Source organism: Ambystoma mexicanum, chromosome 11 (genome assembly GCF_040938575.1).
Source record: "Ambystoma mexicanum isolate Mex_15411 chromosome 11, UKY_AmexF1_1, whole genome shotgun sequence".
NCBI classification, from domain to species: Eukaryota; Metazoa; Chordata; class Amphibia; order Caudata; family Ambystomatidae; genus Ambystoma; species Ambystoma mexicanum.
The window spans coordinates 672,838,734-672,910,822 of record NC_090934.1 but is presented as its reverse complement, the minus strand read 5'-3'; positions in this window follow the sequence as shown (position 1 = coordinate 672,910,822).

Below are 72,089 nucleotides of genomic sequence, written 5' to 3'. Positions count from 1 at the left end.
TATGTTCTCGGTTCGCTGCTGCCAGCAGGATTCCAGTTGTCCTTCTCGCACAGTCTGAATTTGCCTTCTCCCGGCTGGGATGCTCTTCTCTTTGGGTTTTGGCATCTGGGTGTCCCCACCCGCCACCTGTATTCTGCTTTTTCGTGTCAGGGAACCGTCTCTAGCCCATATTCCTTATGTGTATTTAGCCTATGCTGTAGGCTCAGCAATGCTCCGTGTTCTCCGTGCCCCAATGCCACTTCTCCTCTGCACCACTTTCAGCAATTTTATTCCTGCCAGATGGTATCATAGAGGGGTGCCCCAATTCACATATCATGAGGATCCACCTATTTAGCACCTTCTCATACTATCTCTGGGGCCCACACCATCCTGCCACCCTCACACGCCTGGAAAGGTGTATTTTTCACAGTGCAAAGCACTCAGTGCCTTCTGTCCTTGACCCTCCTTATGCTTACACCGGAAGTGCCATCTAGGCTACAGCACACCTCCTCCTCCTCCAGTTATGTTTAAAATAGCAGGACTGGGAGTTGAGGGGGAGCCATAGTCAATTTCCAACTTGGGGGCAATTATATTATTCCTCACTGAGACGATTATCTTACCGGGAGCGTCATTTATTGCTGTCAGCGGTGAGCCCTAGATCATATTCCGCACTCCAGCTCCGCTATCGCACATCGAGGCCACCTCCTTATGCTAGGCAAAACCCCCCGAGGGCCTCGCCGCACTTGCAAGCTGCCTCTCTTTGTTGGCTCCATGTCCTGCAGACTTGCGGTCCTGACAACCTTGCAGTTCCTTCCTCATGCACAACGAGGTGAGGGGGGAGCGCACGTCAGCCTCAGTGGAAAAGCCACCACAGCATCAGGGACTAAGGGTTCTTCAGACGCCCAGTCTGCCCCTGGGATCAGAAGGGCACGGCTTGTTCATGCGGCTTGGAATGGAGCAGAAAACTGCACGTTCTTACTCACTGGCAGCCATCTTGGAATCAGGCTATGAGAAACCTTTCTTGATTATCTGATATATTTATGTATGCATGCCCTGTGTTAACGTAATTAAGCATGAACTTACGCAAGTACATTGAGGTGAGCTTTGATGTTTTTGATTGGACGATGCAGAATGATTTGTTCAGCATGTCAATGAGTTTGAGGCATGGATTACTACTAATCAATGATTATGTAAAGAGACAATTCTATTTTCAGAACTGCCATCTGAGGACAGTGTGGACTGATTGTGTTGGGATGTGATGTCCCTCACATGTATGTTAGGAGGCAAAATGAAGATGTGAAAATAATTCAGTGTCCGAGAATATATTAAAAATGAGAAACACATTATTAAGACCAAACCGCCACACAAATATTAAGAGCAAAATACTGAAAATGGAACCCAGCCTCACTTGCATCCCATGATAAGATCGGGCCTCGGCGAAGCCCAGGCGAAGTCGGGCCAAGTCAGCCCCTACTGTCTGCAGCTGTCCACGGCGGTTAGCACCTCCACCTCCATGTGAAATCTTTCTCCAGACCAGGATATTATGCAATCGAAGTCATCACAAGTACTATCTAACTTACCTGACTTCATTTTACCGGTACGTCCTCTTCAGCCATCTAGGGACCAAATTGGTGTTCCATCCGTGTCCGTTGTTGTATATCCCATCACAGTAATATTATTGGGTGCCTAATTTCTTGTGCTTCTCATGACACCTTTTAGCGCAGATGTTAGACACCCTCCTAACACACGTAACCTTGTTAAATCTGACTTACCCTCTTTGTGTCCCTAAATCTACGTCTCTTCATCTTGGACTATGGAAGCTAGGTCAATATGCAACAAATCATCAACAGTACTTGATATGATTTTACGTTTGAATTTACAATTTCTCTATATTACTCAAACCTAGAATTCGCCCACTAATACTACCATACCTGCATCATTATTTACCTCTGCTACATCTTTCTTCCATATCCCCCTGTATTTCTTCTCAGGTGGGGCGGAGGAGGTGCACTGGTATTTTATATCATTCATCTTTTTCCTTTATTCCTCATAATTTGACTCTTCCTAATTTTTCCTAATTTTAATTCTCATATTCCATTTTTTCTGCTGTTTCCTCTATATTCTCAATTTCATTCCTATTCATTAATAGTCCAACCGGTCCGGTATCCATCGATACATTGCTGTCTTTTTTTGCTTCCTTTTACTACCCGACTTCTAGTTCTTGGTGATTTTAATCTTAATCTCTCAACTACTCATTCTGCTCTCCCATTCCTTTCTATTCTTGATTCTCACTATCTTGCTCCTCTATCTACTCTCCCTTCTCATATGTCTGGATCTTGTTTGGATCTTATATTTACCTCTTCCATGTCTGTATCTCCTGTGTCTTCTCTTCTGTTCTATCTATCAGACCATCACCTTCTTCTGCACTCGGTGTGTCCTACTCTTCCCTCTTGTACTTTGCCTCCTGTAACTTCTCCTTCTTATTTACATTGTGATTTACGTAAATTTAACACCACACTTTTTTCTCCGCTCGCACCTCTAAACTGGTGTCTCAAGCATCATTCTCACTCTGACAGCAGATGAAGCTGCTACTGCCCTTCCCTCCTCATTTTCAACATCTCTCGATTCACTTTATCCTTCTACTTTGTTTCACCCTTCACGTAAACCCCCTCAACCTTGGCTTTCTCCCCATCTTCGTGCAATGCGACACTTTCTTCGGTGCTTAGAAAGGTGCTGGTTAAAACTGAAGACAGCAGGGAACTACAGTTCATATGCGTCTTGCCATGCCCTTTATGATAATTGTCTTCACTCTGCTAAAAAATTTTACTTTTCCAATCTACTCCATTCATAATCTTCTCATCCTAAACGGCTTTTCCAAATTCTGTCCCGTCTGCTCTCTTCTCCTATCCTGAATCATTCAACTAACTCTACTCTTACTGCTACAGTTCTTGCACTCTACTTCCAAAGTCTCTTTCTTTCGATCAGTTATCAAATCTTCTCGCACTCAGTTCAGTTCTTTGACCTCTACTCCTCTGGTATCTCCTAAATAAATCTTTATGGGACTTGTTCCCATTACTAATGAAGACGCTTTATGTCTCCTTGCCTGTGCTCATCCTACCTCCTCCCCACTCAATCCTACACCATCTGCACTCATACCTAAAATCTATCCTTTACTTGTTGCTTATCTTGCAATCTTTTTTAATTTGTGTTTATCTTCTTCTGTTTTTCCTTCTTAATTTAAGCATGCTACTATCATCCCGATCTAGAAAAAGCCTTCGGCTGATGTATCCTCTGCCTCCAATTTCCGTCCTATTTCACTCTTATCTTATCTTTCTAAAATTCTCAAATGCATAGTTTACACTAAAATGTCCACCTTTATCTCCCGTAATCTTATTCCTCCTTGTTTTCAATCTGGGTTTCTCCCGGGGTACTCTACTAAGACTTCTCTTCTTTCTGTCTTGGACTCTCTTTGTTCTGTACATCGTACTAAATAGTATTTTCTTCTTATACTTTTGGATTGTTCTGCTGCGTTCGACACTGTTGCTTGCTGTCTGCTCTTTCCTCTTTTGGCTTTTCTGGTCCTACCCTAGCTTGGTTTGAATGATATCTGTCCGAGAGAATTTTTTCGGTTTCCTGAGCAATGGTTACTTTTCTCATGGTGTCCCTCAAGGTTCAGTTCTTGGTCCTTTTATTTTTTCACTTTACACTTCCTCGTTAGCTGGGGTCATTTCTTCTTTTGGATTCTCGCATCATTCCTACATTGATGACACACAGCTCTTTCTTTCATTTCCACACTTTAGTGATGACATTCACCTTAAACTTAGTGCCTGTCTCCTAGCCATCCAATCCTGGATGTCAGATAATTAATTGTTTAGTACTTAATGCTGCAAAAACTAAGTTTATCTTTTTTTTCCTTCTTCTGCTATTTCTTTTTCTCCATCACCTCCCTTTATACTATTTCCTCTGTCTCAGTTAGCTATTTCTTCTGTGGTCCATAACCTGAGTCTCTATTTTGATTCTGATCTTTCTTTTGGTCTTCATATTTCTTTATCTGCTTGTTTCTGACGATTTCATTTGTATAATATTCGAAACGCCCGTCCTTTTACGACTTTAAAAGACACGCAGCTATTGGTGTCTGCATTAATTTTTTCATGGCTCTTCTATTGTTTTTCTGCTCTCTTTGGGCTTCCTTTATCTCGTTTGGCTCCTTTAAAATCTGTTTTTAATGCTTCTATTCATGTCCTCTGTCTGCTTGCTCCTCGTGATTCCATTTCTTCTTCACTGACTAATCTTGGATGCTTTCCTTCCATCACTTTAAAATTTAACCTTTTATGTTTAGTTTTCAAAGCTCTTCATGGTCTTGCTCCCCCATATCTTTCCTCTCTCGTCCCATTCTATCTTCCCTCTCGCCCATTTTGTTATGCTTCTCAGTATCTCCATATAGATCCTCATCCCCCTTGTGCTTAATCTCGTTTTCTATCTTTCTCTCTCTTAGCACCTTTAAACTGGAACACACTACCACTTTCTCTTCACTCTTTTACTGTCTATTCACTCTTTCGGGTCTCTCTAAGATCCTACTTACTTACGTCTGGTCAATAAATGTTACTGCAATCGCAGAGATATTCTGTGATTTTAAATATTGATTCCTTATTTGTACTGAAGTATATAAAATCAAATAAAATACAACCTTTATTTCAAGGGCTTGTTCCTAAGTTTATATTTACAGTTAGAGATGGTTTAATGGCATGCAAATCCACATTCTGCTGTAAAAAGAAAAGTTCTTATATTCTCTATTTTTAAAGTGCATATGGCTGGCGAAACCTGTCTTTTACACTCCATAAAACATGCCATTAAAACACAGTCAATATGTATTGCCTATATCAAATCTTAAAATAAAAATACAACATACAAAACATTGAAATTACACAGATTCAATAATTGCAAACCGCAATCTCCGATGCATCCTATCAAGCTTTCGTGTTTAATCTCAGTTATACAGGGAACTTGTACAGTCTTTTCTTTGCCTCAATCCATACATGGTTTGCCGCAGCAGTAATGACCAAATATTCTGCGCAGAATATAGTTGCCCTAAACTGGTCAGAGACGTATCTGGCAAATTTACTGTAACCTTTTGCATACTCCTTTTCAAGAGTCCAACGATGTTCTCTCCAGGCTCCCATATATTCAAATACTGGTAAGATGCTCATGCGGAGCTATGTATTAAAACGTATTAAAGCGAGACTATGGAGTTTCGTTAAATAACTACGGGGATTTTCCGTAAACAGGCCGCGGTGTGTATAAAGCATATACCGTCTCATAATACCTGACCTCGATATGTACTGAGCACGGTCCCATACAATCGACTTCACTTTTAAACTTTTGGGGAACATCACAGGTTCAAGCTCTTCGGGGTAGCGCAGAATTATTTCTTCTAAGTGGACCATAACTGTACACAGCAGCTCCTTGTAACTTATGCTACTAGATCTTAATCTTGCATGCTCTGTTGTTAAGCACAGAAGAGATCTTTTTGCGTCACACATGTTATTGTTTTTTTTGCCAGAATTTACATTTCCCCATTTTCCACAAAGACATTAAGGACTGTAGCACAAGTTCCAGTCTCATTACTTCAACTGGGACTGCTCCCGGGTTTCCCAATAAAGAGCTCAGTATTTTGGCTTCTAATTTATGGAGCCAATTGACCGCTTTCTCAGGAAGGGCTTCCAACGCATACATTATTGCTGGAATGATAGAGACCTTGTATGCTGTAAACTACGTCTTGATAGAATGTCCCCCACTCCTATCTATAACACTCTTGGTTGCCAGCCATTTCTGCTATGATTTGGGGTGTGGGGGAGGGGCTCAGTGCAATATGCAAAGCTACTTGTTGCCTGTACAGGCAGGCCTAAATATTTATACCTTTGACCTGGTCCAGATGTAAGCCACCCATGACCCAGGAATAAGAAGTACTGCAAAAGCCCTCTTTCCTATTATTCAAGTTATTGTGAGATAATTTCGCCTGGCGTATAAATGCAAGGATTCTAAAGAATGCTGGAGACCCACTGCCATCCGATCAAGCATGACCGTATCGTCTGCGTAAGAATGCCAAAGGGTGCTCACCTCTCCAACTTTCGGCAGAAAAAGTTATGAGCACCCCTTAATGCTTGATCTAACTCAGCAACATAAAGATTAAACAAGAGGAGGGCAAGAACACAGCCTTGTTTAAGGCCCCTGTTGTGAGGCAAGCTCCTCGACATGCACCCCTCCTGTGACAACGTCACCCTGACTGAAGTGTTGCTGTACAGTGCCTTAATATAGAATAATAAAAAGAGGTCAATGCCCCGTGCCACCAATTTTTGCCAGAGTTTAACTCACCCTACACTATCAAAGGCTGTGCGGTAATCTATGTAACATTGGAATAAACAGGTCTCAGGTTTTTGGTATGTGTCTGAAATTAGAGTTTGGAGAACCCAAATGGAGTGCGTTGTACCACCACCCTTTCTGAACCCTGCATGTTGGGGGTATTAACAAGTTATTTGCGGCAGACCACTTTGTTAACATTTCCAATACTATGCTCGCAAATATTTTTGCACTGGTGTCGAGCATTGCCAGTACTCTGTAATTCTTAGGTTCAAGCAGCGAGCCCCCTTTATGTCCTAGGATTAGAATAGACTCACTCCATGTGTGGGGTAATTATGCCCCCTCTATGTGGTGCAGAAACAGCTCACGTAACTGAGCCATCCACAACTCCGGGGCTTTCTTAATAGTCGGATTTGAGAGGCCATCCGGGCCTGGAGGACTTTGCAATTATAATGAGCTTTTCAACCTCTACTTCCTCAAAGTAATTCAAAACAGGGTTCTCTCCACACTGAGGTATAACCTTCTCTACTAATGGCACTCTTTGATCTCTATACATCCCGTCTATGTTGTACTACATACCTTCTCAGATATACCACGAGGTTCAGTTGCAGTATCTCCTGACCTATATATTCTGAGCAGATGCCAACATTTTTGTGTATCACTAGTTCTTATCAATACCTGTATACACTTCCACTTTGAAGTTTCTGCTTGGAATTTGTGATCATTAGGCCAATTCTTGTAATGGGTGCAGAGACTTTTTCTCCCTTTCCAGTATATGCCCTCCCCTCCTAATCCTACGTATCCGCGCCTGTAATTCCTGTTTCCTCTTGGCAATTTCAAAATCAAAAGGGGACTCCTGCTTACCTAATGATTTATGGGAGACCAAATGTCTACACTGTTCATGCCAATACGTGTGTATCATATCTTTTCCAGTTCCAGTTGCAACACATTAAAATGTCCATGGGAGTTATACCCCTGTTGGCAATGAATAATTAAGACTGTTTATATTTGCTGTTGACCATATTATTCTGTTACCTGTAAGGTTTACCATGACATTTGCACAAGTCTCGTCCCTCTTTCTATTAGACTTTAACGTGCCCTTCTTGGTGAACATTGCGTGGTCACTCTGCAGCGTAGGCTGAATCTCTAGTTCATGAAAGAATTAATTATTAAGAGGATTAACAAAAATAAAATCCATGCAGCTTTTATAACGGACATTGCTCCATGTCAGATACGGACTCAGAGCTTAAGACCTTAGGGGGTAAACACTGAATTCAACCATTACGTCCAGCTATACGTCTCTTCTGTTTTGGGATTTCAAAGGCACAGTTTCGTGGACCTCATTACAAGTTTGCTGGTCCGGAAATAGTGGTGCCGTTCACACCGTACCAACCCCCTTTTCCGGGACCGGCACACTACAAGTCGTGATGCCACAAACATCGTCACCGCAAGTGAAACCCACGGTGCTACCATAGCTGGCAGCATTGTGACCGCAAAGAGCTGCTGGACACGTAGGCCGTGCCTGAAACACCGGCACGGCGGTAGCATGGGCACATTCCATGTTCTGACTTCACAGAAACACCGCCATAAAAATGACGGTGGCACCATGATGACTGTGCCAGAAACACTGCCATTGCGGACCAGGTGTTAAACATTGTCAGGTGTGCAGCAACAGGCCACAGGTAGACAAAATCAGCCCAGCTGCACACCATGAGCACTGTGAATGTACAACCACTCCCACAACCCTTCCAAGACAACCATGCTGGCAGCTGCAGTAGAAAATGTGGAGTTGGAGGCCCTGCATGCAGGGATAGAACCATGCACAAAAACAGTGGCCAGCAGGTACCACCCTGCAGGCAGTCACAAATACCCTGCTTAAGGGCATGTGGAACCTCACCCAGACACACATCCACACCCTTTCCCGGCTGGACAGGGAGACCATTAACTCCATAGTCAACCTGATTTACAACAACATTGTCAACCTCATTAACATCCAGACTGCCATTCCCCTTCCTCAAGGTAGTGTTGGTGCTGCATTTCCTGGCTCCCAGGACCTACCAACACACTGTGGGTGAGCTGCACGGGTTATCCCAACCCTGTTTTTTCCAAGGTTCTATTTCAGGTCCTGGATGCACTCCTATGGCACGTGCCAGACACATTGCCCTACCCAGAACACTTGCCCAGGTGAATGCCATCAAAGTTGCATTCCATGCCCTGGCAGGCATGCCCAGTGTGATTGGTGCATTGGACTGCATGCATGTGGAGCAGGTGGCCAGACATGCCATTGAGGCAGTCTACAGGAACAGGAAACTGAATCACAACCTCAATGTGCAGATGGTGTGTGATGCACACCACCTCATCACCCACTGCAGCGCAACATTTCGGGGGTCAACACACGACTTCATGGTGCTGAGGAACTTCACGCTGCCAGGGTACATGGCACATCACAGAGGAGAGCAGACCTGGCTGTTGGGTGAGTTGATTCACCATTGCATGTGAACTGTGGAATGGGGGAGGGGGGTTAATACACTGTCACCAGTGCATGTGCATAATGCAATGTCATACATGCAAATTGCATGCGTGAGTGAAAGGGCATGACTTGCATGTGGTACATGGGCAGACGTAGCACACCCCATCACAAATAGCGCACAGCTGCACAGACACATCAAATGCACTACAGGTACCAGAATGCATCTCACCAATGCCACTTAGCCCTGCAATAACACACTGAACACAACCCCTACCGCCTGCATCAAAGCCAAGTCAGGCCAATGCAACCCACCTCCCCACCAGCAGTGTACCCCAGTAGCCAGTACAACTGCCAGTCAGAAGTGCACATACTCATATGGATGTGACATGAATGCAAACAAATATGAATTAATGGGTGAAATGACCATTGTATGAAATGCAAATGGTACCAAAATTGGCACATGCAATGGGCAAAGTGGAAGATGGCGTAGGCATAGGGGTAATGGCCAAGGTGGGTGTGAATAGGCCATTAAAAAGTGCTTGCAAACAACTCACCCACCTTGCCTAGCAACCAAGGCTATTGTTGCTTGCCATTAAGTTACCTGCCATCTCCTTCACAATTAAACCAAATCCAAGAATGCTCCTTTACTGCATATACATCCACATAAATCAGTTTCACTGGACCTCATTATGAGTGTGGCGGTCCGGAAACAAGGAATGAGGCCCAAATGTGAAACTCTCTGTAGGAATCAGAAACTGCAATTCCCATTGAAAATGCACCAGATACTAGGGTCATCCGTGCCATTAGCTAGGTCTTGTGCTAATCCCATGTGATACAGACTTTGCTAACATGACACTGCCATTACAATGAATTTTCCCCCATCCTGTCCCTTCCATGCAGGTGATGCTGGCTACCCCTTGATTCCATAGCTGTTGACCCCAATCAGGCAACCACAGGACCAGCATGAGCAAAACTACAACCTTGCTCACATCAGGACACGGTGCACAATAGAACATACATTTGGATTGTTGAAGACAAGGTTCTGCTGCCTCAGCAGATCGTGGGGTGCACTCATGTACAGCCCCGTGAAGTTGGGCAAGATAGTCCTGGGCTATGCCAAGTTGCAGAACATGTGCATCAGGCGCAACATACCACTTCCCCAGACATGGACATGCACCTGCCAGAGGTGGAGGATGAGAGTGACAGTGAGGATGAACTGCCATTGCCACATCGCCGGGATGCAATGGATGGGCGCGATGCATGCTATGCACTAATCAACCACTACTTCTGAGCACATCACACACAGCCTAGGCCATCGACCACCACAATCTGCACTGTACACAAAATCAATCTCACTCTCACACTAAAACTGAATGGCCAGTCATGGTGTAATGAAAATAATGAAATGCAATAACAGTTGGACCAACACCCCCCTCCCCAACTATCCCTCCCCGCTCCCCCTCCCCAACTATCCCTCCCCACTCCTCAACTTGTGTCACGCTGCCCATCAAGTCTCAGCCCAAGACACATCCATTGCACATGTTGGTTCTTGGCCTGTTTAGGGGCCCGCTTGCCACCTGGCCTGCCACTGTGTTGTGTGGCTGACACGCACATCGACCTCCACCTTGGGCTGCCATGGATGGAACTGGCAGGTTTGGAGCTTGTGGATGCCATGTGTGTTAGGTCACTGGCCCATCTATCCACGGCCGCATGAAGGACATAATGCTGTTGCCCCTCACAGACCCTCCTGGCCATCAGTACAATGACGGATGTAGCATGTCCAAGGGCACGTGAATTGTGACTCCCAGTGGCCTGCACACTTGTCCTCATCATCTGGGCCTCGGTGCATAAGAGGCCTGCTCCCCACGCATCAGGCTGCCTCTTCAAGGTGCTGCTGCACCAGGGAATTTAAGGCATCCTGCCGTTCCTCCATGTGGTGCAGATGGCTGTCCATGTCCCTGACACTGGGAAAGGCCCACCATTGTGGGGTGGTGAGGTTCATCAGGCTAAAATCAGGCCGCTCATAGCTGCTGCGGTTGGTGGTGTCCACCGTGGTATCTCAAGCATTGTCGGCAGACTCCTATGCACTGGATTCATGTCCATGTGCATGTGGCTGCTGTGGTGGGGGTAGTGTTCTTCCTCCTGCTGCTTGCCTTGCAGGCAATTGCGGCACTGCAGGTGGTGCAGCCTGGATGCTTGGGGCAGCAGTAGTTACCACTGCAGGTGGTGCAGCCTGGATGCATGGGGCAGCGGTAGTTACCACTGCAGATGGTGCTGCCTGGGTTAGAGGGAGGCAGTTGTGTCAGTGGTCGCTGCAGTGTCCTGAGTGGTGGTGGTCCATGCAGTATGGTGCTGTAGTCGTCTGGTGTCCCTTGTGGTGACTGGTTGGCCTCCATCACCGTCAGATGATGTGCCTGGGGGTGGTAGAAAGGCATGATATTACGGAACAGTGTGGATTCACAATGCACTGATACATGCACTATGTTGGTTGTGGGCATGCTGTGGTGGGGACATGGCTTGGTGTCCTGGCACTAGCTGGTATGTTGGTAGGGTGGCTGTCGGACTGTGTGATGTTGGAGTGGGGAGGGCGGTGGTTTGGATGTGGCAAGGCTGGGTTTGATAGCTGATCGAGTTGCATGTCCAGTATGTGCATTTGGGGTCTTTAGTAGGCCTGGCAGGGACATAGTGGACACATGTCATTGCCATTGCATGGGAGGGTGGTCATTTGTGGAGCTGAGGGTCTGCATTGTCAAGTTCTTGTGGCAGTGGCAGCACGGCAGGCACACATGCAATACACAGTTACAGGGTGATGTGTACCTGTGTGGGGATGGAAGCTTGTACACTTGGCAGTACAGGGTGCCTTTGCAGTGTTCAACATGCATTTCTGGCATGGGTCATTGTTAGGGGGTCAATCTGTATGACTGTGTTAGGCATAATTATATGCAGTACCCTTTGTGAACACCACACACAATTACGACTACAAGTGACAGTACACATTCACCTTTGGTACAAGCCTGTACTACACAGTAAAGTGGTTGCGATAGCTGAGCAGCCAGACTTATCTCAAGGGGAAAGTGAGCAGTATCAATAGTTACACAAAGGACAGCAATTACTATGATTCAAACAAACACTGACTCAAGGTTTCTGAGTAAAAGAATATACATTTATTTACACATCAGTTATTAAACATTTCACTATTTTCAAGCAGTTGAAAAATCATGTTTCTAATACACTACACCACACCCAACAGATTCTGGACAAGTTAGGCTCAAAATGAAGTGTGAGCAAAATGGCACTCCAGAAATAAAAAGGGGGGGAAAGACAAAGTTAGACAGAAGTTGAGCAGCACCAACAAGTAAGTAAGCAGGGCAATCTAGAGAAAGGAAATACAGTGAGGAAATCAAATCAAGAGGCCAGGGCCAAAGTCGATGGACCAAAGTCTTTCCAGAGGATCACACAGTTCAGGGTAGTTCGCGGTTAAGTCTTTGCCAAGAGTTCAGAACGAAGTTGGTTGGACGAAAAGTTACTTTAAAGAATAGAGAAGGACAAGCCCTTGGATTGACGAAAGATTTCACACACTTTCACTGCGGCGTACGAAACGAACAACTGGGTTAGCACGGTACATTTAGAGCAGAAGAATGCTGTAGCTGAGGCAGATGCTCCTGGCAGGTCCTGCAGGCTCACAGTTCCTGAACCGACTGTTGGTCTGACAAGAAGGAGGAAGACTGGAGGGTCCTGCACTGCCCAGGGAAGAAACCAGGAGCGGAGCAAAGCGACAAATAAAAGGTGCGCTCCATAAAATGCAAGCAGGGTCCGTTCCTCCTGGCTATCCGGTTCACTGTAGCTCTGTACAGCAAATTCGACCAGAGGGAGGCCTGGCTCGCAGTTTGGCGAACTGGTTGTTCCCACCAGCTCACAGGGAGAAGATTCCTTGCAGATCTTCTCTTCTGTCGTCGAAGTTTGGAGATTCGGACCTGCAGCAGGGCTTCAACGGGAGGTTCAGTCGTGGTGGAGGTCCTCTTCTGTTAGCTTCTCTTCGGTTCTCTCATTCCAATGGCGACTCTGCCTTTCCAGCCCCAGAGACCTGCTTTTTATGCAGTTTTCCCCCATTTACACAGCCTGACTGTCAATCACACAGCAGGGGGGCTGTCCCGCCGGGACAGTCACCACAGCCAATCATATCAGAGAGCGACATGGGTCTCCAAGGAGACCCTGTGCAGGGAGTCCTAAACCCCTCCCTCACATCCTGTCCCCCGCAGACATTCAGGTGCCTAAAGAGGGCTTCTGTGCAGAAGCCCGCAAAAGGACGGTGAACAAAGGAACCAAACCTGGTTTGGCACGCAGAGTGAAACACGAGAAAGACCTTTACCAAAAGAAATGGCAAATGAACCCAGCCGGAAGCATATAAAAACGTATATGGTAGAGCGGTTTAAGTTCGAGGCTACCTAGATAGCCTAAAACAATACCAAGGCTATATAAAATAACTGCAGTAGGAAAAATAGGGTAGTTACCACTGCCACCAGCCAAATCTTAATGAAAAGGGAACAAAACAATGTTACATGAGAAACAGACAAAAAGGGATAAGTATTAACCCTTTTCAGAACTCTATGTAAGATAGTTTGTACTGGGTCTGTGAGTTTAAAAAGACTAATAAAGTCAATGGCAACTTTACATGTTTCTGGGAGACAGTAGTCAGTCCCAGAAAATGGAGTCGTAGTTGGGAAGTTTGAAAAAGACAACCCTGTGTCACTGCACTGAAGGTGCTGTGTGACACACAGTAAAAAGATGATGCCTATGGAGTAGGTGAGGCTCCACAGGCTATGAACACAAACATGTTAACACACACAGCAAAACACATGTAAGAGTGGGAAAAAAAGGCTCACACTCTTACCAGGTGGAAAAAATAAATCCTATAAATCCATTAGCCATACTGGAGAATTCTCCCTAACAGACTGCAACCTGGGTGTTGGTTCATTTGGGGGCTAAGCGGGTGCCTCCGGGGTGCTTTCTTAGGGATGTGAACAGTGCAATTCCCATTTCTGTCATGTGTTGATGCAGTGGCGGGAGCAGGGTGGCCAGGGCTGATGTTTATTACATTGGGGTTATGTGTACTCACCGGCCTCTTCGGGTGTCTTGGCTCCGGCCTCCGCAACGCCCACCCCTTCAATCGACTCCATGTGCAGCACACTGCTGCACTTCTCCTCCCTGGGCATTAGACGTATTGGCGAGACAGGACCACCACCAGTGCTCATGCTCTGTCTCTGGTGTGCTGAGAAGAGGTTCTGGACCCTCAGGCGGAGGTCGTCCCAGTGCTTGTGGCAATCTCGGACCATGAGTGGTGTTGTCCCCACTGCCAACACCTTCTGTGTCACTTCCTCCCATATGGACTTTTTGCGCAGCTGGGTTTGGTGGCGCTGGTCAGTTGAGAACAACTCCCTGCATGCAGGGCAATGGTGTCCCCAAACATGTGCAGCTCTGCCTCCGAGAAGTGTGGCCTGCACTGCCGGTTCTCATGGATGCAAGATGTCATGGTCTTTGGAGTGCTTTTTGGATCAGGAAGGGTGAATGTCACCTGGGAGTTGCAGATTGCAATGGCTTGTGTTTTTATAATGGCCGCCGGCCTGTTTCCTGTTCCGGCGATCACTTTGTTTTCAGTCACAGTATTTGTGGCATTGCTGTTTCCAGTGCCGCTGGGACTGGCATAGTGATGCTGGATCTGGAGGCACCGGCACCAAGGGCAATGGTGCTGGGAGTTTTGGACACTTTACACAGTGTTTGCGTGATGCCGGTGCCACTGTTTCCCTCATGCCAGAATGCGCACGCCTGACAACCCGTAATGTTCTGTTGTTTCCGGAAAGCACGAATGCCAGAAATGGTGGGACTGGCATCACGGAAACTACAGATTCTTACTGCCAAATTTGTAATGAGGCCCGTTGTCTTTCTGCTGACTTTACAGGCAACCAGGTCCACGAACAGTCAGCATTGAAGTCACCAGTTATAATTATACTCCTCCAGGAGACTGTATTACCCATGAACTCAAAGTTTCCAAAATGACCTTCAGTAACTCTTCTGTGTGTCCTGGGGGGACATATAGCGTAGCAACAAGTGTGTGGACACCCTCCTCTGGAAAATGTTAAAGTTTGCACTTAAGAAATTCAAATGCGGCCTATCCCCATTATAGGGGCTTAAACAGAGAACTAATTTTGTCCCAATGCAGATGACAACCTTTAGGCGTTCCCTCAGAGGTGGTGCGGCCAATGAAAACACCAGACTGAAGCCATCTAGGTCAATCAGCGATGTAAACCATGTCTCTTTGAAAAAGAATACATTTGCTTTCTGTATCGCAAGGCTACCCTCTTCGTTTTGCAGAAAGGATTGATGGCCCTGAGAGTTCCATGATAGGACCGTAAAGATCAGCGCTGTGCTAGTAGTCTCAGATCAGAGCTGAGTCTCCATCGGTACCCAATTACCTATCATCTTCATTGCTTGCTGACCCATAAAAGAAGGTGGTGGGTTCCACCAAAGCTGCCCCCCTCTATTGGGCATGACGTATTCCAGCAGCTCTCATCTCCCTTCCTTTCTGTTTGTAGGCATCAGAGGTACGACCGTGTGTACGTGTGTCTGGAAAGAAAATACCTCAAAACCCAGATTGTTCAGGGTCTTGGAGCAAAGACGTATTCGTTCAGCCACCACTGTGGACACAAAATACACCAGCGCCCAGTTGGTTGCACTATAATAAGTAGGCAGCTCCAGGAAATCAATGTCGTTTGAGATCAAAATCTTCAGTTCTGGAATTTGGTGGAATATTTCGGTCTCGTACGATTTAGAAAGGCACTTGTTTCCAGAGGCTGGGAATCAACATTTTTTAAATATCTGGTGCCAGCAAAGCTAGTATAGTCGGAGAGAGACAGTGGCTTGCTTAACATCTTAGGTTGCAGAACTGCTGCTGGTGCCAACCAAGAGGCCAGCGTTGGATCCTCGTCCGCCTTCCGTGGCTCCAGGTTGTTTCGTACATGAGATGGAGACTGACCAGGTCTACCAATGTTAACATCATTGCTTTGTGATGACACAAACTGTTTGCCACAGATGATGCCATCTCTGCTGCCTCTCATCTCGTTAGTCACTGGGGCTGGTGTGGCTTCCTGAGCTGCCTTGTTCACTTCCCCCTTCTCCCAATTAGATTTGGGGTTGAGCAGCCATTTATCCAGTGCACCTGAGAGGCCTCTGATATCCGGAGGTGGAGCCCCCACCTCCTTATACACTACTTTCACCGGCCTTTCCCCATCGCCGCCTTGATTCTCTGTCTGTTGTTTCTCCTCCTTCCTCTTACCATTTAAGTTTTCTTTTTGCAGAGGCTCTGTAACGGCCGTCTTCTTTCCTTTAATCCGCTTTCTCTTTTTTGCTAAAGCTTTGACATTTTTGATTTGGGTCTGGCTAGGAGATGGAAAGGCAATAACCCCTGTAAAAGCACTGGTGGGGGAATGATCAAATCTCCCCTCTTGTTTGCGTGCTCATAACCCACTGTGGGCGGGACTGGATTTCCATGTCACTTTCATCGGAACTGTCTGAGAACAAATTCTCATCACTTATGCCAGATTCAGGCTTTTCAGCAGGTTGACAGTTTGACAGTTGCTGTTCTTAAGTATTATGTCAACAACCGTGCAAGTATTGTTTTCAGGTTTACTTGTTCCTGCACGAAGGTCAAACATAGACCAAAGACTGCGTCCATAGTGACCGCAAGTGAATTCAATGTAGGGTTAAATGTCAGCTCATCATACGTTGAATAAAGGGAAGCTGAGGACAGACACATAGTATGAGAGTTCCTCTTGAACCCTCTGTGACACCAGATGTTAGCCCTGTCAAATCAGGTGAAGCTGAGAGGTTAGTACAAGGAATGTGCTCGTCATTCATTATTGTTGGGTCCTTATTCCGGGCGGTTGCATTGGGTCTAGTTGCAGGTTCATTACTAAGTTCAAAAATTAATGGTTGTTATTGAAACCCTCTCTGGGATCGTTTCGAAGCTTACTGTAAAAGCCTCCGGCAATGTGATAACTTCCTCTGCTGATAGTTTTGCAGGGGCAGCAGAGGCATAATAACCCGTGATCTTAGGCATTTTGTAAGACGATTATGACAGGATTTCAAAAATTCAGTAGGCTCATCCACCCTAGCCAACTGACTTGCTGCCCGCCTGATGTTGGTTTTCAGCGCTGGGCGGTCTCCTGTGCATTTTGCCCTTTAATGTCCGTGCCACAGGGTCTGGGCCACAATGTCTACATGAATGTCTACTGATTGTACATGAACCAGGTAACATACTTTACCCTGTCAGTCCCGCACTTAACACAGGGCTCAATCACCGTGGATTGTTATAGCACAGGAAGCCAACCACACCATCAAGCGCAGTCTCAGTTCTCCCAACGCTGAACACCAAACACACCGGCACTCCGTACGCTCCGTGGTTTTTAGAGTAGACAAGCGTTCCGCCTCCCAATGCAGTTGCCAGGGAGGAAAGACTCCGAAAATTGCATTGACTGCCAGACACCAAACACTCTGGCACTCCCCAAACCACGTAGATCCACATAGATTTCCAAACCATTTCATCTGTATATTTATTGGTTTATATATTATGTTTTCCAGTTTTAACTTGGACTGGAAGAGGGGTAGTATGTTTCACAGTGATTGGGTAAAGTATTATTCAAATGGCTTGAATTATTCTCTAGTAAAAATTCAAATGAATACCTTAGCCCCTGAAATTAAAAACATGGCCTCTGACCTGGGATGTAACTCTGCCTAAAAAACGTGACGGCTTCCCTGAAGTTATACAATGTCAGGGTATACGGTAGTCGCCTGTCTGTTTCCAGTTCCTTCCCACTCTCCCACTCCCTTTCTTATCTATGTTTTAGCTCTTGTACTATCCGAAATGTCGTCAGGCCGAGTAAGATAGTTAATTTCACATCCTTACTGTTCATGGCCTGTAAGAATGCCATTGTGTTTTCACTTGTTCCCTCCATTGCCTTGAAGCGCTTTGAAACACATTGTGTATAGGCGCTATATAAATAAACTATATCATATCACTCCTCTCACCAACTCTCAATCTTTTCTCCCCTGTATATCTCTGTATATATATTATATTACTGTAGTAAATAGTTGATATGAATCATTTATATTAGCTGGCATTATCCCTATTTGATGTACTAAAAGTCTGCCTTGCTAAACTATTGCCATCGTCACTGTTCATCCCATTTAACAATCAAAGCAGTCATTTATGGGATTGCACCATTTGTTTTAGATGCTCCGTAAATGTTTCTTGTAAAATCACTCTTTCCACCTATTTAATAAACAGAAAAATATACATACATTTATCATACTAGTCCAAGCAGAGTTTCCTAGAAGTAAGTGGACTGTAGAACAATGTTTTTGCCTCTGCTTGAACATTAGATATCAGGCCTCATTACGACCCAGGCGGTAAGGGGTTTACAGCAGCGTAAACAGCGCCGACCCTTACCGCCTGAGTACGAGGTCCCTTAGCGCAATGGCGGATTTTACACCTGCTTTTAGCAGGTGTTAAAATCCATGGCGCTAAGGGACCATGGAGTTAATTACGCCACCGTAATTTACGGTGGCGTAATTAACGCCTTCCCCACTCCCATTATGCCCTATGGGGCAAAAATGGGAATGGGGAAGGGTAAATGGGGATTGGGGACTTACCGCCCCGCCAAGGTCGGAATGGGGCGGTAAGTCCGCCAACCACCATGGCGTAAACGTAGTTTACGCCATGGTGGTAAAGTCACGGCCCAGGCGGTAACTTACCGCCTGGGTCGTAATGAGGCCCATCGTCTTTTAGCTAGCGAATGTCTGTATTTGTTTGTCAACTTGAGATCTGCGTTCAACTAGGCTACTATAAATCAACATTGGGGCCCCTTTTGCTTCATGTTGTGAATCTATGTCTATGGATCTATGTCTATTTAGTGTAATCGAGTTCTTACATGACATAAATGTCTCCGGAGTACAGCTTCCCTATCACACAAGCTTACTGGACCATTTCTGGTGACAAAAGTAGTTTTGCACCAACTTTAACCTCTTTATGAATTAATGTGTAATATCCTATACATTTGCAATAAGCAAGTATGCTGTTACAGCCAATGGTTCATCTTGTAGTACAATGTGCATTGGTCCACTGTGCTTGTATAGATTGCAAAAACGGAGATTGACTTTAAAAAAACCCCTGATTGTTAAGGTTGACTAAGCTTTACCTACTGCATTTTCAATTATGTTAACACTCTCCTTTTTAAAATTATATTGTCTAAGGAGCTGAACGCCTTTATTTTGGAATTTCATAATGTGTTTTTAAATTATTTACTTTATTCATTTTATTGGTAAATGTTATGCTTTGTACTGTTTTACGTTTTTTATGTGAAATAAACTAAAACATTGAATAGGACATGTCATTCTGGTCCATCAATTTTAGGTGCTCATGCATCAGAATTTTGTGCAATTGGACATGTTTCTACAGGCCAATATTCACCGTTATATCAATGTAAGAAGATATACTTAATAGACTTATCCATACTAGGTGCCAGGGCCCTCACTCTCCGCTTCCAGAACTTTCCCAGTCCTAATTATTACCACACATTTTAGACATTTTTATTATGGGGTGATTGTCTTTCACTTCACAATGATGCAAAGGCAGTATTAAAAAATGCAGTGAATTTGCATTTTCGGATTCTGTGAAAATACAAGGGCTTGGATCCATGCCACCCTGCACAGTGTTGTACATGGACATGGGGCATTGCCAAGCATTCACCGAGACCCTGATGCATATGCAGCGCTGTAGTTGCAATAATTACTGTAAGTACTCTAATTTCTTAAATATCAGAATGTTGCGGTTCCCAAGACCTGCTTTTGCTGCTGGAGCAACAAAATAAGAAATTGGGGAATCGATCACAGGTCCAGGGTTGCCATAAAAATTCAAACCACCAACCAAATGGCTTTAATGTTCCTTAAATTGGAAAACATTGTTATAAATCAATATCCAAAAGATACCCTTTCATGTGTTCTGTTAAATATGTGTTAATGCTATATCACCACAATGGATGCACCAACCTCTCAAACGATAGTTTATTAGGATAAATCCATATCAATTTCACCAAGCGCATGTTTTTGGGACATTGTCTCCCCTTCATCAGGTGCTCTAAAGGAAGAAAATACTAGAGACAATTCAATACCTACCATACTGAGTCATGATATATCAAGGGATGATACTCAAAACCCCCCGCATCCTCTTTACCACGTGAGTTAAGTCATATCTCATAATTAAAATGAACGACAGACTTTCAAAACACGATTGTTCCTGAAGTAATGCACATTAAAGAAAATCCATGAACTATGTTACCCTTCATATGAAACAATCATAATGGATCTCTTCATTCATCACCTCTAGTGAGGATAAAGAAATATCCAGTACGTTTCCCTGCTTTGCCTTTGCATCACACATTCCCTGCCCCTGCAGATGCTTGGGAATATCTTCCAACAACCAAAAATCTTAACTGGGCCACAGAATGTCTCATCAAACTAACTACCATTCAACTGTGTATACCATATCAACTGCATTTCAACATATATATCAAAGAACATTGATAAAGTTTGAACATTCTCTCAAATTTGTAACCTCTCCTACCAAAGGAAGAGACATTGGGCCTCATTACAGGTCGGGCGGTCCGGAATTAACAGTGGCGGTAAACCCGTTGCCACTGTTAATTCCGGACCGCCCGATCCCGAATCATGCAGGCGGGAGGTGATCTTCCCGCCAGGTCTGACCTGGCGGGTTTAACACCGCTCGCCTGCAGGCGGACGTGGAAACACCAGCACCATCACAAGATGGTGCCGGTGTTTCCACTTCCCCATTCCCATTGAGTCCTATGGGACTCAATGGGAATGGAGACTTACCGAATTCCGCCTCCGGAATTCCCGGGACACCAGGGTCGTAATGCCCTGGTAATTCCGGGAGTCACGGAGGCGGAATGGTAATACGAGTCCGGTGGTAACCAGGCGGTTTTACCGCCTCGGTTACCGCCGGACTCTTAATGAGGCCCATTGTTAAACCTTATATCACATTATAGCAATAATCACCCATTGGTTGCTTCAGCAGCGGGTAGCGTCCAGGGAACCCTTAACACCTGGCTACACTGTTGTTACCTTAGCCAGTGAAGCCACCCAGTGGCTAGAAACACCCCAAGGTAAACCTGTGTGGTGCAAATTAGAGAAACAAAAAACTTGCCCATGGACAGCACACAGTTCATAGAGAGAGGAGGAAATGAGTGGCTGCAATGAAAATCAACGATGAGGCCTCACTTAGAGCTCTTCTTCCATTTTCCTGGCTGATGAGGGAAGCAGCGGTACCAGCGGCGAGAGTGATAAGAGCCACAGAAAGGTAAGGAGGCATGGGGCCGGGGGATTGGGTATCGCATTAGGTGGCTGTGGACATATGGGGACAGGTTGTGGGGTGTGAAGGGAGAGTACAGTTGCTGGTGTGCAAAAAGGCAGGCTATAGCTCACTGAAGGGGGGTATGCGTCCAGTCCTCGGCTTGCTCCAAACCCAAGCTTGATTTGTGAGATTCAGCATGGTTTTGGAGCAACCTAATTGGTTGCTGCTTCCTCCCAGAGTACGATTAAATAAAGAGCATGACAAACATGGAAAAAACCTATGTTAACAGTACTCAGGCACACTCTTTATCAATAACTTCAGCAATATCAGCTTATTCCAGTAACTCCCAAGTTTTCGGGCAATGATAATCAAATAGAGAAAAATCCCTTATGCACTGAATTAATTCTCTATCATCGCAATTATTGTCAAAAAACAAAAAGGGTGCCTGGTAAAGCCTTGATCGCCCACACTGAACCATCTACTATCCCACAAAAATGATCAAGGCCTAAGACCAGGCCATGCCAACTGCTCAACCGCATTTTTCCAAAAAATATATTATATTTTACTGTATCAAATGTTAAAAGCACAAGGAATAAGTTTCTATTTTAAACACTCAATGTGATTTCATTTACAACATCCCAGACACCAGATGCGTAGTCAGACATAAAAGAAATAACAAATAAACTGGTACGTAGTGACACTAACTCTTATAACACCTGACACTAATATGAAAAATAAATTCACAATATCACACTACAGTATGAAAGAATCTAAGGACAAAGGTAAAACAAACAAAATGTATCCAAATATGAACAATGGTATGACATACATTCAACATATACAAATAGACACCCCTCTCAGCTCAGGAGCATTTGATACAGTAAAATAAAATATATTTTTTTGAAAAATGTGGCTGAGCAGTTGGCATGGCCTGGTCTGTTGGACATTTAGGCCTTAATCATGTTTGAGGGATACCCAATTAGTGTGCAATATTTCTTGCTAACAGATAAACCGTTCCCACTCATTGGATTATCAATTAAAATCGCTTTATATTGGCCATTTAGCCATTAAAGTATAAAAATACATACATACAACAATATCAACATTCCAAATCAATAAAAACATGAATACAACTCCATGAGTTATAGGTTTTCAGACACTATATACAGCTAAAACAATGGGAACCAATTTCAAAGTATTATTCACAGACTGAATGCAACTGCAAATCAGCAGATATAATATTTTATCCATACACCTTAAGAATAATGTCATTACCCTTAAAAATGCCTGTGGATAAATGCAAATTCAGTGAGAGAAAAACGTTGCAAATTTGATCAATACACAAACATTAAAATCATAAAAAACAGCTTGATCTTAATTACAAACATGCTAAGATATTTTCCATCCCGTTTAATTTTTTTTACTTTCAAGCAGTCATAGGTATATACCCTCTATATTAATTTAAAACTGGCAAGCACAAGGCATCCATTAAACAGAGTTAATGGATAACACAAATGTCCTTCTAGCGAGAGCTTCTGTCTGCGAGAATGAAAAGTGTGAGGAGCTTCTGATATATTATTTGTGTCTTCATCGTTGTTTGAACCAATATGATGGCTGCTCGTGTCCTCCATCTCTGTGGGTTCAGTGGAGGCAATATGTATTATTGCACAGATGCTCTGCCCATAGTAAGTATAGCAAAGTAGGTCTGCATTGTACAAAGTGTCTATCTTCCAGAACTGGGGCCAACGTTCTTAGACTAATATCTTTAAAAGCTGGACAGAAAAGCACAAAGTGCAGCGTATCCTCCTTGGTCTCACAACCAAAAGGACACCATTTACCTTCCTTGCCCCCTGACCACCGAGACAGCGTAAATCCTGTAGGAAGGCAATTCAATCGAGCTCGGGTCAAGAGATTTCTTTCTGCTGGATTATTTGCCCACAATAAATAGTTTAGGATGGCATCAGTTGAAATAATAGCCACATTTATATGCATGCTCTTCTGTATTTCCATAGATTCTCTGCAAGCTCTGTAGATGAGTAACAGCTGATGCTTAAACTTTGTAGCAACAGCTGTAGTGATAAGCGTATGTTTAGTCAAGTGATGTTCAGCATTCAGTTTTGCCAATGACTTCCATACATGAGACAACCAAGGCACTGCCCGCGCTTCCCCTTTGGCCAAAAAATGCTTAATTAGTGGATGTGTTATCCCGGCCTTAGGGTTGGCCCATAATCTCAGTCAATGCAGGACTGGTTCCAGCACCATTTCGTCCCCCATAAACAACAAATCTAGCTCAGTGTGGACACCATATTAAGGGACTGATTGTGGAAGGCCGAGAATACATTTTAGGAAGATATTCCCTGTACCTTGCGTGTTCTGTACATCACCACAGCCCCATACCATGGCTCCTTATTGCTTTTACGTTTCTGGTTTAAAGTGTCTTTAGTAAATCGGTGGCTTTGTGCTAGAAATTAACATAAATCTTCTTACCCCCCAAAACTCTGCACTCATGGCATTATTACACCATTTGTTAACATTGGTGCCATTTTAGTGCTCTTCCTAGAGAGATCACACGCCATAATGGCCGACTTGGCGGCATTGACTTTCAGATTTAGTGATGTCATAAAATCTGTATATACCGTGAGAAGGTCCTGCAAGGCCCATGGCATACGAGCAATCAGGACCATGTCATTGGCATATGCCAAGACCGGATATAAATTCCTGTTCATTCTTGGCACATCAGAGCTAGCCCGCATCAGTAATCTCTTAGCCCATTAATATACAAAGAGAACAAAACGGGGGCCATTCCACATCCTTGGAGTACTCCTGTGTTAGCATGAAAATAAGTAGTACAATGACTAAAAGATCTGCTTCTCATCAAGCCTGGGTATTTTTTATGCAGGGTGATCAATAGATCTGTTATCCCCACCGGGCAACCATGGGACCCAAGCACAGCCCACAACTTTTCCTTGTTAACCTTACCTAAGGCTATGCTCAGGTCCATAAAAGCAAAATATATTGGTTCATGCTTTAAGTAAAGTGAGTTAGCCAATATCAAAAAGTGATTTAAAATGTGTTCACTTGTACCCAGGCTGGGGCGAAAGCCCAACTGTATATCCAAAAGAGTGTTGCTAGTATCAATCCATAGTTCTATTTTACCCAGCAACACTTTTCCAAATATTTTAAACAGAGAATCAAGGAGAGGGATTGGTCCGTATGAGGCCGGAGTGTCTCTTGGGCCCTTCTTGTAAATAGGATGGGTAATCACTTTTCCCCAAGATGCTGGCAATTGCACGTTCATAAAACAAACTGCCAATATTGGTGCCCAAAGATCTACATTTTCTCTAATAAATCAGCTGGAAAGCCGTCTTGACCTGGGGAGTGGCCACATTTCTGATGAATAATTACATTACTCTTCCTCTGTAAGTTGGACTATTTCAACAATCACCCACGCTTCAAAAAGGACACGATTTTCAACACCCATTTCCACCTCAGGAGGATTAGAAAGAATAGCAAAATTCGTGGCCCAATTTGCATCTGCAACATTAGTTTGTAGACCATGGCCCAATCCTTTGTGTTTAGGACCCAAAGAAACTAGGTCCCTGAACTTCTTAGTTTCATTGGTCTTCGCAGCCACCATCAAATAATCCCATGCTGCCCTGTCTAAATCTCTCACGCTTGGCTGCTAGCTGCTTGTAGTTAACTCTAGCTGACCTCATGATATTTATGCTTATATCTTTCCTTTTTAACAAAGCAAACAAAGCTTGTTTTGCCTCCTTACAATCTTTATGAACCAGCAAAACTATTTTTTAGGGACAATTTCGGTGACCTCCTTCTGACATTCTGCAGTCAACTTCCTAAACAAAAAAATCAAAATCATCTAGGATGTTGATATCTTGATGGGGTTGAACCAATACCTCTATCATATCAGTAAGTATCGGTAAGACATTATTATAGATCTTCTGCAGCAACGTATCTTTATTTTCTGGTTGCCACCATATCGTATGTTTAGTACCTTCCAACACATTGGAGACAAGATGCAGAATGGCCCTGTTCTCTTCCATGTTGGTATTCACAAGCACCAATACTAAAGGGTGTGATGATCTCCTAACACATTCTCTAGAATATAAAAATCCTTAATCCTATTCCAAAAATGGATTAGGAAGCAACAGTAATCAATTGCGGTACATCACTGGGAGCCTCTAAAATTCGATTTTCCCGGTCTGCTGCCCTTGGTACAGCCATTAGTTGATCCTGAACCCTGTTGATGCAACCAAGATGTTAACATAACATCATCCCCACTCATTGTAGGGTCCATCGGCTTTGGTTCGGTAACTCTCAGCAGCATATCCTCTGTATTATCCAATAGGTCAGGTGGCGAACGCTTCTGTATTTTACATTAAAAACCCCACCAAGAGCACCATATGTGATCTCTGATCAAGGTCACAAAGATTGTCATCAAAAAGTTGCTTCAATTGTGCCAAACACTTCTCCTTATTGGATTTATGTGGACTATTGTAAAAGTTCCCCAAAATAATGTTCATGTTAGCATGTAAAATGACCTTTCACACTTGCAAACAACAGATTAGGACATCTAATTAAATACAATGACAGTCATACAGTGACATGGCAAACACTGCCATCCCCTGTATCTTCTTTTTTGCTAGAATCTGGAATGATTGGAGACCATCTATGAACAGATTGTCCTGAGTCCAGTTCTCCTGGAAAAAAAGAAAATTCAAATGTCTGCATTAGATCTTTCAAATGTGGACCTGTCCCCTGCAATGTTCCAGGAGACTAGTGAAACATTATCATTATTCAGGCCATTAACTGCAAGAGTAACAACTTGCTCCGGAGAGGGAATGCAACCGATCAAATAATGAGTGTCTTACGTACAAGGGAACCATTGCACTAACCCACGCTATTATCATGCTTCCTTCAAAGCTCATGCTCCCCTAGAGCTGCTTCAAAGGTGGAGTCTGTGTCACAAATGCATAAACCTTCTCTCGTGCCTGTTTAGAGACTCGATAATCCTCAGTAGTGACCTGCCTGAGCCTCTGCTCCAGTTCCTGTCTTGTCAGGTCAATAATGGGGTGATTGGGATCAACAGTTATTACCTTTCACTCACTCGACCCAGCGTTACTTGTAACTACCTCAGGCTCATCTAAAATGCCACCATCAGCGTGCCAGCAATATCAGGAGTCATGCAGATGAAATATATTTGCCTTAATATCCTCAAACACCTCAATCCCCTTCATTGCTATGGCATCTCGACAGTTTAATTGCATAAGCGGAAGTTTTAATTAACAAAGCAAAAACAGACGTTGAGCCCCTAACAGAACATGCAATCTGATAGGATGCAAATTTTAGGAAACAATTTGAACGAAATGTCATTCACACTGTGGGCCTCCAAAAAAGCTTTTGCCAAAGCTCTTTTGTAGGCATTTTTATTGCTGTGTGTTAGGCCCTTAAAACAGCATATTAAGTTCATGTCTGTGAACTGACCATGGGGTCTTCTTTGGACACCCCCTTCTCTACTCCACAAATGTTGGCTTGCCTGTATGCAGCAGGGTTTTGAGTAACAGTCCATCCTTGAACCAAACGTCCTTCCTTACTTCCAGACGCTCTTTGATATTCGGATACCCTGTTATTATCCCCATCTGGTTTTATTGTTTGCATTGAGATACAACTTCGATCTGTTACAGTTTTCTGGCCTGGGAGTGTACCTTCCCTGACACAGCACTCCACTTGGCCTGCTTCTGCCTCCACCATTAATGTGGCCACTGATTGAGTTTTGTGTGACAGGCATGGTATCAAGAGAGACACAGTCCCAAAGGTGACAGTTTCAAAAACCTTTATTTAATAAAGTTTTGGGGTTGGTGTAATATATAACTGGCCCTAATTCTAAAGGGATGATTCCTTCAACTGGTGTTTCTAAGGGCTGTTGATGCCTGAAAGTCCAAAACCAAAATTTGTCTCTGTTTAAACATATGCTGGCCCTCCCCCTTTGACAAAATGTGGTAGGAAGTCTTCTTAAAGAAAGATAGTGGCTCAAGGAAAATAAAATGGAAACCACAGCTGGTTTCAGGTAGTCTTACCAATAGATGTAGTTCTGCCAGTGCAAGATAGTTCAATTCAAAAGGGGAGCCATTGGAACTTTCCACGCAGGGCTCTTGCAGCAAATCAACAACGCTCACAATATCTCTTGGTCTCTTGGGGTTCCCTTTCCCAAGCTCGGACTCCTCTGGCTCAAACAAAAATACACAGTTCTTGTCAGGCCTCTCAGGGTTCCCTTCCCCAAGACTAGCCCTCTCTTTAAAAAGTTCAACAATGCCTCTTGCACAATTCTTGTTAGGCCTCTCAGGGTATCCTTCCCTAAGCATATGACCCTTTAGTCTTCAAACAAAGTTCTCCTGGTCAGGATGTACCTCTCACTGTACAGTTCTTACATGGGGTAGTATCAGAGACCTTTGAAAATGCTGGGCTCTTTGCTCCACCCAAATGCGACCACTCTGAACTCTAACTCCTTTCCTAATTTTATATACCTTTGTTCTGGCACCCTTTTCTTCTGTGTCTCTTTCACTCTGTTCTTTTCCACTCTGCCGTGCTTCGTACACACCTTCTTTTCTATTGTGCACACTTGCACCCTCTTTTCATCTTGCCATGTCTCTTGCATACTTCTATTGTCTTTATCGTGTCCCTGGCGATCTCAATTTTTTTGGTTGTGCATCCATGCACCTTCTTTTCGCTTTTTTGTGCCGCTTGCACTTTCCTTTTTCAACCTTCAGGTCGCTGGTACCCTCTTTTTGCTTTCTCTCGCTTTAACTTTCACTTATTCAGTCTGTCGGGTTGCACGCACCCTGTTTCCTGTTTCGGGTCACTCACACCATCTCTTTTCTCTTACATTCCTTAAGGTTCACTTTCCTCTTATCTCTCTTTACTTTAGCGCCTCTAGCACATCTTTCTTCAATCTTTCTTTCTTGCTTTCCGCTCTCTTTACTTTCTGTCTTGCTTTCAGCTTTCTTTATCTTTGTGCCGCTTGTAAATCTCTTCTGTCTTCTGTGAGGAACTCATGGTGGCAACAAGTAAGACAGACACAAGTGATCACAGTTCAAGGGTGTTTATTAAAATGTATGCAGGTTGGAAAAAAGCCTAATCTAAACCTAAATTTAATATGGGTGCAAGTGTCGACCATCAAATGAAAATAAGGCAGTCCTAATGGCGTTGTGTCAACTAGCATTTACACAGCCGTACAGACATGGATGGCAGCACATGGCCTGTGTCTCAATGGAGATAAAACAGAGATCCTCCTGGTAGGCACCAAAAAGACACTCAAGAAATTCGACCCCAAATACATGACATTCAATATTAACAACACCCCTATCACTGTTTCACTGGCAGTTAAAACCCGAGGGGTATTCCTTGACTCCTCACTATCCATGACACGACAAGTCAGTGCCATTGCCTCCTTGGCAGCACTCACCACTAAAATAATAAACAAGGTCAACCCCTATCTATCTACCAAACACTGCATCGCAATAGCCAGGGCTACAGTCAGCGCTAAACTAGACTACTGTAATGCACTTCTCTTGGGAACCTCCACAAAAAACCTTCATAGATTACAAGTCAGGCAAAACAACGCCCTTAGAGCAGCGGTGAATATCCCTAAAAGGGAACACATCTCTCAAGCGAGGAGAGGTGTGCACTGGCTACCAATGAAAGAGCGTATACTATTAAAAACCATGGCTATCACACATACATGCCTCTCATGCACGGCCCCCTCTTATCTAACAGAAAAGATTACCCCTATCACATCATCCAGACCCATTAGGACACACCACTCCAACTAGATCCATGTCCCCTCCTTCAAAAGAACTGAAGCAGGAGGCTCCAGCTTCCAACATCTTGCACCAAAAAATTGGAATGATCTGCCCACAGCACTCAGAAATGAAACATCATATACAGCTTTCCGCAAGGCACTGAAAACCACACTCTTCAACTGACTATGCAACGTGAAGTTAATAATTTAGTTATAAAACGTTCCTGTATTGTATTAGTGTTGTTGGATCCAGAGTAACTCTGGACCCATCATGATATAGTATTATAGTGTTCCACTATAACCAAGGAACCTTATTTCTGTTTTGTTACTGTCTGTGTAAACTTTACCTTTCATGCAACTAAGTAATCCTGCTGTAACAGCGCCACGATGCCCAAGGGCCGCAGTGAGCTTTATAAATTTAAATAAATAAAACATAAAATAGAAAGTGTGTATACTAAGAAACCTGATGCCAAACCTTGCAACTAATAAAAGAAAGGGTGCAAGATGGTTTTCTAGAAAAGAAAGCAGTGTTCTCAAATAATATGTCAGGATGCAGTAGCTTGGTTCTCCCTTCTCCAAGTTTTGAGTACGGGACAAGGTGGAATCTTGGAGCACAGCACAGTCTCGAGCTTCCCCAGCATGAGATGACAGTTTTGTTCCAGTTGTCATGGCCGTTGTTGGCCAAGTCTTGTTTCACTTGAAAGTCTCTTGCCTTTGAGGGGCTGATGTATTCAAACAACAAAACAAAGTTCCTTTAACCAAATTAATGTTCCTTAGGGTGATAATGGTTCAGCCCTGGATCCTCCTCTTCTTGGCTGTGACCCTTCTTATTACATCAACTCAAAGTTCTGTTCACACAGTATTGGGGCAGTAATGATTCGCCCCTGGGTCTCCCTCTTCTGGGCGTAGACCCCTAAGCAGTCATTATCGATATCAAGGCCTTCAGTGGTTGAATCTGCTGTTTCAGAGGGCCTGATAGGTTCACAAAATAACTAACAAACAAAAAGTTCTGTTCCATATGTCTCTCTGTCATGGTTTCACCCCTGGGTGAAGCCCTCTTCTGGGCGCAGACCCCTTTTTGCTTTCAGCCTTCCTCCATCGGGTTCACTCTGGCTGTTCTCAGTGATGGATTCACTCGTGGATCTCCCTCGTTCGGGCTCAGATACCTCTCGACTGTTCCCTTTGCTTTCAGTTTCCCTCCCAAGGGGTTCACTCTGACTTTTCTCAGGTGTCGGATTCACCCCTGTATCTCCCTCATTCGGGCTTGGATCCCTCTGGGCTGTTGTTTTTTTACCATGCACTTTGGGTGATAGCTTCACCTCTGGATCTTCCTCGGTCATGCTCAGACCCTTCTAAAATGTCAATGTCTTTTTGAACAGTTCATTGTGGACATCCCTCGGTCTGTCTCAGGTTTGTCAACACACTGTTTCTTGGGACTTTAGACTTGCCCCTTTCTCGTCAGCATCCCTCGGCCGGGTGCACTCTTGCCACCTTCACATTCACAAAGGTTTGCAGGATTCCCTTCCCTTGCTCTCTCATAGTTCTTAGGTCAAAGGCTTTCTACTGTACAGGGATTTTGCTTGACCTCATGTATGACCACTTTGACCTAACTTTGGCGCTCTGCTACGGCCTTCTGGTTTCTGTAGTTTGACTCAGACGGGGATCGACTAGAGTCTTTAGAGTCATTACCCATGTGGTGCCGGTTCCCTCTGCAGCTGGTCTCCCCTTAACACTTTTAAAGTCCTTTGAACTTAGTTCATCTTGTCATTCTGCGTCTTTCATTCACCACAGCCCGGTTCTTATGGGCTCTCCCCTCGACTCACCGGCTGTGATGAACCACTTGGCTTTCCTCGTAACTGGAGTCAAGGCTGGTACCGCGATAGCAGGAGTTTCCCTTGTTCCCGCTTATCAGCGTCGACACGCTCTGTGTACCACTGACATCTGTTGTAGCACACTTGGGCTATTGTCCTCGGTCTACCGATTTCCTCTGCGAAGGTTTTGCGGGTCTGCGTCGGAAAGGGAAAGGTTGTGTCTCTCCTTGTCAGCCTTTCGATATTCGCACCTTTCTCCTCCTCTTGAACTGCTGCACATGGATAGCTGTCTCTTTGTGGGGTCTGTCCTGTCTGTACTGTGCTCCCTTGCTCCACCTTTAAACCCTGTGGGGAAAAGGAAGGGCCATCAGGTGTGTGTGATTTAAGTCAAGATAGACTTGCCTGACTTTGCCTGACCCTTGTGTTGGGACATGTCAGGTAAACAGTTTTATTACAAGTCCATTGTTAGTTGTGTTGGGAGAAAGTGTTCATGTGGAAAAAGGGGAAATGTAAGTATTATGTGTGACAGGTTCGGGAAGAGGTGTTATAGGGATTATATTTTTTGGTCCTATTTGACTGAGAATTCGGAAAGTGACTTTCAGTGGAACAGGATTGGTAGGGTTTATGTGACCAACGGGAATAGCTAGGATCGTGGAATAAACAAGGGGGTTTATGGGTCCGGTAGTTTTTTATCTGGGCAGATTGGGAGTTCAGAAAATAACAATTATAGGGATGGGTAGAAGAATGGTTGGGAGTATTCAGATAGAAAGCAGGAAAGCAGGGCTTCTCAGAGATGTGGTTTTACATGGCACTGGGGTTTGGGTTCTTAAAGGGTTTACCATATGTGGATGGTTTGTTGGTTTTGTCTTTGGGTAAGGGAGATTCAATGGGTGGAAGGGATGATGAGTGGCAATAGCTTATAAAACCTTCAGGGACTTCGTTCCCCTCATCATCCTCATTGTGATGGTACCGCGTCTCACCTGGGGTATTCCCCTGCGCATAACCCCTGGTTCCCCAAGCCAGGTGATTCCCCCTCCCACTGGTCCACCCCCAGGAACTGGATCCAACAGCGATGGCCGTGTCCTGGCCACATGAATAAGGGATTTCTGGGCTCTACCTGGGGAAGTACCCTTAGGTTTCTTGCACTTGACTCCCCGCGCCAGCCACCCGCACGCTCCCGAGTTTCTCTCTTCACTTTCATGAAATTCACTGGGTAGCGCAGCGCTGGCAAGCGGTCTCCTCAGGATACACTGGGTCGAGGTCAGGGTCTCACCATCTGCCCCTCAGACACTCTTGGGACTGGCACACGCCCCCAGGGAACTGGACTCTTGGGAGACACGCCTCCTCAGCCATGCTGCAACCCCTCAAACACACGGGCCAGCGCCTCGGCACGCTGCTTCCCTCTGAACTGTCCAGACTTCTCTTGCTGCCTCTTCCCACACCGTGGCTCCTCTGGTACAGTTGGCATCCCCAGCTCGCTCATTGCTTATGGCAAAACCACACCTTTTATACTGGTATAAAGAGTCTATTGAAGTCAATTGGAGTCAGGTGTGTATAGTTGGATTAGAGTGCCTGACCTTGCCTGACTCTATTATTAGGACAACCTAGTGGTAGGTTGTAGTAGACCCTGTCCTGCTTCCCAATGCTTTTCCTATGGGCAATCCTCATTGTTCTTAGTTGTATCTTCCTCTTCTCAGTGTTTGTTAGAAATGGGGAGTAGGAGATTAAAGGTGACCAGATTAGATTTATTTAGGCAAACATTAGTAGGTGACTAACAGGGGATAAGGAATATCATCTAGCCTTGGTATTATTTTATTTAAAGGGATAGCTTTCCCTCTCGGTAGATCGCTCTGTACCCCTGACCTACTGAAATATGAGCGTGGGCCTTGATAGAATTCCCTGTGGTCTAGAGTAGTGGAAGGTATGGATACTTCCCTTAAGACCACGTCTTTGTTTTATTAGATCTTTTTCTCACCTGGTTTCCTATAATAAAATCCTTTCTTGTCCTCTCTTGTATCGGGGTTTCTGAGGCCTGGATCAGGGAAGATGGCACCAACATATCGCATAAAATCTTCCGGGACTTATTCTTCCCCACTTATCATACAGTTGGGATACTGTGTCTCACCTTCAGACGCTCTCCCTGCAGTACCCAAGGACCACCCTGATCAGGTAATCCTCCCTCGCTTGTCTGCAGCCAGGGTTGTGATTCAAGAGCAATGGCCATCCCCTGGCCACCTGAACAGCAGATCCCCCTGGACTACTTGTGAGAAAGCCTTCAGGTTTCTCACAGTCTCTAGGTTGTCATCAGCAACTTTGGGCACATGTTTACCAACATGATCAAACCTTGCACTGACCCCCTTACTCCTGCTTACATGTTTGTCATAAATGTTGCCAATGTGCTAATAACTCCCACAAAAATATCTATTTTTCTAGTATTTCCCTCACACCTATCCAGTGACTGCCTGTAGGAAACGGTCAACTCTAAATAGATGGCAGAAAGCATATTTAAGTGTTTGGTAAAATATAAAATGTTGTCTATATTTTCACTCTCACTAGGCCCCTCAACTGTCCATGAGGGTCCCACAGTGTGGAATTCTAAGAGCCAAAGTGACAGGTCAGATGAGGCGATCTAAGTGGGCATTATAACTCAACCTCTGCCGGACCATCTGAGCAACCAGCTGTGTGGTCATCAGGCTCAAAATCCAACCGAATACCCTGTGGTGTCCCCAATGTTTTCCGTCTCACTCTATCCTCTCTATGCACATGTACAGGCTGATTACAAGTAAACATCCTTGATTATTGTTGCGATAGCCGGGAGCTCTTTAAATTGTCTTATCTGCTACATTCCTGGCCACCACCCCCATCGCATATCAAACCACCCAGGGAATTGGTCAGTTTCTGCTCCAGTGTGGGGCTAACATTCAGATCACCCATGTCAATATGAATCTCAATGGCATCTGTACCTACTAACGAGGGTCTCCCCACCTTTTTTTGCTGCAAGCAGTTCTCAGCATAGTCGGTCAATTGAGTGCTCTACTGCTTCTAACATATATCTATCTGAGTGACCAAAAACAGCTGCAGATTCTTGTTCCACATTAGGCAGTCTGTTGTTGAGCTCAAGCGGTGACACAAGAATGCCCTCAGAGCCAAAACTACTATCACGCCCTGGGTTAGGCATCAGGTTGGATATCAGGTAGAGTGGCAAATCGGTAGTTAAATATACACATGATGGAAGCCCTGTGGTGTGTTATTCCCTTCCTTGGGGAGATTTCTACACCCTGCCCATCTTTTCCACCTCTTCTCTGGCAACGCTAAACTGTAACCTTCAACAGTCAGTGCTCGACGGCTAGGTCTAACCACAACAGCATCCACCACATCAACCACTTCATTCGCCATAGCTACGGTGACCAGGCCCAGGGCCTTCTGGCTTCGCCCACCCAATTAATGGTAGTCAGATAGATTAGCTATGGAAGCCCCCTTTTTTAAATAATTGAACAGTTTCACCACCATGGCAACAGACCTCCACCAGACACAACTGTAGCACTTCTTATCTGCAGACCTTTAACCTTCACCATCCCGGCTCAGTACCGTTATCAGTCATCAGTCGTCAGGCATGGACAGCTTCACAATCTGCCTCACTTGCCACTCTCCCAGTTGCAAAATAAAAGAGGAGAGGACCGCTATGCATCAACATCAGGCATGAAGCCACACCTCCCTCATTGTCAACAGAGGCTGCTTCTGACAAACCACACTGTTGTCTTTCAGTTAGCAGTTCCTTTCAGTTAGTAGTCCACAGGTAGAAGCGCCATACCACCAACCAGCACGTAACTTCAGACCTCCCACTGACTCAATGTAGTTTAAGCAAGGTTCGAGCAAGAGATAAAATACCTCACACTCGCCACCTCCAGCGCATTACAGATTAGCCACCACCAAGATTTCCACATTTCCACGCTGTCCAGCACCACCTGCACCTAGCTGGCTTCAAGGGGACCCTCTGCCTTATGCAGCAGAGTTCAGCTAAGTACTGCACACGGTGCCTTTAAACACATGCAGCTGCAGAATGCACAAAGCGCGGAACGCACCAAGCAGCAAAGCAGTCAAGTTACTGGCCACTTCCAAAGGGACAAGAGAAAAAAACAGTGCCAAACTGCACAATGCAGAGTGCACTTACCGCAGGCACTTAGGCACATTTCAGGGACTTACAGGGGCTTCACGAGCTTGTTTTGCACATCAAATTCAAAGCTGCAGACCACCGGGTCAGGTGTACTCTCTCCGTCTCTCTGTGATCCGTCCTATATGAGAAAAGAACCTTACACCGTCATCACACTGATAAATTAGTCGTCAAGCCACGCTTCTTCATGCAGCTGCTTCCGACAACTTGGCTGCTCATCGGATTACATGCATGTGTAACTAAGATATCAGATACTGCCTTCAAAGATACATTTTCAGCAGGTTGTACAACCCTCTGCTTCATTATAACAATACTTGAGGGGTGTCTTCGTTCCTGAAAATTATTTTGCAAAACTTTAGTGCTGTGTACAAATGCCCTAACTTTAAAAGTAAATATTTTGTCACTTAAGGGAGTGCTGCCTTTTTTTCCAACCTTTATAGGCATGTGGATGATAAGAACCAAACATTAGAAGACAATTGCAATCAGTTGGTTTAGTTTAAACTGAAACATCAAACTGACAGGATTTCCAGTTAGTGGTACTTGGCTCACCTGTTTTTTCTTTGAAGTTTTCTTCTTGACAGTCGGTTTCTCTTTTCTTTTGGAAGTCCTTGTTTCGCGCAGAAAAGGACACGTTTCCCCTGACGCCACCGTGCTGGATCGGAAGATCAGTCAGGCTAGCATGGGGGAAACCATCCAAAACAAGGAAAAAGCCTTTGTTATTTCTTTGATGCAACAAAATCCAGGATGGAGAATTATTACTTTGTGCTGAAGAAAGTCCAGGAAGTGAATGCGTCCGAAGGCGGACCAGGAGGGAGCAGAACAGAGATACGCGATCAGAAGGCAGCTCGAGATGAACAGGAGATAAGGTGAGTAAGTGGCAACGCGATAAGGAGAGTGGCGAAGCCAAGGAAGAACAAGGAGGTAACGCGGGCAAGGAGACAGTGCAACCTAGAGCTGGACAGGGGTAAGGAGCGGAGAAAACCAGGAAGCGCTGAGCACGGCTGAAAGGCTAGCAACCAAGCATTGAGATGTGGTGACAGATGGGTGAATAGTCGTTAAGTGATGATGCTGTGAAAATATCAAAGAAACCTAGACCTCTGATTCCATAGTCCGTAGCAGCGGCGGCCATGTTAGGTGTAAAAATGGACGCCGCAAGGTGATGCTGGGATTTCCAAGCAGTCCAAAAGGACGAAAGGTATGAGACATGACACAAACGTGCCTTTCTAACACTGTACCATGAGATTCAGATATTGTATTCCATGCCCTCTCTCCACAATGTGGACAGTACATCTAGGGCCTGATTCATAGAACGTTTTCCTATGGGATTGCGCCATTATACAACACTTCCATGAATCAGGCCATTAATAGTGTGATGCACTGCAGTCAACTATTTTGTAAACAGCTCCAGGTGTAATGTAATGATGCCAAAGTGAGCCTCCCTTCAGGCAATGTTCACTCTGTAAAATGTATTAAATTTCTAATATTTGCATGAACAAATTGGCAAAGCCTGGAACGAGTTTATGGTTGTGCCACTTCTTTGGTTACAGAATTGAGGTTCGAAACATAAATAATAAGTTAATACTATCGCGAATAAAAGAATTCTGAACTCCACTATATTACTCAAATAAAAAAATGCTGACATTTCCTTCCCTTGTTGAATGCTAGTGTACAAACTGCAAACATTCATTGTGACCAAACCGCATTCTCTCCATGTCTGTTCATTGAGCTTAACCTTTTCTATAAAAACAAACCTGTCAAAGGCAGCAATGAGGAGGGCGACTTTTAGGCATTTAAATGGCCACTGACAATTGCAGCCTCTGACACATTGGAGACTTCTTCACCTATCCCTCTCTGCACCTGTCTCGGGCATGGTGTGGGGTGAGAATGCAATGGACTGATCCCTATTCAGAGAGAAGGATGAGTGAAGGGAGGCACCTGATCTCTTTGCCCACATGTTGTCACCATCACCTGCTGTGGAACCTGTGCCACTAGATCAGCGGGAAAGAGGAGAACAAGTGAAAGCCAACCAATGTAGAAGTAACAGAAAAATGATCATGTATGTGTGCAGGTTTGTGTGACTTTATGTGTGACTTTGGATTTGTTTAAATAAGGATGTGTGTGAGTGAAAAAGTGAGACCATGAATGTAGACTTGTTTGTTAATGGGTGAGTGTTTTGGAGATTCAAAAAGCAAGTGTGTGTGTGTTTGGTAGGTAGTTGGCCTATTGACGCGCTCAACTAACACACTGGCACTATAAAGATCTTTTGATTGGCCAATACTGGCATTTATTATGCACAGGCCAATGCTCAATTATTAGGCATGGATGGTACACAAATGTTTTACAGTGCCAATACTGCCATATATTAGATATAGGCAGAATGATCATGGGTTATTACAGTGGCATCCTGGCCTAGATTGGGCATAGCCAGCACAAACATGTTTTACAATGGCAATACTGGTATATATTGAGCACAACTAACACAAATGTGTTTTTGCAGTGGTACACAGGAACATATTGGGGACAGCCAGGATGAACATGATTTACAGAAGGAATTTTGGCATATGCTGGGCACAGCCTGAATTAACATGTTTTAAAGGGAAGATATTGGCATTTTTAGGAGCAGCCACCATGGAACTGTATTCTTACATTGGCATGCTGCAATATGAATTGGGCACATCCAGCATGAACATAAACTGTAGTGGCAATACTGGCAAATAATGTGCGCAGCCAGCATGGAAGTATGTTATTATAGTGACATGCTGGCATAAAGTCAACCAAACCTGCATGAACATGTTTGCAATGGCAATACTGGAATATATTGGGCACGTATAGCATGGACATTGATTTATACAGTGGCAATACTCACATTTATTGGGAGCAACCAGAAGAAAGATGTGTAATTATAGTGACATGCTGCCATTTATTTAGCAGAACTAGCATGGACCTGTTTTTCCAGTTGCAATACTGGCATATATTGAACATAACTGACATGAAAATGTGTTCTTGCAGTAATAGTACTAGCATATTTTGTACCTAGGAGAGAAAATAAAGGGCGCCTGGCGGAGTCCTGATATGCCCATGTTGGTACATATATTGAAAACACAAATAATCAGGATGCGAGATCCTCACAACAATCCACAGTTTTTGGACATATTTATTTCAATCTCAAAAACCAGTGTCTTAAATTATTACAAACTTTCGCTAAGCACGAAAGCGATACCGGACAGATTTCAATAAAAACATAGGGAAGTGCAGTTGTGCACCCTCTTCGGGATGTAGAGGATGAGTACCCTAGTGACAAGCACATATGAGTATACGAAGTAAGTGACACAAGTAACTCAGATAAGTGCTGCCCGAGGCTGTTCTTCAACCCGGGTGTGGTTTTAAACAAAAACAGTATACACAACACGAAATTAGAAACATACAACAAAGGGTATTTTCACAGTTGTGCCACATGTGATCGACACAGTTGTGTTTCGGCCACAATGGCTTAGTAGAAGCTTGTAGTTGTGGTGGCCTTCATGAGGAGAGACTAGTTGGGGAGTCTGTCCGTGGGTAAGATCTGTGGGAGGGAGGAGAACTATGAGGATCTCAAAACGTACATAATGAATTAGGGCTTAATAAATAACAGCTCATTGGTGCTGGAGAAATACACCAGTGGTGTATGGGAGAGTGCAGCTTACCGTCCAACCGGAGTGAGGCGGTATGCTATCAACCAACCTGGGCGAAATCCTAGGTCTGGTGGTGTGAAAAGATTCACCAGTGGGTGTAGATCGGCCATGCCGGGGAAACCGGATTCAAACGGCGCTGGGCTTATGAAAAGCCATTGATCTAGAGAAAGGGAAACACAAATGTATACCCCTATCAGAGCAAAGTGGTGACGAGAGGTACAGTTGGTGAAACAAGATGTGTCAAAAGTGCAACAGTCATGTAATGTACAGGAGTCATGGGGCTCTGTGGCCAGCCGGGACATGGCTTACTTGATTCACATTCTTTTAGTTCTTGCTGGGTTCACGGCGGCGATGGAAATGGCTGCCTGCCGTGAATCAGCATATATAACTGCAAGGGTGGACACGACCCCATGTGCTGGGCCAATCCCAGTGGTGGACTCGTGGAGGTGTTGTATGCACCCTATGATAGGCTTCTAGGTACTGTCACTCAACGGGAGCCATCCCGTGTCTGGGGTGTATGCATCCAGTGTGGAATAGAATAAAGGAACTACACTGGGATGTATTATGGGAAAGGTAGTCCCTGGGAATACACAGGCAATAGGTGAGGGAGGCGAACAAGCCCGCTAGTAAGGGGCTCGTGTAAATCAACATGACACTGTGGTCACGTGTAGTAGGAGGACAGTGATGCCACAAGCACTAACTTCTAGTTTTCTCTATATATATATATCTATATATATGTCGTTCTGGGAGAAAACACCAAAGCAAACTCAACATGCACGTGTCTGTTTCTAACACAAGTATATTCACGTCCATATTTTGCAGAAACAGTAAAACAGTAAAACACCACAGATTCTTGCTGCCGAAGTGTGTGAACAATTTGGGCGCATAGCACCATTTTTTGTTGCATATTTTCTGTACATTTGTGAAAACAACTCTAACCTATTGTTGGCAAGAGACCAAAGTGGTGTGTGGTTGGTAAAAAGGAGGTATTAGGGTCCCACACTTGGGGTACTAGTCATGATTCTAGGTATGGATAGACGGGGTACGAGTGGCATTGGTTTGCAGGATCAACAACTCCCCAATGGCTCTATGGGGCACCAAGTCTAGGGGAAGTAGGTGGCTGGCAGGGATGATTGATCTGGGCAGGAGTGTGACAAAACCTTATACGAGAGAGGGGACTAGTCCCAGAAGTGTTTCCATTCTCCTGTAATATTGAGTCCATTCTTTACAGTGTCCAGTCTGTGGACACATTTCTGCTCCAATCTGGTGAGAGCGAGATTAATATCTCCTCCTCGTTTATGTGGGGTTAGTTGCTGGAGGACGGTCCATGGGAACTGTTCATGTGTGTGTCCTTTTTTGGCAAAAAGCTCAACCAAAGGCTTGTCTTGAACGGAGTTTTTGAGGCAGGATCTGTGCTCATTGATCCTTTGTTTCACAGGCCTTATTGTTTTGCCAATGTATATGAGATCACATGGGCATCTGATGACATAAATGACGTACTTGCTCTCGCAGTTCGTGTGATTCCTCATCGTCCATTTGAAGTTTTTGTGGCTGAAGGTTTTGCTGGTCTTGGTGTATCTACAGGCTACGCAGTGGCCGCAGCTGTAATGTCCAATGACCGGTGGAAGGTTCCAAAGCGTGGGTTCTGTTTTAGCTGGTTCAAGGAAGGTGTGCACTAAGGTGTCCCTGAGGTTTTTATTTTTCTTGAAAGCGAAAAGAGGTTTTTTGGAGAGACTCACTTCATTCTTGATGAGATGCCAGTGTTTGTTGATGGTGGTCATGATAAGATTACTTACAGGGCTAAATGTGGTCACACAGACTGTTCTGTCTGTCGGATCTTTGATCTTGGTGGTGAGGCAGATGGTGCGGTCCGTGTTGGTGGCTCTTTTTTTAGCAGATTTTATGGACTTCTTGGGGTATCCTCTTTCAGTAAGACGTGTTTGTAGCTGTGAGGCATGTTGTTCGAACTTGCCTCTCTCGGTGCAGTTCCTGTGTATATGAAGAAATTGTCCTTAGGGCAGGTTGTATTTAACACCCTGGGGGTGGTAACTCGTAAAATGCAGTAGGCTGTTCCTATCCGTGGGTTTGCGGAAAAGTTCGGTTCTGAGCTGGTTTCCAGAACGATGGATTTGTAGGTCCAAGAAATTAATGGCCTGGAAATCCCGTTCAATGGTGAAATTGATGTGTGCGTTCCGTTGGTTAAGCCACAGGTGAAATGCTGTCAAGGCTTCTTTGCTTCTTCCCAAATCAGAAGGACATTGTCAATGTACCGCCGCCAGATTTTGATGTGATCTCTATACGGGTTGTTTTCATGGTATATGTGGTCGTCTTCATATTGGGCCATATATAGATTGGCCACATCTGGTGCAAACGTTGCGCCCATACTCACGCCTTTGACTTGCTGATATATTTGGTGTTCAAACAGGAAGAAGTTTTCTGACATAGCCAGGCGGATACATTCAAGGATGAAGTTGGTGGGTGTAGAAGTAACGTCTGTTCTTTTGTTTAGGCATTTTGCGAGTGCTGTTAATCCTTCGCTTTGTGGAATAGAGGTGTATAAGGCCTCGACATCCATAGTGACTAGGATGGAATTAGGTGTTAAATCAATGTGTTTGAAGAATTTTGATAGTTTCCGTGCTGTCCTTATTGTAAGACTTCATTTGGCCCGCAAATGGTTTTAGAAAGTGGTCCGTGCAGAGGGACAGAGGTTCCAGTAGGGAGTCACAAGCGGAAACAATAGGCCGCTCTGGTGGTTTAGCCTATGCTTGTTGATCTTGGGAAGGATATAGAATGCCGGTATCCTTGGGTGCGTTTTCTTAAGAAACCTGTGCTCGTCCTTGCATATCCACCCTTGGTCTTCTGCGTGCTTGGTTAAACTGCTAATCTCGTCTTGTAGCCTTTGGGTAGGATCTCCATGGAGTTTTTTGTAGGAGTTGGTGTCTGCTAGCAAACGCAGGCATTCGTTGTTATATTCTGTAGTATTCATGATGACAGTCCCACCGCTTTTGTCAGCTGGCTTGATAGTGATAGTGATAGTGATAGATCAGTCCATGTTCAGTGTGTTAAGTGCTGCTCGTTCTTCTTTACTCAGATTTTCTTGGTAGAAGTTTTTGCGTATAAGGCTAGTGGTCACAGTTTGGTTACTATTTTTTCGAAAGTATAGAAATCACCCGGGATGGTATGTGCGGGCGGCATGAAGGTCGATTTTGGTTTGAGGCCACTGGTGTTCTCGCGTGGTGTCTCTGGGTCCTGTGAGATGATGTTTTCCGCATCTCGTTTTCAGTCTTAAGGTGCGAAATAATTTCTTGAGTTCTGCTTCAGTCTTGAAAATGTCTGCTTTGGTGGCAGGGACAAAAGACAAACCTCTCTGTAGGAGGGTTTGTTCTGGGTTGTTCAAGACTCTAGATGAAAGATTGAAGATAGGAATGGTAGTCAAGGTTGATTGGAGTACCAGTGACGTGTCCGCATGTACTGGCCCGACTGCTGTGGTCGCCTCCTTGGTCTGCCCCGTTAGCCTCCCCTTTGAAAAAAAGGGTGTTGGGGGGGCGGTCAAAGGCGTGAGTATGGGCGCAACGTTCGCACCAGATGTGGCCAATCTATATATGGCCCAATATGAAGACGACCACATATACCATGAAAACAACCCATATAGAGATCACATCAAAATCTGGCGGCGGTACATTGACAATGTCCTTCTGATTTGGGAAGGAAGCAAAGAAGCCTTGACAGCATTTCACCTGTGGCTTAACCAATGGAACGCACACATCAATTTCACCATTGAATGGGATTTCCAGGCCATTCATTTCTTGGACCTACATATCTATCGTTCTGGAAAGCAGCTCAGAACCAAACTTTTCCGCAAACCCACGGATAGGAACAGCCTACTGCATTTTACAAGTTACAACCCCAGGGTCTTAAATACAACCTGCCCTATGGACAATTTCTTCATATACGCAGGAACTGCACCGAGAGAGACAAGTTCGAACAACATGCCTCACAGCTACAAACACGTTTTACGGAAAGAGGATACCCCAAGAAGTCCATAAAATCTGCTAAAAAAAGAGTCGCCAACACGGACCGCACCATCTGCCTCACCACCAAGATCAAAGATCCGACAGACAGAACAGTCTGTGTGACCACATTTAGCCCTGTAAGTGATCTTATCAAGACCACCATCAACAAACACTGGCATCTCATCAAGAATGAAGGGAGTCTCTCCAAAAAACCTCTTTTCACCTTCAAGAAAAATAAAAACCTCAGGGACACCTTAGTGCACACCTTCCTTGAACCAGCTAAAACAGAACCCACGCTTTGGAACCTACCACCGGTCATTGGACATTACAGCTGCCGCCACTGCGTAGCCTGTAGATACACCAAGACCAGCAAAACCTTCAGCCACAAAAACTTCAAATGGACAATGAGGAATCACACAAACTGCAAGAGCAGGTACGTAATTTATGTGATCAGATGACCATGTGATCTCATATACATTGGCAAAACAATAAGGCCCGTGAAACAAAGGATCAATGAGCACAGATCCTGCCTCAAAAACTCAGTTCAAGACAAGCCTTTGGTTGAGCATTTTGCCAAAAAAGGACACACACATGAACAGTTCACATGGACCGTCCTCCAGCAACTAACCCCACATAAACGAGGAGATATTAATCTCGCTCTCACCAGATTGGAGCAGAAATGGGTCCACAGACTGGACACTGTAAAGAATGGACTCAATATTACAGTAGAATGGAAACACTTCTGGGACTAGTCCCCTCTCTCGTATAAGGTTTTGTCACACTCCTGCCCAGATCAATCATCCCTGCCAGCCACCTACTTCCCTTAGACTTGGTGCCCCATAGAGCCATTGGGGATTTGTTGATCCTGCATACCAATGCCACTCGTACCCCGTCTATCCATACCTAGAATCATGACTAGTACCCCAAGTGTGGGACCGTAATACCTCCTTTTTACCAACCACACACCACTTTGGTCTCTTGCCAACAATAGGTTAGAGTTGTTTTCACAAATGTACAGAAAATATGCAACAAAAAATTGTGTTATGCACCCGAATTGTTCACACACTTTGGCAGCAAGAATCTGTGGTGTTTTACTGTTTTACTGTTTCTGCAAAATATGGACGTGAATATACTTGTGTTAGAAACAGACACGTGCATGTTCAGTTTGCTTTGGTGTTTTCTCCCAGAATGACATATATATAGATATATATAGAGAAAACTAGAAGTTATTGCTTGTGGCATCACTGTCCTCCTACTACACGTGACCACAGTGTCATGTTGATTTACACGAGCCCCTTACTAGCGGGCTTGCTCGCCTCTCTCACCTATTGCCTGTGCATTCCCAGGGACTACCTTTCCCATAATACATCCCAGTGTAGTTCCTTTATTCTATTCCACACTGGATGCATACACCCCAGACACGGGATGGCTCCTGTTGAGTGACAGTACCTAGAAGCCTATCATAGGGTGCATACGACACCTCCACGAGTCCACCACACACCCCCACTGGGATTGGCCCAGCACATGGGGGGGCGTGTCCACCCTTCCAGTCATATCTGCTGATTCACGGCAGGCAGCCATTTCCATCGCCGCCGTGAACACAGCAAGAACTGAAAGAATGCGAATCAGGTAAGCCATGTCCCGGCTGGCCCCAGAGCCCCATGACTCCTGTACATTACAAGACTGTTGCACTTTTGACACGTCTTGTTTCACCAACTGTACCTCTCGTCACCACTTTGCTCTGATAGGGGTATACATTTGTGTTTCCCTTTCTCTAGATCAATGGCTAATCATAAGCCCAGTGCCGTTTGAATCCGGTTTCCCCGGCACGGCCGATCTACACCCACTGGTGAATCTTTTCACACCACCAGACCTAGGATTTCACCCAGGTCGGTTGACAGCATACCGCCTCACTCCGGTTGGATGGTAAGCTGTGCTCTCCCATACACCACTGGTGTATTTCTCCAGCACCAATGAGCTGTTATTTATTAACCCCTAATTCATTATGTACGTTTTGAGACCCTCATAGTTCTCCTCCCTCCCACAGATCATACCCACAGACAGACTCCCCAACTAGTCTCTCCTGATGAAGGCCACCACAACTACAAGCTTCTACTAAGCCATTGTGGCCGAAACACAACTGTGTCGATCACTTGTGGCACAACTGTGAAAATACCCTTTGTTGTATGTTTCTAATTTCGTGTTGTGTACACTGTTTTTGTTTAAAAGCACACCCAGGTTGAAGAACAGCCTCAGGCAGCACTTATCTGAGTTACTTGTGTCACCTACTTCGTATACTCATATGTGCTTGTCACTAGGGTACTCATCCTCTACATCCCGATGAGGGTGCACAACTGCACTTCCCTATGTTTTTATTGAAATCTGTCCGGTATCGCTTTCGTGCTTAGCGAAAGTTTGTAATAACTTAAGACACTGGTTTTTGAGATTGAAATAAATATGTCCAAAAACTGTGGATTGTTGTGAGGATCTCGCATCCTGATTATTTATGTTATCAATATATTTTGTACCTAGCTATTTAAAGCTGTATATTGGGTAAAGGGAGCATGCCCTGTTTTTTCAGTGGGAATACTGACATATATTGGGCACACGAAGCCTGACAATGTGTTTACAGTGACCCAATGGCATATGTTATGCCCACACACCGCATGAACATACTTTTACAATGGCAATACTGGCATGTGTTGGGATCTGGCATCATGAAAATGTCCATGATAGTCCAATGTTGACTTATATTGGGGACATTCATGAGAGAAATGTCTTGTTAAAGTAGTTTGTTGCTATATTTTGGACACAGGCAACATGTCATTTTTTTCATGTGAACACTGCCATATATTAGGCATAAGAAGCAGTAAAATATGTTTTTATAGTGACATTTTGACTTGTGTATTATGCATAGACAGCATGAACATGTTTTTACAGTTGCAATATTGGGTACTAGTTGGGCACATGCATATTATCCGTCAAATTACATTTAATAAAAGACTTGCATGCAGGTGTTTGGTATATCTGTTTATATTGCAGGTTTGGCACAATACTAAAGAACTGATTCCATTTAATGCATGGAGTATTAGCACAGAGAAGCAGGACGTTTTAGAAATATAATTTTATGGGCATTTGTGAAATACAAGAGTAAATATGAGGTGAGGCACATACAGAATTTAGATCATACAGACATGCATGTGTTTTACATTGATTTCCATTGTCGATTGGCACATGCATGAGATCCCAAAATAAATATCAATTAAAACAACCCTGAATGATCTGGTGCATTACATATGGATGCACTCTCTAGAGGGATAGTGATTCAAATGATATAGAATTGCTTGCTGGCAAGAATGGTACAAAGTCATTATTGGCAGATTATCATGTAAAGAATTGCAAGTTAAAGATGCCATTGGGCAGTGGCATTTTCAGTATTTTATGAATGGACCTAGGGCCACCATTGTGTATGTTTTAAAAGAATAGGCAAGGAAGAATTTGCTTAATTGTGTTGGAGATGTGAGAAGAGAGATATCCTCCCTGGGGTAAACATACATTTAGGAGTGCAACTAATGGGACATTAGTTTAAGTAAATGACACAGTGCAATGCACATTGTTATATAAGAAATACTTATTTCCCTCAGAGGTTTCCAGCACAAAAATAATGAGAGGTTTTTTCCTCCTTCACATAAATTATTTGTACGGAGTGCACTGACTGGGGAACACAGCACAAGACACCTTTTAACGCTTTAATTGATTTTTATTAAAATTGTTTTTTTCTAACACGCTTAATACTGAAGAGGTTTCTAAGCGCAGACCCGGTATTCGAGCCTGTGTTGTTCTGTGTCATCTTGCTTCCAAGATGAGCGCGTTGCCACTGAGCTATACTACCTGTGTTACGTGTACACTTAAGTTATTTATTGGTGTACAGGGGATAACATGATGCAGGTAAGGCCCATGTAAGGACATAGCTGAGTGTGAGATGATTTTCTAGTAAGAAAAGTAAAAATGCTGCAGCAGTGACCTCTCTATTACCCCTCTGAGTTGGGAGAGGGGCTATGGGGGTTTGCTTGAGCCACCTATTGAAAATGTATAATTTGACTTCTATTGGCAGTTCTATTGGCACTGTCTCTTCAGAGAAAAACTCAAAATGTAAAATTTAGCCCCTTTCAAAATTCCATGGGTTAACTCCATTCCAAACTTAAGATACCTTCTACAGTCTCTTCTGACTCTCGCTCTCTTGCTGATGGTGATTCCCTTTTCCAACCTCCTCCTCTCCCCAACAAAGTTTCTCCAGAGGATACTTTCTTCTTCCTCCAACCACCCCACTCCCCAATAACCCTCCTCCTTCTGTTGGCACTTCTCTCTTCAACCTCTTCCCACTCCCACACAACTCTTCTCCAGACTTTCTCTCAATCCTCCAGCTTTCTCCTGCTCTCCTCTCCGCATGCTTTGCCTTCCCCCAAACACATTCCTCCAGCTCCTACTTTATTTCTCCACCCTGACAGACTGAGCTGGCTGCATTGTATACCTGCTTGGTCTCTCCTCCCCTGGCCTGGTGCTTACTGATATTGCAGACAGCGGTGTGCTAAGGACTGTGCTGGGTTGTGATTGTGCCCTGGATTGGTGGTCATGTGGTTTGGAAGGGGGCTTGCCTGAGGTTACAGGAGGGCCGGTAAGCATCTTGGATTTGAGACTGGACTTTGGTAGATGCGAAGTCTCCTCTTTTCCCCTTTGAGACTTACGGATCATTGCGTGAGTCTGGATCCCTCTGATCTTCTTGCATGTGACATTAGAGTTTGCTACAGGTATTCTTCCTTCATCACAAGGAATTTGCAGGTTTGCAATCCCTGCGAAGTGAAGAGAATGGTGTGTGTTTATTTCTCTCTTTGTGTTTCACGCTAATCACTTTCTCATTGTTCAAATACCACTTTGTAACCATAAGCCATTTCTGGACTGCACGAGCATGAGTCACAATGCAATCTGATTCCTCCACCACCTGTATCAATGAGAAAATGGTAATTGCCTCTTGCATCAGGGGATTTCTAAGCATTGTAACATTGCTTACATAGAGGGAGAGCCTCCCCTTCATTCACTCGAATTTAGCATCTGATAGAGAGGCTTCTTGCTATTTAACTTTGGTGGAAGTACCCACACCATCATGAGATCTCTTTGGCCACAAGAGCACTGATGGGGAGAAGAGTGTGACATAGGCATCCTTTCAAGTGGGATATCTGTAGCAGAGTGGCTGTGTGGTTGAATGACTACCTTGCACACCCATGATAGAGTGAGGACCAGGGTTTGAACCTGGTGTGAGCCTCATCTACTGGGCAAACACCCCACCAACTATGTGACCCCAAAATCAGTGGTATCCCAGGACTCTTTCTGCCTCACTATTGTTACTTTCAATTTGTTCAATAAATCATTCATTTGACATCAGAGGCATTTATTTAGTATTTATTATTTTGCTTTTCACTTATCCCCCATGGTTTTTGCATGGGTTATATATATTCAAATTTTTGGGGTGCAGGAAATAAGCACTGGAAGTAACTGCCGGAAAATTTGAGCAGTGTTATTATTTATTATTTTTTATTTTTCCCCCCTCCTTTTTTAACAGTACATATTGAATGCTTGTGACATACTGTATTGATATATACTACATACAACACAAAATGAAACAATCTATAATACACTTCTCAATGAACTCCTACTCTAGCACTTATTCGAGAGTTGTTCATGTCAAACTCAACCTGCCATCTGCTCTCTCACCTCCCTTGCCCAACCATTGATATCTTACAGCAAAAGGAACTTCTGTGAAAAGGTTTAGGTGCGGCTGCTTTGCAAGTGGCTAGAGGTAGAAACAAACTCTCTGCAGGAGGTTAAGATCTTTGTATGGGTGGTGTGCCCTCAGCACACAGCTACCAAAATCTCCATGTCAACGATGGTGTTAGAAAAATAAGAAATGGAAAAAAGTGACCCAAACCATAGAACACATTTCATTAAAGATGTCACAATATAGCAACACCATTATGATTATTATATCACCCAAATACAAAAACGACGTTGGTTGTCAAGCAGTTCCAAACCGTTGCCAAATAATCCATGGACTGATTATTTTCAGCCTATCATGGGCCTTTCAATGTATTGAGCGTCTATCTTCAGCTAGCAGGTTGGTGCAAAGAACAACTCATCCAGCCAAGCCCAGATGGTAAGAGTTGCTTCAAGTGTACAGAAGCGTCAAAGAGCATCAACCCATCCCCGTGTGTCACAATGCGCTCTGACACAAAGTGACACTGACATTGCAATGTACCAGGTGAAGAAGCAAAACACAATGTGTCTCTTGTCATCCTGACCAACACTCGCCCCACCAATGCCCAATCACCCTACTGTACACTTGCATGCTGTCTCTTCTCTGTCTAGGAAATCTCTTATGGAAAAGTGGCCCTTTCGCCTGTGACCTATTTTAATCCCTCCCCATTTAGTAATGAAAAGAGATTGAGGTTGCCAATGGTTGCAAATGGTTTTCAATCAACTCGCTAATGGACTTTTAGCCGGTATTCTCAACCAGCGTTTTTGAGCATTGATGATGTAGATTTAGAGTTAAGAGTTGGCGGGGGCGTAGGGGGGAGGGCAGCCACGACTACAGCTATTAAATGCTGATCAAATCAATACTTCAGTTCAACATTGTTCCTGAGGGACTGCCTGCAGTATATTATTTACAAGCATCGTTGCTCCCATTGAGGGATTTACCACCATTGCATATCAGAGTATGCTGCTGCTCTGTGTTATCAAGCAGGGAACCTTTAGTGATTGCAGAGGTACACCATGGAAGACATGTGCAAGTGGGACTACAATGGCACCCTGCTGCAATCACCTTTAAATGAATATCCTTGTCCTACTGGACTTTCTTTTGTATTGCACTGTCTCAGATTATGCCATAAATACACAGAGGGCAACGAGTTATCGATTGTGGTGTATAGGAGAGGTGAAGACGGCGGATCATGTGAGAATGCCCCCAACCCTCATTCCCAGGAAGCCCTCGTGCTGCAGTTGAAACCCAGAACATCAGGAGAGTCACTATTTGCAAACCCCATACAAAAGACAAAGCTATATTTTTCAATGCTTGTTTTTGTTGCTTTTTTGACAGTGTATAAGTAAAGAAACATACATGCTCAGAGGGAAAATGTGCTTTGCATGCTGTGGTATGGGGAAATGCTTTTGTTACTCTGTAGCAGAGTGCATGGTGAAGTATAAGGATCACTTAATTCTCTTAAACTCTTTTCCAGGCTTCATCTTCATGATGCTGGTGGTGAAGCAGTGAGAGTGCTTGCCTGCAGTGCCAGTAGCCACCACAGCTGTGTCAGACTCTAACCCTTGCCAACACCTCTTTGAGTTGGCCCAATAATAATAATCACAATGGCGTCTCCTTATGGTGAGATCTTTTTTAAATGTACTCTGTGGTTTGAGCTGCCTTTTGTCATTTCTTACCTTTATACAGCAGTACCTTCAAACAGTAAGTTGTGCTTGCTGTTTTGGTGGAGATGTTAACCTCTTGCAGAGTGCTAAATATCACCCCTTCTCCTTGCACCTTTTCACTATGCACACAGTTGCTGTCGGGTGTGGACTGCTTGAGGGCGAAGTGAGCGAGGGGAAGGTAGCTTTAGCACTAAAGCACATGTCTAAAAAGAACTACCTAACGGTAGTATGACCGTTAAAGTGCCTATTTGAATAGAGGGAAAAAAGTGGTTTGGGTCATGACGGAGTAGCGGACTGTGCACAATTAAAAAATACCAGTCTACCATATTACCTATGACAGAATTATAATATTAAGAATTGTAGTCAAATGTAGTAGACTGAATTTGCTACTGAATAAGGTAAAAACAAATTGTTGTCACTCGATGAAAAGGGGGTTTGAAATGTGGCGATTAACATAGAGTTGGATTTGTTAGCTCTTGCCTGACATTCCCTTCGGCCATTCAAGCTGCAAGATTAGTTCCATTCTGTATTGCCTATAACTCCAGTTTGCTTGTTTTAATTTTGTAGTTCTGTAATAAATAAAATAATAAATACAGGGCAAATTCCAAAAAGGCATTGGAAGAGTTGGTATTGGAACCCATCTCAAGAGACTACTCATTCAGATGCTGTATCCACTTTTCAATCCCATGTCGTGCGAATGAATCCCGGCTTCAACACATCTCCGTACATCACCATGCGCATGGCTATAGCAAAACATTGCAAAACCTTGTAAATAGGCAGCACAGTTTTTGTCTAGTGCCACCCAATGGAGAGTGCAGAGAGGTGTAGCCACTTAGGTACATTGGTGATGTGATGAAATAAATATATCAAGCAGGGGTCATTCGACAAAATAATAGGTCTCGCATTGGGCCATAGGTGCATCGTGTGTCGGAAAATAACACCAACTGTTGATGACTGGTATTGTACAAACTACAGCTTGAGGATATACCAATATAGTAGGAGCCTCTCTACTTAGATTAAACACAGCCACATGTCTTGTTCTCGTGGATGGTTCCCACTCAGGATGGTTTTCAACCATGTTTGAGCTCAATATACCATCCACAGAGAAGAACTATCCATATGCCTTTCAGTCTGATCCTACACACAAGGACAGATGAGCACTGACATTCCTAGAGAGATACAGCGTCAAATCACTGATGATGCTCATCAAGGAAGAAGCACATATGCAGGGTTGCGGTTGTAAGTTATGATCAGAGAAGCTTTGCCTGCCATTTCAATGCTGAGATGTCTGTATGGGGGTGACCAGGCTGCAACAGAAATGGTCATTTCTGTTCTGGCAGGTTGCATTCTACTAAAACGTGATTTTGGACCCTCCTGAGTGGGAACCTTCGCATAGAGCAGGCTGTTTAAGCTATGTTCATTATCAGTAGAGGAGCTGTCATATTTGTGGCTAATTTATAAGAGCTGGAGTTTCACCCTAAACTATTATGGTTATTCCAAACATGGCCGCTTGCTCTCTGTGTCCACATATTGATGATGCCCAAGGAGACAGAAACACTTCTCTGCAGTTTGTGACAAAGCCACATGCCCAACCTTGTATCCTGCTCACGGTCCGCCTGAGAGTAAGACTGATAGGTCCCTGATACTCCCCAGCCCTTCTGGCAGCAGTGCCTGAAAATGAGAACTCCTTTCCCAATCCCCTCCGGCTACATCATACAAGAAAGAAATATTTCCGTTCCTCTTCTTAAACGAAACATTATCGTTCACAGGTGGGAAACTTAGTAGATGTTTTCGTGTCCCTGGTGATGGCATTTCAAGCACCAGAAACCCCCAAAGAATGTTCCTTGCAAGGGAACAGCCAGGGTGCAAGGGTGGAGCAGAGCTGCAAACCAACTCTAGCTCCTGTGCTGAAGACAGAGTAAAAGAAATACAAAATGGCTGCAAGCCTATCCCATCACTTTGAAATGTTACCTTAGTCAATGGGAGGATTGTGAGGTCTTTAAAAGTGAGGCTAAGGATCACAGACAATATCTCTGTGCTGGGTGCTAAGGAAATGCATTTGTTGAAGAACCCTGATAGCACCAAAGAAGTGGAACCCCTTAAACCCAGAAGAGGTGTGTGCTCCAGTGAGGGGGACAAGAAACACTTGAGCCCATAAAGGGCGGTGCTCCTGTGAGGAAGAGGAAAGCCCCTCGAATACCAGAAGAGGTGTGTGCTCCAGTGAGGGTGAGAAGAGCCCCTGGAATACAAATCCCATCAGCCCCAACCAGCATAGTCAATAGTGAGGGATCAGGGGAGTTGTAATCCAAATCGGTTAGGGAACCATAGGTTGCAGACCCCTGTCTTACATCATCACAACAACCACACCCACAATATTCAATGGTACATGTTGCTCAATACTATTGTTAAACATACGTTGTCTGATACACAGTACGTAATGTCTCAATTACTTATAAGTAATTAATTATTATTACTCCCAGTCCAACTCTTCCTTTCCACAGTATGTCGATGTGTGGTACCAGCCTCCATTACATGGACCTATTTATTTTCAACGTCTTATGTGTCCCAACCCTCTCCTTTGGGATTACATTGCCCCAGCGTTCCATAATGCCTAGTGAGTTTGTCTCACATCATGGCCAATTTCATCCCTCCGTGAGGGTGTGTGAGGTGAGTCGTAAGTACTATTATGAAGAAAAGTTGGACTAGGAGTAATAAAGATTACTGGTTAGTAATTGAGATAGGACCTCTGTATCTCTCGTCCTCATCCTAGTACTTTCATGTGAGAAGTACCAGCATCAAATATGAATGGGCCCATGGCAAATGGATACAGACCGCCAGGAAAGCTGTTTGCTTACATCATCAACCTTTTATTTCCATCATGCCCCAGGTACACGTTGGTTTGTCCCTGTGTAGTAACATGCAATACACTAGTACCAAAGGAGTTTGTTAATGATAATGATTTCTGATTCATATAGTGCTGTCGCCAAAGCGCTGTGCATAGAACATAGCTTGATCCTTAGGAATGCACGTTCAAGCAGTAATGCCTTGTGAAAGTATTCATGTCCATCCAGGTGGCTGCTCTAAAGTTCTCCTGAAATAGTACCCTTGCACAACTGACCATGATGCCACCATCCCCCTAGTTGATCTACCTTGGACAGATTATGGGTTTGGAACCTCTGCCAGTTGTGACATAGTTAGGGTCATGACCCTGGCAGGGGGTAGGGACCCCTCCTAACCTAGGTGGGCAGACTACCAAGGTGTATTTTCCAGTTTTTTATTTATCAGACTAGTTTTTAATTTTTCTTTTTTTAAGAGAATAACAAATATGGACAACTGTTAAAGGGACCTCTTTAAAAACACGGAACAATCTTATCTTCACATGACACACATAAACATACCAATATCCGTGCCCTCATGAAGACATGGAGGAGTGTGACCCCAGTCTAACCAATGTGGCAACATATAGGAGAACAATTGTATTATAAAGTGTCATTGTGGGTCCATCCACTCCATAGACGTCAAAACACGTGTAGGTGATATCTGTAAAGATCTTGGTAACTTCAACAAATAACATTTGTATGTGTCAGCAACATTGATTATTAATTACTAGCAAAAGTACCCATTCTCTGAACGGGTTCTGTAGACAGACATAATAACTCTCATCAATTGTTATGAATCAATGATCCTGTAGGTCGCTGTTCTGGTTCGCTTATCGCTTGATGTTATGTTATGTTACTTTGCATTTATATAGCGCCTTATGTACCTTTGGTATGATCTCAAGGCACTTTGCACCCTGAAGTAAACTGCACTGAGAATGAGCATGTGTGGCTGGCTGACATACCCCAGAGCAGATGTTGGGGGGAGGTGAGAATTGGTGTGCTTCTGCATACCGGGACCTTCATTGCTCTCTCCCCACCTGTCACCTCACCCTAGCGTGGTTCAGTTTGTTGCGGTGCAAATATCTCAGAATCTGTGCATCCTTGGGCCTTGAAACATGGTTTTCGAGGTCTCTAGTGGTGGGGTGTCCAAGTGGTATGTAGCCAGTCATGTACAGAGGGTCCTGACATGTAATTATGCAAAATGTGGTGCAGATTGGTGAAACAGTGTGGAATTGTAAAAGGAACAGCGCTTTGCCAAGCCACAAACACATTTTGACTTGTGCTGAAATCTATGGAACAGGGTGGGGTGTCCAGATGTCATGTAGCCAGCATTGTCCAGAGGGTCCTAACCGTGCATAATTTGGTGCAGATTGGTGAAACGGTGTGGAATTGTATAAGGAATAACGCTTCGCCAAGCCACAAACACATTTTGACTTGTGCTGAAATCTATGGAACAGGGTGGGGTGTCCAAATTTCATGTAGACAGCATTGTCCAGAGGGTCCTAACCATGCATAATTTGGTGCAGATTGGTGAAACGGTGTGGAATTGTATAAAGAACAAACCTTTGCCACAATGTCACTTTTAGGAATTTAGTCCCATATGAGTGTAGGCCTCATTTCTTTATTTTGTTGAATCACAGTAATTTGCAATGTGCTTTTTATTTTTTTGCACAAATGCATTTTGCAGAACCTTTTTCTAGGTTGTTTTCTCAAATCCTGTATATAAAGAAGAGACAATTGTGAGAAGGGACTGTAAGGGTGCAGGCAAGACACAGAAATCCCCACTTCCAAATAGAATCAGAAGCAAAACTCATCAACACATTAAAAACACAGCCTGAGCTAATGGCTGCTACGCTGCAAATGGTGACTGAAAAGGCAGAGCATGTGACCTGGGGGACCAATAGGATCCAATAGGCATGTTGGAAGGGAGAAGGCTGGGTTATAAATGCCCAGCCAGCACAGTGGAGATGAAAGGTTTTCAGGTGAGATCAGGTGGAATGTTGGTGGATCAAAGGATCAGGCAGAGGATGGATTTGATTTATTTATTTATTTATTATGCGCTGGAACCCGCAGGCATCAGGGCACAACATATATAACACATACAAATACAACAGGCTTACAATTAAACGAACAGGAATGTCTTGAGATGTTTCCTAAAAGTGAGCAAGTTTTCTTCCATGCGCAACTCGGGGAAGCTTGTTGCAAACCAACGCTACTTGTACCGTAATCGAGTGGCCATTGCCTATAACTCGTTTACTTCTAGGCTGGGTCAATAACATTGAGTCCCTAGACCGGGTAATGCTTTTCGAGTATCAGACATTCTTTTAGGTACTCTGGCTCTTGTCCGTATAGACATCTGTGAACAATTGTACTCAACTTGAAGCATATTATAGCTTCAACTGGGAGCCAGTGAAGCTCCATCCTGTGTACAGAAATCGGGTCTTGCCATGCCGCGCCTTTGATCCGCACTGCATCGTTTTGAAGAATCTGCAATTTTTTTATGCAACCCTTGCTCGCTCCAACCCATAACGCACTACAATAGTCGAGCCTAGGCATTCTAACAGCTCGAACTAGCATAGTACAGTTCGTCAGAGAGACATAAGGCGTCACCAATCTGCGCAATCTCAGATGATATTGAGATTTGTTAATTACATTATTAACATGAGCTTCAGCACCAAGAGATAGTTAAAAATCACCCCCAAGGTCTCCACCTTGGACACTTTCTGAATGTAGTGCCCATCTATGGAGAATCCCTCATGCCGCACCTCTAGTTTAGCACGTGCTTGTGTGGATCCAAAGATAAGGAACTCTGTTTTTGCACCATTAAGACAAAGTCTGTTTGCCATCATCCAATTTTGGATAAACTTGTAGATTTGTTCGATGTTCACCATGTCTTTCTCATAATCTCCACTCAGCTCTTTAATAAACTGAGTGTCGTCGGCATAATTCATAAATCGCACACCTAGATTATCCAAAAGATAACATAGGGGGTGACAGAATATAGTGAATAATGCTGGGAGAGGCAAACCCCTTGCGGTACACCACAATTAATTAGCTCAGGCTCAGAGCGCACATTACCCCAAACCATTCTCGATTTCCTATCCTCAAGAAAGGATCTAATCCAATCTATCGCTCCACTATAGCACTCACCCTGGTCCACAAGCCTACTGAGCATTTTCTCGTAATCCACAAGATCGAAGGCTGCTGATAGATCTAATAACATCAGCAGCCCTGATTTACTCTTGTCCATTATATTAAGCATTTCCGCTCATAAATCCATTAAAGCACTTTCTGTACCATGGGAGGGTCTGGAACCAGACTGCCTAGAATGAAGGATGGTGGGGTAGATTGTTGAATGGACTGCGGCAGTGTTCTGAGAGAGTGCCAGTAAGGTATTAGCCTAGGATAGAGTGGTATTAGTTAAGTGTTTTGTGGTGTGGCGTGTACAATTTGAGTGAAAGAAATGTAAGCAATAGAGAGAGGGGGATACATGTAGGCAGATTTAGAGAGGCTGTGTGAGTAAGTGGCAGACGGGGTGTGACAAGAGAGGGAGAGAGAATTAAAGGTGGTAGTAGGAGTTGTGAGGATGGCGGAGATAAGAAAGAGCAAGGTAGTTGGAGGTGACGGGAGGAGAGACTGTGTAAGATCATCAAACAGAGGAGTAGACAGAGGTTATTGAGGAAGATAGGTGAGAGGAGAGGGGTGCAGGTAGTATGAGGGTGGCAGACACGAGGACAGAAGACTAGAAGAGGGGATCAAGTAGAAGGGGAGGAAAATCATGGAAAAGGGAGAGTGGAGATAGAGATAGAGACCGAGAGAGTGTGTGATAAGTGCAAAGAATCAAAGACCAGAGGATTCCCGTAGAAAGTCACAGAGGGAGGTAAAAAGTACCACAGCCTTTAGGTTTCCCCGTCAGGATTAGAAAGTCCGATAGTAAGGGATATCATGCTTTAGAGTAGGTTGGGGATTCTGGAGGTTAGGGATGCCAGGGCTGGGGTGGAGGGAGCAACCACTTAGTTTCACCCATCTAAGTCTGCCTATACCAGTTCTTTAAAACTTTAATAATTACATAAATAAATTTGTTATTTTTGAATGTGGATTTCTGAGGCCCTCTGTGACACAGCTCACACGCCAGGTCTGCCTGGTCCATCTACTGATAGTAGGAACTGAAGCATTCTTTCCCAGCCCTGAGCCTGAAAAAGCTATAAATAAACTCTTTGAGCACTTTGTTAAAGCAGTCGTCTCTAGGTTAGTCAGCACAGTCCGCTTGATATCCAGTTCACATCTTCTGGTGAGGCAGAATTTGGAAAAAGTGCCAGAAGGACAATATCCTGGGTTTGATAAAACTTAGATACAACTTTTGGCAAAGAAATAGGATCATACCTGAGAATTGGCACGTCCGCTTACACTAGAAGGAAGGATGGTGAGCATAATACCCCAATGTCTAATAAAATGCGAGATGAAGTGATGGCCACCAAAAATACTGCCTTGAACATCAGACGTTTTTATATAAATGGATTGCATAGGCTCAAAGGCACAGCCCTGCAATGCCTTTAGTACCAATGGGAAACCCTTAGAGGCAACTGTACAGACTATTGCTTTTGAAAGCAAAAACATCTTGAGTAACCTGCCAAACAATTTCTCTGCATCTGATTGTAAAGACGCTGGTTCTCTAAATTTCGTAATGGGCACCCATTGTGTTTTCAGAGTGGATACTGCCAACCGCTCACAGAATCCCTCCTGCAGAACCTGTGTGATTTATTTATTAATTAGAATTTATGTTCAGTGCTGTCCCTACCCAGAGGCTCTCGTAGTGCCTTACAAGGTTCAATGGCTGAAAAGGTGGGAGATAAAACAGAAGTTACAACATATTTTCAGAATACGAAAGAAATATTAGGATAGACAATTGGCAGCAGTAAAGATGGAAGGACAGGGTTGTGGGGAAACAGGTATGTTCTGAGTCCCTTTCTTAAAGTAGTGATGGAGGGTGCAGTGCGGATGTGAAGAGGCAGGGTGTTCCATGCCCTTGGTTCCCAGTGGGTAAATACTTGCGTTTGTAGAGTCCAATGTGTAGGAGACGCTGGCTTGCTTGTCTGGTTTTCATGGGGATGATGGATTTGAGTTTGTTGTGAAGGTAAGATGGGGTTTTGTTGTAGATGGCTTTGAAAAAATGCAGAGTCCTCTGAAGGAAATTCTTTGGGGTACAGGAGCCAATGAACGCTGGGCACGAGCTAGGGTGATGTGGGAATGTTAGGGTAGGTAGAGGATGAATCTGGCTGCTGTGTTTTTTAGGGCATGCAGCGGAGAAAATATGCTGCTGGGGAGTCCACTGAGGAGAGCATTGCCTCAGTCCAGTTTGGAGAGAACTATTGCTTGGACTGCATTGTGGAAGTCATCAGGAGGAAGGTGTGTCTGGTCTTATCTAGGAGGTGTAATTGTAGATTGCATGTTTTGTTAACTGCAGTTATGTGGTGTGTGAAGAAAAGGTGGGGATTTATGGTGAAGCCAAGAGATTTCATAGGTGTTGTAAAGGATATGTATGGGTTGTCCGTGGTGAGTTCTTTGATCCATGGGGCGAGTTTGGATTTGTTTCTGGGGGGCAGATGAAGAGGTGTTCTGTTTTGGAAGGGTTCCGCTTGAGGAAGTGGGTGGCCATCCTGGTGGTGATGGTGGAGAGAATGCTTTTGTAGTTGTGATCACTGGGATAGAGCACTGCAGGTCATTGCATGATTTCCTTTCACACTATTGTGGAACATTCTTCAAATGCCTCTCAGGATTGCAGGTCCCTTCAATGCTGAATTGTTCTGGCCTGATGAGAAGTCAATCTCCACTTTGTAGCCCCTGCCTCTCAATTTCCACGCCCCCTATTGGTTGAATTCTGGATATCTGGGCCTCCAGCAGGCTTTTTAAAGAACAATAAATTACTGGAAGCTGGATCTTCGGTGCTATTGCTAATCCATTATTTAATGAAACCAAGACCACCTCTGCCATACCAGGGATGTCAGAATGACTTCTGAAGCTGAATCCCTTACTTTTACAATCACTCTGGGAAGCATCGGCAGTGATGAGAATGAATAAAGGAGCCCCTATGGTCAGTGTATTGCAGTGTAGTGCATCTACCCCTCACCCTCCTTGAGATGAAAATCTGACACAGAAGCTAGACAGTTGTACATTCTAAGGTGAGGCAAATAGGTACATTATTTGGGTGTCAAAACTCAAACAAATCATATGTAAAATCTCCTGCCTCAGTTCCCAAGTTGCTCAGGCAGTCTGCGCTCACTTTGTCTATCCCACTGATGTGTGCTGCCTTGAGAAACCGATGTCCCCTATCTCCCCTCTCATAGACTAACCATCCCAAAGACCCGGACCCTGCCAATCTTTGTCTGTTCACATTTGCCATTGCTGACACGTTGTCTGTATTTACTCCTACTGCTCTGCCCTTGATTCTGGGAGAAAAGACCTGCAGATCCCTGGAAATGCCCTCTCTTGTCACTTGAAGAATCAATCTACCTCCAGTGGAACCAATGTCCCCTTATTTTGCCAGTCCAGCTGGGGTTTCCCCTATTCTGAGCACTGGCATCTGCATCATTTATGGTCAGTGAGGGCTAATGTAATGCAAATCCCCTCAAGAGGTATCCCTGACCAACCACCACTGCATTTTGATCTGTAATTCTGGTAAAATTGGAATCTGGGAATCAAAGTCATGGCAATCTGGTATCCAATATCTGTTGAAATGGGAGATCACATGGCGCATAAGCAACATGTACAAAGACACGAGCTGACATGTGTCCGTTCTTTCTGACTGATGCTGACTCTGATGCTAGCATCGTCCACAACCAGTTCTAAAGCCTTTCTTCTTGGCCATTGGGCTGCAGAACCAGAACCATAAATGTCCATACCATACCTTTATGAACTGGAGATTCTGGAAGGACGCCAGCCGAGATTTCATCCACTTCATTGGAAGACCCAAAGAACTCAAGTCCTGCATGTTACCTTCACATGTTGTTGCAGTTGTGCTTGCAAGTATACTTTGATTGACCAATAATCCAGGTAGTGGGGAAAGGAAATGCTTGGACCTCCTTTTCATGGCTTAAGGCCACCACTGGACTCAGTACTTTGCTAAGCTCAGAATTGAAAATGTATCCATTCACCCACAAACCTCAGAGCTCTAGTGCCATTCCGACTGGTAGGCAAATGAAAGTATGCATTCTGCAGATCCAGAGAAATTCGGTAGCTGCTCACAAGTGGAGATTTTTTTTTGCAGGCTTACTTCCTGTCGTAGCCATGTTAGATGGATGTGCATCACCAGATTTTATCGATCAAGACACATCCGACATTAAGTGATGACACAGCCTATAATCGTAGTAGACTGGTCTGCATTACCCTCAAGGGATGTGGTCTGGGAAACAGAGGAAACAAAATGGGCCAATAAAATTAGTCATATTGAAACAATTCACTATGATTTATTTAATTCATCAGGGTTCCCCTTTATTTTGGGGACATCATTGCTCAGAAGGCACAAACCTCTGATGAACCGGGGACATGAGTCTTTGTATTCGATTCACCATAGTGTGTTAGAATAAACAAGTATGAAGGAATAAACAAAGCATACTGCTGATTGCACAACATGCCAACATAAAAGGATTTGCCTAAATCATAATGCAACTACAGATGTCTTTTCAGAGAACAAAGCTGTGAAGCCTCCCATTTATTGAGCATATGATTGCCCTATTGATTTAATTCCCCAAACTCATGGTTTTTGCATAAGAGCATTTATACACTCACTATAAAAGAGAATGCAAAATTACGGAACTGTTTGAAGAAATATCTAAGAAAGGGCTACACAAGGCACTGCACGACCCTAGCTGGATCTCCTATCTTTTTTGTAGTTTGGCCAGATGGACAATAAAGGCCATGTGTAGACTTTAATAAGTTAAATGCTACCACCATATGAAATCTCTATCTGCTACCTTTAATATCCGTATTAATGGTGGAAATAAGAACTGCAACAAAATTCACCCAGCTGGATCTGAGGAAAGCTCACAATTTATGGAGAATAAGGGAGGGCAATGAGTGGAAAAGCCCTGGCAATCTTGCAACATTTTATAAGTTATATTTTTCAGCACTTGTTGCCTACTTTTGTTACAATCTCTTTGGATGATATTTTTATATTTTCATCAGTCTTGGGACAACCTCGTGTCCAAATTCAAGACGTCCTGATGAGCGAATGGATGCTTTGCTTGTTTTCAAATGAGAACATTCTTTCCTTGGAAAAGATGATGTGGATTTCTTGGGATTTCCTATCTCAGCTAGAAACGGTAGTATGGATAAATCTAAAGTAGCCAGTGCCTAAAATAGTGAAAGAGGTGAAAAGGTTTTCTGATTTTCATAGGCGATTTATCAAACTATTTTTTTTTCAACAATTGTAAGTGAACAAAATCAAAGCATTAAACTGGGGCTTGGAAGACGAAAAGGCATTTTGGATGTTGAAGGAAGCGTTTACTTTAGCTCTTGTTTTGAGACAATCAGATTTAACAGAGATTCATTGTGGAAACCGATGCCTCAGTAGCATAAGATATTTGACTTCTAGCACAAAGAGATATGGATTCAGAGTAATCACATGTGGTTACCTTTTACATTAATATTAAGCAGCATGGAACAGAATGATACCATCTATGATTTAGACATGTTAGCCATCAAGGTGGCCTTCGAGCAATGGGTCCAGTGGATCCTCTGTTAGTCTGGACAGGTCATAAACAGATAGGATTTTTGAAGATTAGAACTGATATCTCTACCTTAGCTATCTGAAGATGTAAGTACGCATTTGAATTAACTATTGAAATTGAGCGTTATGTAGCTATTGCACAGCGTTGAGTTTGAATAGCTAGTAGCTGCCAGATCCTTTGTGTGACTTGTGTCTTCAAACCAATGAGCCCCCAAAGCAACGTGGAACAACTCTGCGGCCCTGACGTGTTCACTCCTACAGGACGCTGAATTGTTTTTGTACGATACTCCATACCAGTGCTCCATGGAGTAGGCCTGCATATCATTTTTCTCTCTGATATGAGGCCCTCTTGATTGGCAATGACCTCATTATAGTCTCCCGCCTTTTCAGAGCCCCCTACCTCCCCAGGAGGGGATTACTGAAGTAGGGAGTCAGCAATGATGCCCCCTCCCCCAAAGCCCATCACCAAGAGCATGGTTAATTAAGCATGTGGTCCCTGCTGAAGGCGTGACGAATTTTAATGGCGGCATTATGGGACACTGGGGGCATTGCAATCTCAGCGGAAATGGGTATGATACATAAGAAGGTGAAAAAAAGGGTTCCTGTAATGGAGGTTGCTGAATCTCATGGAAGCACTGAAATGAGCAAAAGGAATGCAGAATTAATAGGAATAGGTGAGTGTAATACGTGTAGGCCATCTTCTACACGTGAATTACTTTCACAAGGAACTGGGAACGCAGCAAAACTGGGGGAAGACATCTAGATTAACACAACCATTTGAATATCAGTGGTGGCGTGACTGTAGGATTCATTTTCTGCACAGATAGAGTCCACCTATTGGAGCGCCCTTCTTGGATGCACAATGTTTTCTATATTCTAGGAATGCTAATTTTGAGAAACTGGGAAGCTAATTTCCTCTACGTCGATTCGGGGTCAGATGCATTCCTTTAGCAGCTGCCATTTAATATGCTTGCTTTACAAAATAATCTTGAATTGCATAAAATTAAAAAATAATTAAAACAAATTGGAGCGTTTCAGTTGACGCCAGAGTCAGCAGTTACATGTGTATTATTTTGCTAAAAATAAGTGCAACATCTTAGTTGAATCAATACGAACCATTGTTTTGGCCGCATTTTATACCGTTCACGTTGTAAATGTCAAAGAACACAGTGTCATTGAAATGCAGACGCACTAATCCAGGTATTTACAGGCTCCAGATCACCGTAGACTTCAAATGTGCCCTTAGTGCTGAGAGAAGTCTAAGGTTGGAAACACCGCCCAGGGATTGTCATCTCTTAGAACAATTTCACAATAAGCAAATAGTGCAAAGCTCAGGATATTTTCCAATGTCTTTTCGCACTTTTAGGAAAAACAAAATCAAATGTCGAATGTCTTTGAATTAAACTTCATTAAAATGTGTAATTATGTGCGTAGGTGAATGTACCCAAGAGGTAGCATTATGGGAGAAAAATAATAGAAGAATTATTGGTGGATAATATGGAGAAGTTGGATAAATAATATGATGTAAACTGGTGGTGCATTCATCAAGCTTACTGACCAGCTTTCGGAAATAGAAAAATATACTGCATAATGCGCCTGAAAGTCCACACAATGCAACATGAAAAGTATGCATTGCATTGTGTGTTCTGTTATACCAAAAAGCAGTTGCTCCGACCCTTAAGGTGCAGATGGGGGCTGTTCTCCCATTGCAGGAGGAGTGTTGGGAGCTGCTTCTGCTCCTTTGCTCTTTCGCGCTGTCTCCGCACTGCCCGTTCCATTCAGGATGCGCGCTTCACATAGGGTGTGTCTCGCGAGAACTTGGTGCTGCCAAGTCTTGCACGTGCACTCTACATACCTCCCTTTGATGAACATACAAACAGTTATTCCATTACATAATCATTATAATTCACAGATCTTCCCCGATCTTTCCTAGGCCGGTCCTCCTCTCCATCGTCAGCCGGCCTAGATCAGACTGCTCTATTTCCTTCTCAGCTTCTCTCAGGGGTACCCTTGTGGTGCCCAGATCTGGTTTCCTTGCTGTGGAATGGTCGAGGTCGTCTCATATGCATGTCTTTGCTCTTACTCTCCCTTGTAGCTGATGTCTTTCAAACATTGCCACTCTTTCCATGTTCCATTTACAACCATCTTGTGTGCGGATGTGGTTGGTTCATCTTTGCACTACCTTCATCGGTCGACTAAATTTGGACCCAGTCACTTGGTCTTTGTGCGTTAGCAGGATCTTGATCCAATCGCCTTCTCTGACTCCTCGACTTTGGATTGCTCTTCGCTGGTCACTGCTTTTCTTCATCTGCATCTTGCTGTTCTTTATTGTCAATACTAGATCTTCCATATTCACCTCTTCAATCTCCCTGATGCTTGACAACCATGGCGGTACAACCTTGGAAGCTGCTCTTCTGCCCCTTAGCATATGGAAGGGTGGCACTTGGGTGATACCATTGGGGGTCAAGCGGTGAGCTGCTATGGCTTCCTTAACAGTCTTAAATGGGCCCATTCCAGATGCCGTGGCCAGCTGTATTGCCCCTTTGATAAACATGTTCACCCTTTCCACCAAACCGTTGGCCTCGGGGTGGTATAGTGTGGCTTTGATCTGCCTAATGTTGTTTTTTTTCATGAAAAACTAACAATTACGATAGAGAGTTTGAAAGGACATTCAATCTGGGAATGCCTACATGTGTTGTTTGCTGTTCTGAAGAGTATAGATAGATTGCTTAGGTGCTTATTTACCTAGTTCGAGTACAAACAAACAAAAAAACGAAACCCTAAAAATGTGCTCACTGGTTATGTTTCCTAAAGGAACCATAACTCGTTTACCACGCTGGCAGAATGCATGCTATCACAGATATCACAAGTGGGGTTTAGTTTCTTGCACTCCAATCATAACTTAATCACTGAATTTCGTTTCTGTAATGATAGACAAAACAATTCATTATTTATTTAATTTGTTGTTTAGCACTGATCCTTCCCAGAGGGTCTCGGAGTACCTTACAAGGTTCCAAGTTGCAAAAGGTGGAACAGAAGTTACAAAATGTTTTCAAGGTAGGATCATGATTGGTTTTTTATAACGTGCTTAATACCCAGAGGTTTCTAAGCATGGATCCAGGGATCGAACCTGTGTTGCTCAGCATCGTCTTGCTTCCAAGGCGAGCGCGTTGCCCCTGAGATATCCTCACAAGACAATTAGGATAGAAAGATTAGGATAGACAAGTGGTAGCTAGGGAGATGCAGCAGCAGTGTTATGTGTGGGGAAACAGCTATGCTTCAAGGATCTTTCTGAAAGTGGTGATGACGGGTGCAGTGCAGATGTGGATTGGTACAGTGTTCCATGTCCTGGGTGCACAGTGGGTTAATGCTGTTTTTTGTGCATTCCAGCTTTACAGAGTTGAATGTGTAAGAGATGCTGGCTTGCTTGTCTGGTGTTTGTCGGGGAGATGTGTTTGAGTTTGTTGTGAAGGTAAGATGGGTTTTGTGGTAGATGGCTTTGAAAACAATACAGAGTCCTTTGAAGGCAATTCTTTGGGGCACAGGGAGGCAGCAGTGCTAGGCAAGAGCGGGGGTGATGTGTGAATGTTAGGGTACGTGGAGGATGAGTCTGGCTGTTGTGTTTCTGGGGAACAACGTCCTTTCATCAACAGCTATTTTTTCGACAGTTTTTTTAACGAAAGATTCAGAAAAGCATCAGAAATTGTAGGTGTGAGAAGGGCATATAAGAGGTTAGGGTGGTCAGGAATAGTAGAAAAACAATAGGGTATAGCGGGATTGGGGGTATTCACCGAACATTTAGAAAAACAATTTTCAATGGGTTTTTTGGCAAAAGGTTTTTATAAAAAACATGTGGAAAAAATAACTGTCAATGAAATGACTTAGAACTGTTTTTTTAGGGCTTGCATCAGGCAAAGGGTGCTGCTAGGGAGTCACATGAGAAGGGCATTGCTGTAGTCCACCTTGGAGAGAACTAGTGCTTGGACTGCGGTGCAGAAGTCTTCAGGAGAAAGGATGTGTCTGATCTCACGTAAGAGCTGTAGTTGTAGATTACCATTTTAGGTGACAGCAGCTATGTGGTTTGAAGAAAAGGTGGGGGTCAATGGTAAAGCCAAGGGATTTGGCAAGTGTGCAGAGGGATATGTGTGAATTCTTTGCTCCAGGGGGTGAGTTCAGGTGGAGATATTCCGTTTTGGAAGGGTTGAACTTGAGCCAATGGGTAGCCTTCCAGGAAGGGGAAGTGGAGAGACAGCCTTTGTGGTTGTGGAGTTGTGAGGGGGATGACATTTGGAAGAATAGTTGTGTGTCATCTGCATATTGGTAAATATGGACGTTCAGTTTGCTAACGGTATGTCCAAGGGTTTCAACATATATCTTGAATTGAAGTGGAGAGTTTTAGGAGCTTTGCAGGACTCTGTACTTAACCGGGGTGGGGTCATATCAAAAAGCGGGATTGGAGGCGAAGTGTGTTCTTTCAGTAAGGAAGGAGGTGAACCAGTCGAGGATGGTGCCTTAGAGTTGCACCCTGTGGTAGAGGTTGTTTAGTAAAATGGTGTGGTTGATGGCAATGTTCCCTCTAATTATTTTTCTCTAAGTGCAGCAGTTGTAGGCTTTCGTGCACACATAATTTTCCATGTGCACAACTGACTAATGAGGACAGCCATTTGGTGAGCATGTGTAGTTAGTGAGCTAACATCTGTGAAGAGAGTTTGGAGGGGAATTTTCTCCTCCCCAACCACTGCAATTATTTACAAATCAGTGAAAATAAGCCTGTGAAAAAATGGGAAACAATGAACAAATTGGAGCCTAACCCCTGCATCTTCCAATGAAGTTCCACTGATATTTTAATATTAATGACCCAGAAGAGCAGTAGCATCGGAAGAAACACTTACAATATCACTGGCTGATCTCAAGAGGAATGCTAGGGGGAAAGAACACATGTTAATAAAACTTTTGGTGAAACAAATTACTTTTTTACTCCCTAAAGGATCATATGATTCCAAGTAGGGAGTAAAATCAGATCGGATCCCTGCTTGTAACCCGTACATAGGAAGTGAAACTAGTAAGCACACATAATACAGGCTATAGTTGTTTCCCCACCTCATCTCACCCTAGCCTAGATGAAATTCAGTTCAAACAATACTGTGTTGTTTATGGAATTGCCTTTTAAGTTAATAGCAGCAATGCTCGAGGTTGAACAGATGAAGTGCCTTCCTCTGTAACTAGCGGCCCACCTTCTGAAATTCACTGTTATTAGTTAAGCAACATTAACGAGGATGCTAGAGGTGCTAAACACAGAGAAAATTCTTATTTAAAACCTCAACAGCTGAGCATAGCAAAAACAGAAGGTGCATTTTCATAGACTGTTGATAGAATTTACAATCCTTTAATGAAAATAAACAGATTTACTTTAGTGCACTGCCCAAACTTTTAACTTGTTTTTTTTAAGTTGCGAATAGTCCTTCATCCCAGAATTGTTCTCTTGTGCCCCTCTTGCTCTGTGCTGAGCTCTAATAGTAGTTGTAAGAGTTCTGTAAAAAGTGAGGGTTTGTCGCAGTAAACACTCACTGCGATATATGCAAGAAAAATATATTTTAAGCCTCACCATGATATTATGGGTAGTTTAAGAAAACATCATGAACATGCATACACACAGTTATTTTGCAGTGCACACCAGATTGTTTGCAACATCCCCTAATATTGTTGGGTAAGATTTTTCAAGGGGTCAATGAAACCATTGTTTATAGCAGATAATTACCCTATCATTTGTTAAGGCCTATGCTCAATGAAATTCTGAAAACGTTCAAAACAAGCAAGTTGTGTGAAAAGCAATGTAACTGTTTGACTATTCATTGGCATTATGTTATGTCTGAATAGTGCCAGGCATATTCCATACCCATAATCCTTGTAGATCAACTAGATGTTATTGCAATATTGTTCTCCATGTATAGGCTAGCAAAGTAGAAGAAGCTGAGCATGACATTTGCCTACTCACAATCCTGATAAGGCTAATTAATATTTCAATTTTATAATGTGTTAACTTGCAGGGGTACTGCTTCAAGGCAACTATGAGACATATGTACAAAGAATATGAATCATGTTATCAAGTTACACAACCAAGTAGCCTGCATACATACAGTCAGTCTCAGATATTTGAGTTGACAGTTACATAGTGTGGGTGACGCTTTTGCTAAGGCACCATTGGCTACGTAAATTATGGTACTTGAAAATAATTCATATTACAACCAACATAACACCACTGTGGCTTGTGCCTTTTTAGTTCTTGAAAAGGAAGGAATTGTCTTTGTGCACAGCTAAGACTTTTTCAGAGTGAAACCCAGAGGGAATATGAGCAAGCGCACAGCTTAGAGAGCTTAGAGGGAACATTGGTTGATGGTGTCGAAGCCTGCAGAGAGCCTGAAGGGTATGAGTAGTACTTTGTGTCCTTTGATGTTGTGGAGGTCTTCATGGATATGAAGGGTAGAAGTCAGAGTGCTGTGTCCAGGTCAAAGGCCAGATTGGAAGTTGTTGAGTAGTTGTTTGTGGCGATGTGTTGTTGTAGTTGGGTAGTGAGAAAGCGTTGATTCTGGTGAGGTATGGCAGGATATTAATTGAGTGGTTACATTTTGGGGAGTATCCGGTCGAGAGATGGTTTTTTGAGGAGAGGTCATTTGTTCAGTTTTGATTGCAAAGGGGAGAGTACCATGTGTGACACATGAGTTGATGATGCTGAGCCAGTAGGGAGCATGAGTGATGATGCTTTTGATGATGCCATTGGATGCCGCTTGAGGTTGCATGCATCATCCAGGAATTGTGCAGTTTTTGTTTTTAGTAGTAAGGGTGATCACACCATCAACAGAGCTTGGCCGGACCCTTTGACCCGACCAAGCCACCCAAAGTATCCACTTTACTTCCCATGTGAGTCTGTTAGCCAATGGCCTTGGCCTACAGCACTTTGCTCAGGGCATGGCCTTTGGTCATAAAAAAGCCCCCCCCCAAAATCAGCCAATGTGGCAATTGGTCCTGGCAACTTCATCCTCTTTGCAAGCCAGTTGACCACTAGCCACGGCGTGTGGCTTTGGCCAGTGTCCATTTCTTTTGGGGCATGGCCTTTGGCTACGCCCCGGGCCCCAAACTGGTAAAAGGGTGCATGGCTTACTTTACCACCATTGTGTGCACATGGGTCATTGGGCTGTTATCCCAGGGCAGTGCATTTGGCCAGGCCCCACCTACTCAACCAAAGTGGACAAAGGACCTGGCTGAATATGCCCCCATTTGTCTGCCCTCTGAAGATAAATCACGGTGTCCACCTACATGTGTCACAATCGGGGGGAAAATAACTGCCCCAGTGTGCAGGATTGCAAACTTTCTTGTCACATCGTGGGCAAATACGTATGATTTACTTGCCCTCTCATCATTCCCCGCCTCGCCCCAATGTCTGGCTTTCTACAATACTATTTATAAAGACAACTTGAAAAGTACAAATACCATAGTTTCATAATTCCACTCAAATATATAAATCCTTCTAGAACTATGTTAAGCAAAAAGTATAAAATTGTGGCTTTATACCCCCATCTAGACTGGGAGACTGCAAATATCAGAATGCAATTCAGCAGAAGGCAAAAAGAATGTGTCTGACAGTAGCACGGTTTAAAAAAAATAATGTGGCTGCTGTGTGTTATGAGATATTTAAAACTAGGAAAACACACAGCATTCAGGACTGTGGATTGTCTCCCATCCATGCAGTAACTGGGTCCGACCCTGCTTGTCTTCAAAGCAAGGACAGATCAGGCCCCCTCAGGCCATGTTGCTCTAAGTGGGCTTGTAATGCAGGCTCATTTATTAAGCAACATGGCCTGAGGCGGCTGGCCCCTTCTTTGCTGTGAAGCTAAGCAGGGTTGGTTCCTGTTACAGCATGGATGGGAAACCCATTGTAGCTGTAGAAGTATCTATATTTCTTTTTTCAATTATTATGTGTAAAAGAGTGCAGGCTTTGGGATCTCACACTGTTTTTAGTCAATGCGCAGTGGGATTAAATCATTTGCTGAGGATCACACACTTTGGATAAGCAGCATGCTACAAGCCCCTTGTTATATGGCTGGTCTCTTGGTGACTGTTGTGATACATCGCATAACCCCAACTTACCAAATTTAAGCAGCACGGAAAAGGGAAAAAAAATGACCACCTGCAAGAATGACATATGCCCAAGTACTTTTGCCCCCATAGCGAAAATCTAAAGCTGACACCCATGAATATATGCACAGTAAGTGAACATATATTTTAAAGTGAAATATACAAATGTAGTTCAATTGACCTTCTCCTTGAAAGAATGTGTGCAAGGCATAATATAATTGGACTTTTCAAAAAAGTAATGAACACCAGAAAAATAACCCGAGAGTGGAAATGTTCCAATAAATATGCTGGCAAAGTATGAAAGGTGCTCACCTTTTAAAACACAAATCTGTTGTGAAATATTCCCTAGAAAACAAAATCCCATTACGAAACAAGTGCTTGTGGTCTTGTGGGTAAGCGTCTGGACTGGGAACATGACATCCTGAGTAAAATCCTGGTAGACAAATACTTGAGCAAGCTTGCCAACCTAAAAAAAAACAAGGGGTTGCGTCTGCACTCTGTCCTTTACTTGTGTCTTGAAAAGCAGCCACAATCAGTGGAAAATAACAGCACCGATTTCCAGGATTGCAATCTCTCTTGCTACATCATGGGCAAATACGCATGACTGACTTGCCTTCTCATCATTTCCCCTCCTCCCCCCCATGTCTGGCTTTCAATAATACTCTACTTTATAAAGATAAGTTGAAACGTACACATACCATAGTGTCACTCAAATATATAAATCTTTATAGAACTATGTTAGGCAAAACATGTACTATTGTGACATTATTCCCCCCATCTTGACTGGGAGACTAGAAATACCAGAATGCAATTCAGAAAAAGGCAAAAAATATTTGTCTGAGTGCAAAACTTTCAAGGACTGACAGTAGCATGGTTTAAAAATCAAATGTGGATGCTGTGTGTTACAAGATATTTAAAATTGAGAAAGCACACGGCATTCAGAACTGTGGACTGTCTCCCATCCATGCAGTAACCTAGACCGACCCTGCTTAGTTTCAAAGTGAGGAAGGATCCTGCCCTTTAGGCAATGTTGCTCTAAATTGTCTTTTAAGGTGAGCTCATTTATTAGGCAACATGCCTTAAGGCACTGACCCCTTCCGTGCTTTGAAGTTATGCAGGGTTGGTCCCAGTTACTGCATGGATGGGAAACCCACTGCAGCTGTGAACACTTTTTTTGTATTAGTGACTGGGAGGATACAAATACCAGAATGCAATTCAGCAAAAGGCCAAAAAATTGTCTCTGAGTGCAAAACTTTCAAGGACTGACAGTAGCACAGTTTTACAAAAAAACAGTAATTTCAGATGCCCAACTAAACATAACCTCAGCTATCTGTAGTCATTTATAACCATGGTTGTTGGAAAAAACAGCCAGAACAAAATGCTTTCCTGCCCCCTCACCCCCAGCCCTCACTAAGTGCCCCCTCATCTGTGACAGCTCCCCTCACTCCCTAGATGGGCTCCTCAGCTCCCCTGCCATCTCCCTTTCCTCCAACAGACGCTGTTTCTGTGATGCAGTTTGCTTTGAGATGTCGGCTATTCGAGGCTACAGAAAGCTTTGCATTGCAAACTCAGTCCCTAGACCCCCTCCAACTCCCAAATTTCACTTGGCACCCTCTAGCCACCCCCACATCTAGCCTGGTGACATTTGCATCTTTTTGTACCTGCAAATGGCTTTTTTCCTATGTTTTTCTTTTTCCCATAACCTCTTTTGTAACATTGGCTATCTCCCACATCGAGAGAAAAACAAGATGGCTGCTGTTTCATTTCTAAAAACACCCAGTTCTGGTAATTTAGCCGAGATATAGCTATCTATTTCTGAGAAGGGGGCACCCCTTTCTCTGTCAAATATTTAAATAACTATTGCACTGAATAACCCCAAACCACAAACAGCATGCTTTTAAACACTTCGTGCCCATGGTGTTTTGGACCTGGTCCAAATCCATCAAGTGGTTTGGGCTGTGCTCTTTGGTAAACATGTACCTTGGTTGTGTATGGGAAAATGAATGGCAAGTAAGCCACAAATTTAGAAAAAAATATCTTTTTGTCTTCTTAATAACTTTTTTATTTTTCAATGAATCTTTATAAAACCTTCCAGTCTGGGGGGGCCTCACAAGTCCCCAATCTCTTTTGAAATGTCTGCCAAATCAGTTACACGAATCAAAAGTTA